We start from the raw sequence: 72,089 nt of genomic DNA on the forward strand, positions 1-72,089 counted from the left end.
CAGTATCACATCCCTGCCACCGATAAAGAACAGTTGTTTACCTTAGAGATTCCGTCTAACCTCATTCCCCAGTGGAAAAACCAGGGTTATACTCATCTCCATTTTGGTGCGATTAAGTTCGCTCTTTCTTTTCATGGCAGAAAAGGTCTTCCCGTGGCTTCTGGGATCGCCCTCCTTGACAGTCGCTTTTTACGGTATGAACATGTCGTGATTGCTACTGTTCAGACCACCCTGAATGCAGGAACTATATTCCTCACTCTCTACCCTAATTTCAACATAGCCTTAGCAAATCCCCATCTTCCTTCTGCTTTGAAGTTCCAGATCCAAATTTCTGGTACTCCCCAGTCTCCTACGGCTTTAGCAGGAACACTCCACTACCAACTGGCTTATAGGTTACAAAATATTGCCTATGACTTAACCAAAGGCCAGCAAGAGGATGCTCTCTTCCTCTCAATGGAATCTGATCACGTTCCAAGCCTTACTCATGTACCCAGACAATTACCCCGAGATGAACTTTTTCGTCTCCTTCCCTCTTCTTGGGTCACGGCTTATGAACAACAAATGGCTACAAGCCTACCTGCTCCGATAGAGCCTCTTCAGTCTACTGATCCTCAGTATATCACTCATCCCTCTGGTGAGGTTGAAATCTGATTCCCAAATCCTCCGGTACAACCTTTACCTTCTCCTTTTCCTACTCGGTTCACAGGAATGATTCAAGAACCTCAAATTCCTGTCAAATCTTTTGATGATCAAGGAACTCCGATGTACTATTTCTCTGATCCAGTCACTGGTCATTAAGTATTTTGACCTTTGTTATTGTGATGCCTATGTCCAAGACTCTGATGATGACTACTCCTCCTCCTCTCCCAAACGAAAGTCTTCCCAGACTCTTCTACGGAACCAATATGAGTCAGGAGATCCTACTGTCGGACCCTTGAGTACAGAAGCCTGATATCCCTTTATGGTCAAATACGGTGCTTCCTTGGAACCTCCTTATGTTCCTCCTCCTACTCCTGTCTGTAAACCTCCTCCATCTGTTCAGGCTCCTTCACCTATAGTCCCTCATTGTTGCATGTATACTTTAGGATCTTCCTCCTCTAGTCCATTGCAGAATTTTCCTGGTCCTGCAGACTATGGTCCTGATTCTCATGGTGTAAGACATGTATGGAAAGTCAAATCTCCTGTCTTGCCCACAGGTCAACAAAAGAAAATTTCTCAAGCTGAAGTAGCTTTAAATTGGCAGAATGAGAATGCCATCGTTCAAAATCAGTACCTTGAACGTATCCTTGCTTCTCAACAACATACCCAAGGCACTGTTGGACGGCATACTCAATTACTCAATTCCCTCAAAGCTGAGATGGATCAAGTCCATACTGAACTTGCTGGTATTGCTTCTACTACTGCTGATACGACTCAAGCCTTTGCACTTATTGGCCAAAAAGAGAAACATCTTGGGTTTCTTGAGGCCCAGCTACACAATCTACAACAAGCTCCACCCCAAGCAGCAACATCCAGTAGACAGCAACCTTTACCTCTGGCAGTTCCAAGTATTTCATCACAAGATCCTTTTGCCATTTATGATATCCCGGCTCCTCCGGTAGTTGCTTCTCCTAGATCCTTCCCGTTTGAAGAACTGAAAGCACTGCAGTGTCAACAACGCAACCTGAAGAATACTGCTCCCAGGCAACAGCCCAGAACATTACCCCTGGAAAAACCTTTTCCTCCACCCTTTCAGCCTTATCCCATGACGGTAACCTACCCTGCACCATCTCCACCTATCCCTACCTATCCATCCCCTTCACCCTCACCTCCTAGAACTAAATCTAAACATCCTCCCATAGGTGCCATAACCCCTTCCGGTGATGATGTGTTATCTGACATTCGCATCACCTTAGCTCTTCATGACCCTAAACCCATTCCTTCTTTCATGAACATAGGATTAGATCCACCTCTTGTCCCTTATCCTTCACCTCCGAATGTTGAAGAGATGGATGGTGATCAGGATGACCCTATGGTTCATAATCCTGAAATTCCTGAACCCTCCTCCAGGTCCAACATATGCTCCTTTACAGAACCAAGATCCCAAGCAGTTTTTTACCTTGGTTGATGTCCCTGTTTCCAAGTGGGCATCCAAGTTTGCTGACTTTCATGCCTGGATCAATGCTGAACTCCTTCGAGAGGGTGCGACCTTTGTCAGTGTTCTGACTACGTTTGTTGCTCGGCTACAAGGCAAACTCAGGGAATGGTATTTAGCTCTTGGTGGCTACAAACAATTGCAACTTGTTCAACTCCCTAAAGGCCAATTCATCACAGTTATATATCAAGAATTTCTTGGTCCTGTCTCAAACGATATTACAAAAGCTCGTGACGAGTTTTTACAGTTGAAGTGTTGTTCTCTAGCTCGTCCAGATCTTGACAAACACTTCAGATTCCATAAAATTGGTGGCCTTGATGATGAAAACCTCAAGCAGATTTTTCTGAACTCACTTCCAGAACCTCTTGGTGCTGATACTCTCCAGTTTCTGAGAAATCAGAATATCTCCCTGGCATCCTGCAGTATTGGTTCTTTATACAGTTTTGCTCTCACAGCTCTTGACAAGCTTTGCAATGTCAAGAAAATCTGGAAAGACCTACAATCAAAATCTGACAAGGTCTCTTCTGCCTGTGATACTTCTTAGATGAAGATCAAGTGTAAAGGCTTGGATCCCTCTTGTGATTGTCCAACAAAAAAGCTTTTTCATCATAAGCGGTTCTCTCATTCCTCAAAGAAGCATAAGAAACGGTTTCCTTTTAAGCCTTCTCGGTTTAAACAGTTTAAACCTCAATGGAAGTTCCTCCGTAAGAAACAGTTTCGAGGAAAGAACAAGTCTACTTCTTGCTTTATTTGTGGAAAAGATGGACACTTTGCTAAGAACTGTCCTAATATTCGCAAGAAAGAGAAAGTTCTTCATATGCTTGAATCACTCCATTCTGAAGATCTACAACATGCTGATCTTGAGTCCCTGTACTCTCTAGATGCAGAACCCACTAATCTCTCATTGTTTGCAATCGACTACCCTGATGACCCTACTAAAGATCCAAATTCTCTTACAGACTCAGACCCAGAGTCTTCTCTCTCTGAGTCCGAGGAATCTGAACCCCTCTACCAAGTTATCCCTTTCCTTCCTCCACGTCAACTACTTCTTCCCTGTCAGTCTATGACCTTACCTCATGCTACTGTAACCTTAATCCCTGAACCTTATGCTAAACCAGTCTGTCTAATAGCTTTCCTTGACACAGGTGCAGCCACAACCATTCTGTCTCCCCAAGGTCCTCCCAAACCATTTCTGGAAACCTCAAGAACCCCCTCTTCCTTTTTTAGCAGCAAACGGTGAAACCTTCTATATCACCCTTGTTACTAAACACCCCATTAAAGTTCAACTCCTTCCAACCCTTTCGTTTACCCATGTTATGTTAGGCTCCCACTATCCTAGTAAAGACCTCATTATAGGTTTTGATGTTCTTAGTCATCTTCCCCTTAAATGGACACCCCATGGTCTTGAGTATAAACAACAAGTTCTCCCTTGGTCCCCTTTTTCTAACATATTTCTTGCAGGTATAGGTCCTACGCTGTTTGATGAGTTTAAAGGAAAAATTCTACAGACTTCCTGTGCAGACTCTCATACTGAGTTCTTGACAAAATGTTCTCATCCTCTCTGGCAGAATTTAAAGTTCTTCATCTCCTTACCTTTTAAGAAGAATGAAGATGTGAATCCAACAAAAGCCAGTCATCCTGGCATGAATCCAGAACATTTAGCCCTTGCAGTACAAGAACTTCAACAACTCCAAGCTCAAGGATTGTTAGGACCAACTGTGTCCCCATGGGCATGTCAGGCGTTTTATGTGAACAAAAGAACAGAACAGATCCGTGGTAAAATGAGAATGGTGATAAATTATCGGCCTCTAAATTTTTTCTTGGCTGATGACAAATTCCCCTTACCAACTCGCCCGGCACTGTTACTTCAGTTAGCCTCTGCAACTGTCTTCTCCAAGTTTGATCTTAAAGAAGGTTTTTGGCAACTTGGGATTATTCCTAAAGATAGACCTAAGACAACTTTCTGTGTCCCTGGACATCACTTACAGTGGACAGTTATGCCGTTTGGATTAAAGATGGCTCTATCAATATTTCAGCGTGCCATGATGCAGATTTTTGCTCCTATTCAAGATCGTGCCCTGATCTATATTGATGATATTCTTCTGTTTTCATCTACACAGGATGAACATCTTTGCCTCCTTCAGCACTTCCATCAGATTGTTCAAGACTATGGAATCATGCTTTCCCCAAAGAAGATGCAAATTGGTGTTTCTACCATTGATTTTCTTGGTGTTACTATTACCAAAGGAACATATGAACTTCAGCCTCATATTGCTACATCTCTATAGCAATTTCCTAATGGCCCCCTGACAAAAACTCAGGTCCAGCAGTTCCTTGGTATAGTTAACTACATAACAGAGTTTCTTCCTCAACAAATCAGACATACGTCTGTGCTCCATCAACTTCTGAGAAAGAAAGCTCCTCCTTGGTCTTCTGAACACTCAGCAGCCATTCAAGCTTTAAAATAGCTATCTACAAAGCTCCCCTATTTATAGATTCCTTCTGATGGACGTCGTATTCTTCAAACTGATGCTAGTGATACTCATTGGGGTGCAGTTTTACTTGAAGAAGCTCCTGATGCCAAAAGAACCATCTGTGGTTATAAGAGTGGCTCGTTCAAACCATCTGAAGCTCACTATCATTCTACGTTTAAGGAAATTCTTGCAGTCAGACGTGGAATTGAAAAGTTCCAGTTTCATCTCATTGGACATAGATTCCTCATTGAACTGGACATGTCAAGTTTTCCTCGCATGCTTGAGTTCCGGCAACGCACACTTCCAAATGATCAACTTCTTCGATGGGCTCAATGGTTCTCAAAGTGGTCCTTTGACATTAAACACATAAAAGGAAAAGAGAATGTTTTGGCAGACTTCCTTTCTCGTCCTACCTCTTCCTTCTCTGTAATCCCAATCCTTTACCCTTTAACCCCAGGTGCGTCTTCCTCATCTTCTTCTCAGCCTCAGCCTAGCCATAACCTTTGCTGTGCGATACCTCCTCAGCTTCCTCCTAAAATCCTTCATACCTTAACCTACGGAGCAGTTCTTACCTATAGTAAACTTACAGCTCTTCAATTGTTAGCAATTGCCTTTCGTCAAGAAGGTCTATTTCTTGCTGGTTCTACTTTTCACCCAGACTTCCCCTACCTTACAGTCTTTACCTTTACCTCCTTCCATGACTTACAGGAGTTACCTCCTATCTTTAAGTGTATCTTCTGGCACTTATGTACAACCTACACCATAGTCCTATGTTTTCCCCTTCAAGCCATCCAATTCATGTGTATGCATTGGTGTTCACCTATCGATCCACATCGACTGAACCTGACCATCTTCTAGTTTCTCCTGCTCTTTGCTCCCATAGAAACCTGGTTTCATCTTTTCACCTCTCTATTCCCACAGTCTGATCCCCCATATCCGACTATGCATTACATTACTATCCTATTCCATAGACCTCCAGCCATCCTCCAAACTACTGACCCTCCAGATCTACACCCATGCCATTACATTCATTACACAACAGATTACCATGTGTTTAGAATAAATCCCTACGCACTCTTCACCACCAGAAGACAACATCGATCAGAATGGCTTCACCTTCTTCATACTATGTGCACAGTGAATGATATCCAACCTCATCAAGTTCCAGCTCCCCTTCTTCATACTGTCGATACAGCTTGGGAACTACATCAGAATGGTCACCTTCCTTGTCCCCGCATTGCTACCCTCATGGAAGCCTATCATGATTGGCACATTGATAAAGTTGTTTTCTTCCCAGCCAGCAGTTCATCCGATTCTGATGATAATGTATGAGTATGATTATGAGTGTATGTGTGTATGTGTCTTATGTATGTCTTGTGTATGTGTATGTCTTATGTATGTCTTATGTATGTCTTATGCGTGTATGTATGAGTATATGTATGGGATGAGAATATGTATGCCGACACTCCCGACATACGGTCCCACTCCATGTGAAGTCCATGTGAAGTCCATGTGAAGCCCACATGTCCCACAAGTCTTGTAAAAATCTTGTAAGCTTTGGCTATTTAAAGCCCTGATGAATGCATTCTCTAGCAGAGAGAGAGAGAGAAAGAAAAACCTAGAAACCCAAGCTGTATCGATAGTATGAAGAAGGGGAGCCGAAACTTGATGAGGTCGGATATCATTCACTGTGCACATAGTATGAAGAAGGTGAAGCCATTCTGATCGATGCTGTCTTCTGGTGGTGAAGAGTGCATAGGGCCTTATTCCAAACACATGGTAATCTGTTGTGTAATGAATGTAATGGCATGGGTGTAGATCTGGAGGGTCAGTAGTTTGGAGGATGGCTAGAGGTCTATGGAATAGGATAGTAATGTAATGCATAGTCGGATCTGGGGGATAAGACTGTGGGAGTAGAGAGGTGAAAAGATGAAACCAGGTTTCTATGGGAGCAAAGAGCAGGAGAAACTGGAAGATGGTCAGGTTCGGTCGATGTGGATCGATAGGTGAACACCAACGCATACACATGAATTGGAAGGCTTGAAGGGGAAAACACAGGGCTATGGTGTAGGTTGTACATAAGTGCCAGAAGATACACTTAAAGATAGGAGGTAACTCCTGTAGGTCATGGAAGGAGGTAAAGGTAAAGACTGTAAGGTAGGGGAAGTCTGGGTAAAAAGTAGAACCAGCAAGAAATAGACCTTCTTGACGAATGGCAATTGCTAACAATTGAAGAGTTGTAAGTTTACTATAGGTAAGAACTGCTCTGTAGGTTAAGGTATGAAGGATTTCAGGAGGAAGCTAAGGAGGTGTGGCACAGCAAAGGTTATGACTAGGTTGAGGCTGAGAAGAAGATGAGGAAGAGGCACCTGGGGTTAAAGGGTAAAGGATTGGGATTACAGAGAAGGAAGAGGTAGGACGAGAAAGGAAGTCTGCCAAAACATTCTCTTTTCCTTTTATGTGTTTAATGTCAAAGGACCACTTTGAGAACCATTGAGCCCATTGAAGAAGTTGATCATTTGGAAGTGTGCGTTGCCGGAACTCAAGCATGCGAGGAAAACTTGACATGTCCAGTTCAATGAGGAATATATGTCCAATGAGATGAAACTGGAACTTTTCAATTCCACGTCTGACTGCAAGAATTTCCTTAAACGTAGAATGATAGTGAGCTTCAGATGGTTTGAACGAGCCACTCTTATAGCCACAGATGGTTCTTTTGGCATCGTGAGCTTCTTCAAGTAAAACTACACCCCAATGAGTATCACTAGCATCAGTTTGAAGAATACGACGTCCATCAGAAGGAATCTGTAAATAGGGGAGCTTTGTAGATAGCTGTTTTAAAGCTTGAATGGCTGCTGAGTGTTCAGAAGACCAAGGAGGAGCTTTCTTCTTCAGAAGTTGATGGAGCACAGACGTATGTCTGATTTGTTGAGGAAGAAACTCTGTCATGTAGTTAACTATACCAAGGAATTGCTGGACCTGAGTTTTTGTTAGGGGGCCATCGGGAAATTGCTGTAGAGATGTAGCAATATGAGGCTAAAGTTCATATGTTCCTTTGGTAATAGTAACACCAAGAAAATCAATGGTAGAAACACCAATTTCCATCTTCTTTGGGGAAAGCATGATTCCATAGTCTTGAACAATCTGATGGAAGTGTTGGAGGAGGCAAAGATGTTCATCCTATGTAGATGAAAACAGAAGAATATCATCAATATAGATCAGGGCACGATCTTGAATAGGAGCAAAAATCTGCATCATAGCACGCTGAAATATTGATGGAGCCGTCTTTAATCCAAACGGCATAACTGTCCACTGTAAGTGATGTCCAGGGACACAGAAAGTTGTCTTAGGTCTATCTTCAGGAATAATCCCAAGTTGCCAAAAACTTGCTTTAAGATCAAACTTGGAGAAGACAGTGCAGAGGCTAATTGAAGTAACAGTGCCGGGCGAGTTGGTAAGGGGAATTTGTCATCAGCCAAGAAAAAATTTAGAGGCCGATAATTTATCACCATTCTCATTTTACCACGAATCTGTTCTGTTCTTTTGTTCACATAAAACGCCTGACATGCCCATGGGGACACAGTTGGTTCTAACAATCCTTGAGCTTGGAGTTGTTGAAGTTCTTGTACTGCAAGGGCTAAATGTTCTGGATTCATGCCAAGATGACTGGCTTTTGTTGGATTCACATCTTCATTCTTCTTAAAAGGTAAGGAGATGAAGAACTTTGAATTCTACCAGAGAGGATGAGAACATTTTGTCAAGAACTCAGTATGAGAGTTTGTACAGGAAGTCTGCAGAAGTTTTCCTTTAAACTCATCAAACAGCGTAGGACCTGTACCTGCAAGAAATATGTTAGAAAAAGGGGACCAAGGGAGAACTTGTTGTTTATACTCAAGACCATGGGGTGTCCATTTAAGGGGAAGATGACTAAGAACATCAAAACCTATAATGAGGTCTTTATCAGGAAAGTGGGAGCCTAACATAACATGGGTAAACGAAAGGGTTGGAAGGAGTTGAACTTTAATGGGGTGTTTAGTAACAAGGGTGATATAGAAGGTTTCACCGTTAGCTACTAAAAAAGGAAGAGGGGGTTCTTGAGGTTTCCAGAAATGGTTTGGGAGGACCTTGGGAGACAGAATGGTTGTGGCTGCACCTGTGTCAAGGAAAGCTATTAGACGGACTAGTTTAGCATAAGGTTCAGGGATTAAGGTTACAGTAGCATGGGGTAAGGTAATAGACTGACAGGGAAGAAGTAGTTGACGTGGAGGAAGGAAAGGGATAACTTGGTAGAGGGGTTCAGATTCCTCAGACTCAGAGAGAGAAGACTCTGGGTCTGAGTCTGTAAGAGAATTTGGATCTTTAGTAGGGTCATCAGGGTAGTCGATTGCAAACAATGAGAGATCAGTGGGTTCTACATCTAGAGAGTACAGGGACTCAAGATCAGCATCTTGTAGATCTTCATAATGGAGTGATGCAAGCATATGAAGAACTTTCTCTTTTTTGCAAATATTAGGACAGTTCTTAGCAAAGTGTCCATCTTTTCCACAAATAAAGCAAGAAGTAGACTTGTTCTTTCCTCGAAACTGTTTCTTACGGAGGAACTTCCATTGAGGTTTAAACCATTCGAGAAGGCTTAAAAGGAAACCGTTTCTTATGCTTCTTTGAGGAATGAGAGAACCGCTTATGATGAAAAAGCTTTTTTGTTGGACAATCACAAGAGGGATCCAAGCCTTTACACTTGATCTTCATCCAAGAAGTATCACAGGCAGAAGAGACCTTGTCAGATTTTGATTGTAGGTCTTTCCAGATTTTCTTGACATTGCAAAGCTTGTCAAGAGCTGTGAGAGCAAAACTGTATAAAGAACCAATACTGCAGGATGCCAGGGAGATATTCTGATTTCTCAGAAACTGGAGAGTATCAGCACCAAGAGGTTCTGGAAGTGAGTTCAGAAAAATCTGCTTGAGGTTTTCATCATCAAGGCCACCAATTTTATGGAATCTGTCTGTCATGCGAGAGAAGTGTTTGTCAAGATCTGGACGAGCTAGAGAACAACACTTCAACTGTAAAAACTCGTCACGAGCTTTTGTAATATCGTTTGAGACAGGACCAAGAAATTCTTGATATAGAACTGTGATGAATTGGCCTTTAGGGAGTTGAACAAGTTGCAATTGTCTGTAGCCACCAAGAGCTAAATACCATTCCCTGAGTTTGCCTTGTAGCCGAGCAACAAACTTAGTCAGAACACTGACAAAGGTAGCACCTTCTTGAAGGAGTTCAGCATTGATCTAGGCATGAAAGTCAGCAAACTTGGATGCCCACTTGGAAACAGGGACATCAACCAAGGTAAAAAACTGCTTGGGATCTTGGATCTGTAAAGGAGCATATGTTGGACCTGGAGGAGGTTGAGGAATTTCAGGATTATGAACCATAGGGTCATCTTGATCACCATCCATCTCTTCAACATTCAGAGGTGCAGGATAAGGGACAAGAGGTGGATCTAGTCCTATGTTCATGAAAGAAGGAATGGGTTTAGGGTCATGAAGAGCTAAGGTGATGAGAATGTCAAATAACACATCATCACCGGAAGGGGTTATGGCACCTATGGGAGGATGTTTAGATTTAGTTCTAAGAGGTGAGGGTGAAGGGGATGGACAGGTAGGGATAGGTGGAGATGGTGCAGGGTAGGTTACCGTCATGGGATAAGGCTGAAAAGGGTGGAGGAAAAGGTTTTTCCAAGGGTAATGTTCTGGGTTCTTGCCTGGGAGCAGTATTCTTCAGGTTGCGTTGTTGACGCTGCAGTGCTTTCAGTTCTTCAAGCGGGAAGGATCTGGGAGAAGCAACTACCGGAGGAGCCGGGGTAGCATAAATGGCAAAAGGATCTTGAGATGAAATACTTGGAACTGCCAGAGGTAAAGGTTGTTGTCTACTGGATGTTGCTGCTTGGGGTGGAGCTTGTTGTAGACTGTGTAGCTGGGCCTCAAGAAACCTAAGATGTTTCTCTTTTTGGCCAATAAGTGCAAAGGCTTGAGTCGTATCAGCAGTAGTAGAAGCAATACCAGCAAGTTCAGTATGGACTTGATCCATCTCAGCTTTGAGGGAATTGAGTAATTGAGTATGCCGTCCAACAGTGCCTTGGGTATGCTGTTGAGAAGCAAGGATACATTCAAGGTACTGATTTTGAACGATGGCATTCTCATTCTGCCAATTTAAAGCTACTTCAGCTTGAGAAATTTCCTTTTGTTAACCTGTGGGCAAGATAGGAGATTTGACTTTCCATACATGTCTTACACCATGAGAATCAGGACCATAGTCTGTAGGACCAGGGAAATTCTGCAAAGGACTAGAGGAGGAAGATCCTAGAGTATACATGCAACAAGGAGGGACTATAGGTGAAGGAGCCTGAACAGATGGAGGAGGTTTACAAACAGGAGTAGGAGGAGGAACATAAGGAGGTTCCAAGGAAGCACCGTATTTGACCATAAAGGGATATCGGGCTTCTGTACTCAAGGGTCCGACAGTAGGATCTCCTGACTCATATTGGTTCCGTAGAAGAGTCTGGGAAGACTTTCGTTTGGGAGAGGAGGAGTAGTCATCATCGGAGTCTTGGAGACAGGCATCACAATCACAAAGGTCAAAATACTTATGACCAGTGACTGGATCAGAGAAATAGTACACCGGATTTCCTTGATTATCAAAAGATTTAACAGGAATTTGAGGTTCTTGAATCATTCCTGTGAACCGAGTAGGAAAAGGAGAAGGTAAAGGTTGTACCGGAGGATTTGGGAATCAGATTTCAACCTCACTAGAGGGATGAGTGATATACTGAGGATCAGTAGACTGAAGAGGCTCTATCAGAGCAGGTAGGCTTGTAGCCATTTGTTGTTCATAAGCCATGACCCAAGAAGAGGGAAGGAGACGAAAAAGTTCATCTCGGGGTAATTGTCTGGGTACATGAGTAAGGCTTGGAACGTGATCAGATTCCACAGAGAGGAAGAGAGCATCTTCTTGCTGGCCTTTGGTTAAGTCATAGGCATGATTTTGTAACCTATAAGACAGTTGGTAGTGGAGTGTTCCTACTAAAGCCATAGGAGACTGGGGAGTACCAGAAATTTGGATCTGGAACTTCAAAGCAGAAGGAAGATGGGGATCTGCTAAGGCTATATTGAAATTAGGGTAGAGAGTGAGGAATATAGTTCCTGCATTCAGGGTGGTCTGAACAGTAGCAATCACGGCATGTTCATACCATAAAAAGTGACTGTCAAGGAGGGAGAGCCGGGAAGCCACAGGAAGACCTTTTCTGCCATGAAAAGAAAGAGCGAAATTAATCGCACCAAAATGGAGATGAGTATAACCCTGGTTTTTCAACTGGGGAATGAGGTTAGACGGAATCTCTAAGGTAAACAACTGTTCTTTATCGGTGGCAGGGATGTGATACTGATCACAACGAGAGGCCTGAACCAACTCTTTTAGAGGTGGAGTTTTCTTCCGAGGAGCAATAAGAGTTTTCCAGGAAGAAGAAGAGGATTTTGTCTTCGGAAAGACAGTATAAGGGTTCAACAGAGGAGACGGAGTCTCAGGGATGGTCTGCTCTTCAGGTAAGTAGTCAAACTCATACAGGGAATCAATAGAAGAGAAAGAAGAAGATCGGGAAGAAGAAGGAGAAGACGAAGCAGAGCTTCAAGAAGAAGTTGAACGTCGGGAAAGAGACATAACAAAGGCAGTAACAAAGGCAGCAAGTCCAATAACCGAACATCACAACTCACCGGCGAAACTCAGATAGATAAAAAGATGACTAGTCGAGGCCGATCAGGACCCCCTTGGACCTAGTTCTCAGAGGCGGAGCAACCCGAGCCGTTACAGGGTATAAAAACGGCCTCTCCTGGGCCTGACAAACCCATCGCTCAAAGGGTCTTTTTCTGACACTAGAAAACCAGAACCAAGAAGTAACCTGCAATAGGGCGTGGCCTAGACCGTCTCTTTAACTAGCAGAGGTTCAAACCGAACTGAGAAGGCTGCTGGAGAAGGACCTTAGCCGGAGAAGGAGGAAGGACAAGGCTCTGATACCATTTATAGGTTTTTCTTTTTTTCTAGGTTTTTCTTTCTCTCTCTCTCTCTGCTGGAGAATGCATTCATCAGGGCTTTAAATAGCCAAAGCTTACAAGATTTTTACAAGACTTTTGGGACATGTGGGCCCAGGGACATGTGGTAAAGTGCCATCAATTGCCAAAGCTTGATGAGGCAGTTATCTTTGTCTTGAAGATCTGGCGCCATTACTTGTATGGGGAAAAGTGCGAGATATTCAATGATCACAAAAGCCTCAAGTACTTCTTAATCAGAGGGATCTAAACATGAGGCAGAGAAGATGACAAGAGCTCATGAAAGATTATGACTTTGTTATACAGTACCATCCAGGTAAGGCTAATGTGGTGGCTGATGCATTGAGCCGGAAAGCTTAAATTGTATCACTTACTTATTTGGCCACCAACCCTCGGCTTAAGCAAGAAGCCATGTTAATGGATGAGATTATTTTAAATGAGGGATCAACCTTAGAGCTTGATCAGCAACTAGAGGATATTAAGCAGTTAACCCTATCTTTGGTAGCCCTACAGGTGCAACCATCCATCAGGTATGAAATAATCATGAAACAACCCATGGATACTGACTTGCAGAAAATTAGAGTTCAAGAAAATCAGAGTTAAAATCCAAGAGCAAAGGATGGATGATCCTGATTTTATAATAGCCAATGATAGAGCACTATTGTTTTAGGTCAGATTATGTGTACCTAATGACATGGGGATTTAAGACAAGATAATTAAAGAAACACATAGTTCTGAGTACACACTTCACCCCGGAAGCACCAAGATGTAAAAGACCTTAAGCAAAGTTATTGGTGGCCAGGGATGAAGATTACAGTAGTCCTATATGTTGCACAGTGTCTTACATGTCAAAAAGTCAAGGTAGAGCGGCACCGACCATATGGCACTCTTCAGCCACTCCTAGTACCGGAGTGGAAATGGGACATGATTACTATGGATTTTGTCACCAAGCTACCCCGTTCACCTAAGGGAATGGATGTTATTTAGGTGATAGTTGATAGACTCACTAAGACTGCCTATTTCATTCCAATCAAGACTACCTACCCATGGATAAGCTAGCACAACTTTACATGGAGAATATTGTTCGCTTACATGGAGTACCGGTCAATATAGTGTTGGACAGAGATCCAAGGTTCACATCTAAATTCTGGAAGAGCTTCCAGTATGATATGGGAACACAGGTGAATCTAAGTACTGCTTTCCAGCCACAGACTGATAGGTAATCTGAACGAACCATACAAATACTAGAAGATATGCTCAGAGCCTGTACAATGGAAATGAGTGGCAGTTGGGAAGAAAACATACCTCTTGTAAAGTTTGCGTATAATAATAGTTATCAAGCCACGATCGGAATGTCTCCATATGAGGCATTGTATAGCAGAAGGTGTACTCCCTTATATTGGGATGATGTAGGAGAACAGTGAATGCTTGGGCCGAAGATGATACAGATGACTTGCAATAAAGTTGATGTCATTAGTGAGAAAATCAAAGTGGCCCAGTCCCGACAAAAGAGCTATGCAGAAAATCACAGAAAATACATCGAATTCCAAGAAGGGGAGAAAGTATTTCTGAAAATCTCTCCCACCAAGGGCTTACACAGGTTCCATAGGAAGGGCAAGTTGAGTCCAAGGTATGTTGGCCCGTTTGAGATCTTAAAACGGGTTGGCTCAGTGGCATACATGTTGGCCCTTCCGCCATCTTTCAGCAACGTGCACAATTTATTCCATGTTTTAATGTTGAAGCGGTATGTACATGATCCATCACATGTGCTAACCGTGGAACTAGAGTACTTAGAGGCTAATATGACTTATGAGGAGCAGCCTGCTAAAATCTTGGACCGAAAAATAAAGACTCTTTGCAATCGATCCATTGCTTTTATAAAAGTGCAATGGGCCAATCGTTCATTTGAGGAAGCATCTTGGGAGAAAGAAGCTGATATCTAGGCTAAATATCCTCATCTTTTTAGACTACCAAGTAACTTCAATTTCGATGATGAAATTTTTAAAGAGGGGGGTAGATGTAAAGCCCTGCTCTTTAAACCTGGTTTATTGATCGATTGATTCGGTTTGGTCTTGTAAGGTCTGAACCGAAACGGGTTGATGCCAATGCCTTATGGTACATGGCAGTAAGGGTGATGTCAAATGCAGGGTGCCGGATGAGATTGAACTGGTACCCGAGATGATCCGCATGCCTAAGTCGTGCCCTTACACATATCACAAGGTCATGTATGAGTAGGAAAGGTACGTTATCATATTTGAATGATAGGAACTTGATCCATAATACATGGTGAGAGTGAAGTACATGTTATGACTCCATTTTCCTCCAAAATACAGTAAGATTGGCTTGTTTGGCTAACTGGTGGGTGTCACTGGTAGGTGCTAGACCCACCAGTGTGACCCACCTGTTGGGGTATTGTGGACCCCTGCCCGGCTTGGATGAGCTTTTGTGTCTCGGCCTCCTCATCGTAATAAGGTCTTGTATGCCCGATAATGTTGGCTACCTCACCCGAAAATGTGGTTTAATGCGATTCGATCCATAAATGGACAAAACCAAATGAACCCTAGAAGATATTTATAACACTAGGGTATAAATAGCCTTATAACTCTCTCCTTTATTTATGGTTTTTAGCAAAATAGGTGAGAGGAGTAAAGAAGAGGGAGAAAAGAGGAAGAAGGAGAGAAGGAAGAGGAAAGAGGCTCACCCATTGGATTCCGAAGCCGCACATCGCCTTTCCATCGCTGGTATAGTGTCCAGTGACTTGAGATCTTTATTTTGAGGTAAGTAACACCATGAACCTTGAGATTTGATGAAACCCTCTTTGTATATGTTTGAATTTAGAGGATAATGAAGCCATTGTGTGGTTTCCTTGAAGTATTTGAGGAGGGAAACAAAGATTTGGTGATTATTGAAGTGGCATTTGAGTTTGGCAAGAGGATTCCAAGATTTGGGGTTTTCCCAAGTAAAGGTATGATTCTTCCCTTAAATCTTGTTGTTGTCTTAGATCCATGGTACAATCAAGTAGATGAAACTTAGAATGTGTGGGAAATGATGTGGAAATCACCCTATTGGGGTTCCAAGAGTTGGAATTAAAGAAAGAAGGAAAACAATAAAATCCGAGAGAACCAACGGGTAAGACCGACGGGTGCCTGACCCACCGATGTGAGCCACCAGTCACACCTACCCTCTGCAGTTCTACCGATGGGTGCCTAACCCACCGGTGTGACCTACCAATCATTCCTACACCTCTGGTTCTACCTGCGGGTAAGATCGGTGGGTTCCTGACCTACCTGTATGACCCACTGGTCTAGGCAGACTGCATAGGTGGGTTCTCCTACCCACCTGTATGACCCACCTGTAGCTCAAATGAGCTCTGATTGAACTCAAACTCACCAACAACCTTCTTCACGCTTTTATACATGTCATGTCTATATCCTACATTGATTAAAATCCCGATTTGGATGCATTTCTAAACCCTTTGTCTGTGCTAGGTTTCGAGAAACTCATCTTCTCACTCCAGATCTTACCTGCACTGTGAGTGTTGATTCTTTCACAAGAATAGGTAACTGGGAAGAGGACTTTGATTCTTAATTTTTTGAGTGTTTTTGGCATCCTTCGCATTTATGGACTATATTGACACACCGATTGTCATGCTCATGGATATGGTTGATGAATGAGTGATGCATTAGAACTGAACATGTATATCTTAAATTCTATATGCATTGTTATATGTTGAAATCTTGAGAATGGATTTATCATGTGATGTTTATGATGCCGGCTTGCCGAACATTTGTGGGGTGTCTAGATTAGATATTGTGGTCGGCTTGGAAACAAATGCATTTGGTTCACCGTGGAATGGGACGCAAAAGAACTATGCAATTGTACTATCTCATGTAGGAGCATGTGGTTAGGATTTCATATTCCCTCGTGTTACGACCCTTTCCAACAGAGGTTTATGTGTTGGATTATCATTGGGGGGAAGCGTCGGTCGTGGACTGCTGTGATGGTCAGAAGTACGCCTAGCTGATCATTAGGACAGTTGAAAACCTTGGTGATATACTCAGAGGGCCAATCGTACTGCTTTTAATTTCTGTTGTGGTTCGGCCATGATTTAATTTGTTACTGTGGTTCGGCCACAATTTACATTTCTACTATGGTTTGGCCATGATTTACTTTTTTGAGTGCTCACAGTGGGCCTTCTCTGACAACCCTATGGTCGTATCGTGGGATGGAGAATGCGTCTCGAACCCGGGGCATACATGCACTGTGGTTGTGAGTAGCACGTTCCCTATGACCTAGAATGATTTGTTTAGGTAAACTAGGATTAAAATGAATCTCATGCATATAGTATCATTTGAATGCATTTGCTTGTGTGCATCTTTCTTTCCATTTACTGAGCTAGTGAGCTCACTCCTCATGTACATACCTTTTTAAATGATTTTGTAGGATATTCTGTAAAGGAACCTATACTGGGTCCCACTGACGAAACCCCAATGGGGGATTGGTGGGCTCCTAAAGAATTGGAGCATGGGGTAGGCTGCCCATGTGAGGGTTGTGTTGTAGGGCAACAGTGACAAATTCTATTGACTGTACTCTTTTTTATTCTTTTAGTATATTTTCCTTTTTGTGCTCTCGATATTTAAATTGCTATTTCTTGTGTAAATATCATGCCTACGGGCTCACATGTAAATACTTTATGTATAATATTTTAGGGATCAAGAGTATATGAAAAATTATAGGTAATCATTTATGACAAGACTTTCGCTGTAATATACTATTGTATTCTATTGATCTCATGTGGCTCGCTATGCTGTGATTATTATATCAGATGATCTTAGTGGTTTTGGGTTACTCGGAGGGAACCCGATCACTGGTCCGGTTTTATATGAATGGGGCATGACAGGGCCACTCCAATTTGGTCTGAATTTCCCTCTCGGGTCATGAATGGGAGCTCTTTTGTTACCTAAGAACCAGTTCTCCATCTTCAATATGACAAGGCTTCACATGCTCATTGAATGCTCTAGCCATTCTTTGCTGATACTTTTTCAAGTTATCCATGGCTTTCATCTGTTTTTCATCTAGGAAATTGAGTTCATTGTGCCTAGTATTCACCACTCTCGTTCGTGCAATTAGCTATCAAAACAATACTCTAAGAGATGGCATTTGGATTTCGACCAGTAGCATGGCTTCTACTCTGTACACCAAAGAGAAAGGGTTGCCCTAGTCGAGGACCGTATGGAAGCCTGATACACCCATAAGGCATACGTTAGTTTGTCAGCCCAATCCCTATGGGTTTTCAGCTATTTTCTGAAGAATCACCTTAATGTTCATGTTAGCCGCTTTCACTGCCTCATTGGTTTGTGGCAGATAAGTGATAGACCTGTGCCACCTGTTATCGAATTTTGTACAAATCTTGTCAGCTTTGCCCCAAAAATAGGATCCTTAATATAATATCAACTCCGATGGCCCTCCATATTGGGAAATGATATTTTCTTGGATGAACTTTGCCACTTTGGCCAATGTAAGCACTGAGTATGACTGTGCTTCTACCCACTTAATGAAGTAATCAAATGCCACTAGGACAAACTCATGTACTTTGGATGCCTTGGGATTGATTTTTCCTCTGACATCAATGCCCCAAGTAGAGAATGGCCATGGGAGCTAGGTGAATGCAACTTCATTGGTGGAATATGTATGATGTTGGTAAAGATCTGGCATTTATGGCACTTTTTAACTAAGTCCATACAACCTGTTTCCATTATGTTCTAGTAATACCTGAGCCTGAGAATCTTCTTTGCCAACATTTTGGCATTCATATGGGGTCCATAAAGACCTTGGTGACTTCTTCCATAATTGTTCTTACCTAGTCATCATCCACACATAACAACTGTATCCCGTCTTTTGTATAGCTGATCACCTTGCAGAATGAACTAGGTGGTATACTTCCTTAAGAACTTCTTCTCTCCTTTTGTAGCTTCTATCAGATACTTCCTTCCTCTGATGTAATCTACTATGTACAAACCAGGGCCTACCATCCACCATGAGGGAATTCACAACATTCTGATATATGGGCTGTCTCCACCATAAAAGGTCAAACTCGAGCCATAGGATTACATTCCACCATGAAAGCCAATGTTGCAAGAGGATCTACAAACCGATTACTATCCCTTTGAAAGTATTCAAACGACATCTCTTCAAAGTGCTTGGTTACTTCCTCCAGATGTTCCTGTAATAGGTTCAATTTTTCATCTCTGGTCATATATTTTCCTTGTGTTTGGCAGATGACAATGGTTGAGTCACCATATACTTTGATCCGCTTTACTCCAATAGTCAAAGCTATTTCTAGTCCCATTGTGCAAGTTTCATACTTGACAATCTTGTTGGTGTAAAGGGAAGTCAAGGTGAACATATGAGGGCAAGTGCAGGCCACCAGGAGTGACTAATAGTATTCTTGCGCCACATCCCTTTTGGTTGGATGCCCCATCAAAGTATAACTATCATTCACTAGTTGTTCTTTCCTCTTCTGTTGCTGCAATTTCTTCATTCGGAAAAGTGTCATCAAGTATTCTTTTTTCCTTTGTAGGATGAGTGGCCAAATGGTCGGCTATGGCTTGCCCTTGATGGATTTTTAAGTGGCATAAGGGATGTCAAATTCAGATAACCATCAGGCCGTCCTCCATCAGAGCCAACTTTTCGAAGAGATACTTGATTGGATCCATTCTTGAAACCAAATGAACTAGATATGTCACCATGTAGTACCTTAGCCTCCTTGTCACTCATACCAACACTGCACAACTCCTTTTCGAGAGACGTGTACTGAGTTTCATATTCCAAGAACTTTCTTCTCAATTAGTAGATGGCCTGGTCCACTCATTTTTCTTTTTCTTTCTGAGCCAATAAAGAACTCATGAAATATTCTTCTACTGATAAATACAGCAAAAGTGGTTTCCCGCAACTGGTGGTACCAATATCGGTGGACTTGCTAGATACTCTCTTATTTTACCAAATGAAAATTGACATTGGGCATTCCATTCTTTGGGTTGATCCTTCTTCAGTAGCTTGAAAATTGGTGCACAGATGGTGGTAGTTGAGCTATGAACCAACTGATGTACTGGATATGACCCAGAAATCCTCGTATCTCCTTTTTTTTTTGTACTGGGTGTAGGCATCTCTTGGATTGCTTTGATCTTGACGGGGTCGACTTCAATGCCTCTTTCACTTACGAGAAATCCTAACCATTTCCTTGCTGTTGTTTCAAATACGCATTTCTGGGGATTCAACCTCAAATGGTACTTCTTGATTCTTTTGAAGAATTTTCTCAAAGCAGGGATGTGCCCCTGTTGGTCCATTGATTTCACTATCATGTCATCCACATATACCTCGACTTCCTTGTGCATCATGTCATGTAGGATAACCATGGATGCTCTTGACTGTATTTGGTCTTTCTGCTTGATCAAACTGATGGTCATTCTGACCGATCAACTCCTTCATACAATATCATCAGTTTTCAGTCAACTTGATTACCGATCAACTCCTTAACACAATCGATCAATAGATCGACGTTGGATCGATCACTTCCTTATTGCGTGTCTTATAGGCCAGATTAATTAAAATGGGGTACCAACAATTACTTAAACTCCAATAGTAACGAGAAGTAGTATGCTGTTTTTCTTATTAATTCTTTCTTGAGGAAGAGGTTAGGTGACCTCCAAATACACCCAACCACCAATTTGACTCCTTGTTTCCCTCTGCTTACTCAATTCCAAGATAGGTAGACGTGGCTAGTCTATGCACGTACCCCTATGTTCAATCTCTATCCCCTCCATTCGAGTTTCACCGCCCTGTCGTCAACATCTCCTGCTTCCCTGCCCTCTCACGTCATCCTAAGTTCTTCCCACATAAAATTTCTCCCTCAAAATCTGAACCATCCATGGAATTCAATGAAATTTCATGAGAAGTCAGAGTGGAGAGCAATGATGAGACGATTCAAGCAATTGTTGGGAGGATAGAAGGGGAGAAAAGGGAACTCTCCAGAGAGAAGGATTCAACAATCGCTGGGTACTTAAACACCTGAGCTCCCCACATCTCAGCCAATCCAACCACTCCCAAAGTCAAGATCGAAATGCTCGAAATGATAAGGAATAAAATGTGGACGTTTTCCCATTGAATTTACTCACAAACTCTTAATTGTGTTTCTTTTGTGTAATGGAAAGTATGAGGAAGCACAACAATATCGGGGACTTAGTGGGGAGGAGGTAAAGAAGAGGTGCTGCGACATCAAAGGTTGTTCTTTTGCCCACTTCTGCCAATCGTCCACCTGGTTCTGTGTTTCTTCTCCTTTCGGTTTCTTAGGCTCTCTCTACGAGGTTGGTTGATCAACTTGAAATTATCATCAATATGGCCTGGATTAATTCACACGATGCTTCTTCCATTGATTTTCTAAGATTTTTTGATGGGTTCTCATACTTAATTTCACAACAAACTGGGTTGCATACCGTGATGGGTCGAGGTGGTGCGTCTTTGTTGGTCCTGGACAGTGAGAATGGGGAGCTCATCAATGCTTTAGCGAGATTGGGATAGAAGACGATGGATAGAAGACGATATGTGAAGCTCAGGCCCTTGCAGCCTTGAAGAGTCACAACAAGGTGAAAAGGATGCGTAGAGAAAGGATTAATGCCCATCCTTCTTTATTCCTCTATTTCAGGGCCGGAGTCGATCGTTGTAGAGACAATGGTGGAATCGTGGAATTGCAGGCCGGGGATGGTGAGGTCCTCTGCGACAGAGGAGGGTGGTCCCATGATAGAAAATTGAAAGAATTAAAAAAAAAAAAAAAAAAAAAAAGAGAGATTTAAAACTTATCCTGTAATTAAGTAAGGGTATTTTGGGATGTTCAACTTTATTCTTTCCTTGGGCGGCACGAGCAATGATTAATTTAGGATTTAAATAAATCTTTTCAAAATGGCAACTATGGGTATAAAATATTTGTCAAACCTACTTGGAAAATTTTTTCCCTTGCATAGTGGATCTTGGTAATTTCCCCTGTTTTTCAAACCCGAAGCCCCAAGGGCCTAGGCTGACCGCTTTCACAGGTGTATAGATTCAGTCTATTGGAGAAGGTATACTTAACAAGTTTTGATGGCAGCTTCGGTTCTAAATTTTCAAATAATTCCACCTTTCCAACGCCTGCAACTCGTATCACCACATACGGTTAATTTCCCAACAGCAACCCGTAAGTGCGACCCGAAATCCGGTGCTCCTAAGATGTTTCGTGTGAAGCCCCTTGCCGTTCCTGAATTAGGGCTTCAGGGAGCTGTTTCAGGAGTTATTGATTTAATCAATGCCTCACCCCCAACATGGAAGTCTTCTTTCTTCAGTAATCTCCTCATATTCACAGTGGGTTCTCCGATTCTCGTTTCCGGTCTATCACTTTCAGGAATTGGGTCTGCTTTCTTGCTGGGTACTTTGACATGGCGGGCTTTTGGTCCTTCTGGGTTTTTGCTAGTAGCCACGTATTTTGTCGTTGTAAGTGAAAATTATGACTGGGTTTTCATGTTTCTCCTAATTTGGTGGAATTCGAGGAAGCACAGATTTTTCTTTCTTTTTTTGGTGAATTATTGCGTTTTCTATCTGTTAAGGTGCTGTGTATTGCAGGGCACAGCGGTGACAAAATTGAAAATGGCGCAGAAGGAGGCTCAGGGGGTGGCTGAGAAGAAGAAAGGAAGGAGAGGCCCTGGCAGTGTTATCGGTTCCAGTGCTGCTGGCTGCGTTTGTGCTTATCTATCAATATTTGGAATCGGTGGTTCAGCATTTGCTGGACTGTGGCAACTTGGATTTGTGGCGAGTTTCTGCACTAAGTTGAGCGATACGGTTTCCAGCGAGGTCGGGAAGGCATATGGGAAGACAACGTAAGTAATATTCATTCATTCATGATTCATCCATGTATCTAAGGCCGTTCTCTTTGTTTAATATTAGTGTTATCATGTTTGTACCCGTCAATGAACCAGAAGTTACTAATTGACCTAAGGCACAACACAATCAGAGTTCTGAAGACATTTTAAGAACGAATTCATGGAGCATGGTTTATTTTCATATCCTGTTACCTTGTTGGTGGGTCTTTTAAGTTATTACTATCCCCATTTTGGAAGGGAAGATTGAGGTAAAGAAATGATCATTTGTAGGCCCATAAAGTGGTAGGCAACATTGCCAAAAAAGGTTTTTTGTCTTTGTGAGAAAATGCTTCAGAAATGTAATTACCTATAGGGGTGGCATTTCCATATGCCTACACTTCATTTATTATTATGTTACCTTGGGATTGATAGTATATCTACCACAAAGTATGTATTGTTCGACCTTGTTTTGTTGATTTCTTGTTTATCCTGAGTTACATACTTACATGCAAGGCTTGGTAGAAAAGTGGGGTCCTTGCCTATGTAGTAGATGATTGGTGTGGATGATGAACAATGACAACAACAACAACAACAAACTCAGCCTTGTCCTAGTTAAATGGGGGTGGCTACATGGATCCAAACAAATTTGGGACAATTGAGGTTTAAACAAAAAAGGGGAATGAAGGGATGAGAAATGAGATGAGGAATGAAAAATGAAAAATGAAAAATAACAAATGTAAGATGAAAAATGAAATACAGGGAAAAATGTTATTTTGCATCTTTCTCTTAGAGTATACATTAGGTATCAATTGGAAAAAGTGGGATACACTACATGCAAGTTTGGACTTTGGAGTTTGCTTTCTTCTCTCTATCTCTCTCTCTCCCATTTCCTTGTCGTTATTATGAGTGCATGAATTTTTTATGGCTCCTCTTGGCTTGCCACATGGTGGATAAGTAATAACTTTGTGCTGAATAATGATGAGATTTATTAAGTTGAAAGGAAATAGGAGTACATCAAAAGGGAGGGGCATGAATACCACAAGAATAGAAATGAGGAAAAAAGAGCAGAGACAAATAAAAGAAATCTATAGTGGGGAACTACAATGGCAAAGTCTATCCACAAACTAAGATTCACTGTAGTTCCCACTCTAAGTAGAGCGGGGCTAGATTGGGGGCCATCCATTGGAGTTGGAAACAAAATATTTAAGCTAGATGGTAAGGATGGGTTCTCTCTCAAGAAGTGCAATGGTTTCCACTAACCTTCCCTAAACTCGTCATGCCACTTATTTCATGTTATTCGTAGGACGGCATAAAGGGGTTCGAAGTGTCTTTTAATAAGTTCTTGGGTTGCAATACGATATTAAGGCACCGTTTGACAACGTTCCCAGAAATTCTTATCTGCGTTTTCCTATTCCTAGAAATAGAAAAACGGGGTAAAAAGCGTTTGGTAAAAGTGTTTCGTTTCACCTGTTTTTAGAATAAGAAATCAAAATTTATGTAAACTAACGGCCCAGACGAAACGAGTCATATTGGTTTCGTCGTTTCTGGAAACGAGTGAAGGCCACGATTTTAGCTTTGTACCCGATAAAAAAGCTCCAAGTCCCCGTGTCTCACACTTCTTTTCTCAAGCTCAATCACCACCTTTGCGATCTCCACCTCCACCTCTGCAATCTCCACCACCACCTCTGTCCGACGCTTCTCCACCTCTCGCATGCCCCTCTGCGATCTTCACCTCCGCCTCTGAAAAGCTGCAGCAGTAGCTCTGACCGTCAGGCATCTTCCTTCTGTTCGTCAGGCATCTTCCTTCTCCCTTTTCACTTGGACCTTGCTCATCTCCTCATAACCTTTACCACCGACAAGGTTAGATCTCACGGTGAGGAGTCTGTTGTAGACCTTCCAAAACGATTCCAAGGACGCCATCGCTGAAGTCGTTGTGGTATTTCTTCTTCAACTTGAGCAACTTCGATGAGCCGAGTGAGGTGCAGGTTTCCTTCGTCCCACATCTGTGCTGAGGTATGTTACCCCAGGTTTAGGGTTTTTTTATTCCCCCCGTTTGGCATGATTTCTTCAAAATTTCTGAAATCTTAAGGTTTGTGAATGCAGGAAATCGTTTTCTGGAATCCAAACAGCAAACCCTCTTCAGCAGTCCCGTCTCTTCTCTACTTTGCTATCTCTGTTCGTCTTCTCTTTTCTCCTGAAAGACCATGTTGTTGGTATACAGATGTAAGGCAATGTAAATTCTGATTATTCCTTATGAGTAATGGATCTGTATGGTGAACTCTAGTTATTATCTGTGATGAATTGGAAAATTTTGGTTAGAGCCAAAATTACATTTTCTTATACTGTGTAAGAGAGGTACTCCATCTACTGTTGCTGTCTTATGGTACTCTGGTTAAATCAATAGAAAACTCAAGATGGCCTCTCTGCTTTATTTACACTCTAGATGATTAAGAGCCAACGTTTGGCGGAACCCCTAAAACACCTGATTGGATTATTGAAACTATCATGGTGGGAGGTTCAGAAAGATACTATTGATCTGATGGTTATTGTTACATCCATCCAATTGTATATAAATAATCTGAGAGTTATTCTTTTTTTTCGTGTTAGCAAACTCCCTAATATTTGATTTATCTGGTCATATGGAAGTGTGAGAATTCTTCCTTCCCATCTGTCCTGATCTGAATGTTCCACTTGTTTAGCCCTGTTTTTGCTCTTACTCTGTATCACTTTTCTAAATCTTGATGAAGAGAAGGAATCTTGGAAAGGGATGAATTTTTGATGCAAATGTTAATTCTGGTGTTACCTTTGAATTCTGGTGTTGCAATGAGTTTATTTGACCTCATTGAGGAATGAAATGATACAAGGCAATTTGCTTCTTTTCATCTTTTCTTGCAAATCTGTCACCTCTTTTTTTTTTTAATGGAGAAACAGGTTTATCAAACACCCAAAAATAAACAGAAACGTGAATTTATGTTTCTGCCAATTCTGTGTCCAGATACAACAGACACGTTGTCAAATGGTGCCCAAGTAGCCTCTCTTTTTGCAAGATCCGAAAGTGGAGAATGCCTAGCATTCTCTGGGTACGTAGGATCAAAAGTACAGTAGCACTTTCTTGGCATAATTTTAGCCGGCAAGAGATTGACAGGCTTGTCGGAGCTGCTGAGCATAATGAACCAAAGCTGAAGACAGATGATGTAGACCACTCAACTCCTTAACTCAAGCCTTATCACAAGGGTTGGCTACACAGATCCTTTTTTACTCCAATCAACTCTATTCAAAGTCATACTTGTTACACGTCCTAAGCTATGCCTGCCTTTCCTCACAATTTCACCTGGAGTCATTTCACGCCTATCCCTAGTTCTTTTAGGTCCTTCAATCTGAATCAAATCACACCTTTGTATTGGAGCATTCATAGGCCTCCGTTTTGCACATGTCCATGCCAACCTCAAACGACCTTCTCGCAACTTATCATGTATTGGAGCTACTCCTATTTTAGCTCTAATTTGTTGATTCCTTATCTATCTAGTTCTACCACTCTTCCATCTCACCATCTCATTTCAGCTACACAGTTTGTTTATGTGTGGTTTTTTCACTACCAATGTTTCATGTTGTGGGTCCCAAGACTGGATAAAGGAGGAGGATTTGTGTGAGTTGGCAGCCGGCATTTAAAAAAAATTTTAGCCAAACTCTTTAACACAGATGCCAAACCCTTTAGCATGGATCCTAGAATTCTAAAAATTCGGAGGATTTATATAGCTAAAAATAGAAGTTAGATTTTATTTTTCATTGATAAACGAAAGAAGTTTCATTTAGGATAGGAAAAAATGTTAAAGCTTTTCAAAATATATAGTATGCTCTACTAAAATTACAAATTGCACATAGATGAGAAGCAAGGAGGAAAATTTGGAAGCATCGATACTCAAGCTAGCATGTTTCACATGTTCTTGTACCTCTCCCTTTTGTCAACTTTAAATTCTTTCGAAGCAGAAGTGATGAAGCCATTATGTCATTAGCGGCTATATTTCAACGTGTTGAGAGGTGTTGAGATGAATAATGACTTGTGTCTGACTTGACACTAGTCTTCTTTATTTATGATAATGGAGTGAATGTTCTAAAATATTACGAGGACCAATAAACCCCTAAAGAACTCAAGTTCCTATTTGGATTCTAACAACATCCCTAAAACCAATTATTACAACAATCCCTCTCAAGTTGGTGCATAGATATCACATATGCCCAACTTGCAAATTATAGGATGAAGCATCTTACTACTATAACCTTTAGTAAATACATCAACCAATTATTCACTACTGCGAACAAAAGGCACAGTGACAAGACCTATATTCAATTTCTCTTAGATGAAATGCTGATCGATTTTCACGTGTTTGGTTCGATCATGCTGGATAAGGTTGTGAGCAATGCTGATGTTAGATTTGATGTCACAAAATAGCTTCATAGGAAGGGTAGCAGGGACAGCCAAATCTATAAGAAGATCATGAAGCCATAAAAGCTCACAACTGCCATGGGCCATAGCATGGAACTCTACTTTAGCACTTGACCAGGCAACAACAGTTTGCTTTTTACTTCTCTACGTAACAAGGTTACCACCAACAAAGGTGCCATAACCAGTGGCAAACCTTTGCAGTTGTCAGGAGAACCTTCCCAATCAACATTTGTGAAGACCTCAACCCTAAGGTGATCATGTGGAGAAAAAATGATGCCATGACTTGGGGCATATTTCAAGTAACAGAGAATGCGCAGCACAACTTCTATATGTGTTGAGTAAGGATCACGTGTGTATTGACTAACCAAGTTGACAGCATATGCTCTGTCGGGATGTGTATGAGAAAGATGAATCAAATGCCCAACTAATCTCTGATATCTCTCCCTGTCCACAGAATCACCTTCCTTGCTAACCAGGTGACCATTAGCTTCAATAGGAGTATTTGCTGGCTTGCACCACATCATACCTGTCTCAGAAAGAAGGTCAAGCACATACTTTTATTGAGACAAGGAGATTCCACGAGAAGACTTGGCAACTTCAAATTCCAAAGAAGTAACGGAGTTGTCTTAGATCTTTAATCTCGAATTCCTCACCCAGGTATTTATTGAGGTGAGAAATCTTTGCAAGATCATTACCTGTAACAACAATATCATCTACATAGATGATCAATATGACAATCTTTCCACTAGATCTCTTGATGAACAGAGTGTGGTCGGTATTACCTTGAGAGAATCCAATAGCGATTATAGCCTTGTGAAAACGCCCAAACCAAGCGTGAGGGGAGTGCTTCAGCCCATATAATGAACGCTTCAGATTGCACACATTCCTTTGTGTTTTAAAGCAAGTGAACCCAGGAGGAATGTCTATATACACGTCCTCCTTAGGTTCCCCACAAAGGAATGCATTTTTCACGTCCAATTGTTGAAGGTCCCAACCTTTAACATGACAGGATGTAATAACCCACTTACAACCGTCTTCTTCTATGAGGGAAGGCACAGTAGATCCCATTTGTCATTCTTCCTTAGAGCCTATATCTCCTTAACCATAGCTGCCTGCTATTGTGAGTCTTCACTTGCTTACTGTTAAGTATGGGGAATAGGCGCAAAGAATAAAGAGGACACAAAACTATTGTAGGAAGGAGAAAGTGAGTCATAAGAAATAATTTTAGCAATAGGATTAAAGTACAAGACCTAGTGCCTTTGTGAACAACAATAGGCAACTCAAGAGAAGGGTCAATACTAACAATTGGAACATCAACAGGAGGGGAAAGAGAATTACTTGGCTCCGAGGGGACTAGATCATGTTCGAGAGTAGATGATTGACGTAGAATAGGTGTTGGATGTGCAGTGGTCTGGGTCTTCTGTCTGTGACTATAAACACGTGTATCTGGATGAGGCCGAGTTGGAGTAAGAGTGTCAGTCTTCCCTTGAAAAGGAACATCGATAGAATAACATATTGTGGTATAGCAAGTTCAAGAAGCGGCACATCTTCCACTGTGGAAGAAGACTCCCCCTGAAGAGGTGGAGCAGTGTAGTCAAACGTAGATTTGTGAAAGACAACATCAATAGTCACGAACCAATGCCGAGGAGGGTGAAAACACCGATATCCATTTTAAGTGGGAGAGTACCCTAGAAAAATGCACCGGATACCATTAGGATCAAACTTCCCATGAGGATGATGATCACAAGCATATATACATAGCCAAATTCTTTGGGAGGAATAGGAAATGCAGAAGAGCCCTGGAGAAGATCCAGAGGAGAGCGGAAGTCAAGGACCCGAGAAGGCATTTGATTGATTAGAAAAGCGGCAGTGAGAACTATGTCACTCCACTATTGGGAAGGAACATGCATTTTAAACATGAGAGAGCGTGCTACCTCACAAAGATGGCAATTCTTCCACTCTTAACACCATTTGGAGCCGGAGTGTCGACACAATTGGTCTGATGGACCATCACATGAGCGGAAAGATAGTTTGAAAAGACCATTCAATGAAGTATTCATGGCTCTTGTCACTTCGAAGAATCTTACTAGTAGCACCAAATTGGATCGCACCATACATTGAAACTGCTGAAAGCAATGAAAGGTCTGACCCTTGGTTCACATCATATAAACCCAAATGGTCCGAGAATGATAGTCACTAAAAGAGATAAACAACCGAAAACCATTAACAAACACATAACGGGATAGACCCCAATTATCAAAATGTATTAATGAAAAAGGAGTGGCACTTTAATTACCAGAAACATAATAAGTGATTCGAGTTTGTTTGGGTAATACACATGCCTTGCAAAAAACTGACTCGAACTATAATGCTTGAAAGAAGGAAAAAGCCTTGCTAAAGTTCCCAAAGGAAGATGTTCCAATTGATCGTGCCATTGTAGTAACTCAGAGATGGTTGGTGACATTAAAGATGTCTGAAGAGCTTGACCAGAGACGGTAGATGAGTCATCATCAGGCAGATGCGAAATCGTTGCTCCACCACACATCCTACCAGAGCCAATCGTTGCTCCCATCACCGATTCCTAAAAAACACAATGAGATGGGAAAGTTTGACTTTGCAATTAAGGCTGGAAGTAATACTACTAATGGACAATAAGTTGGTAGGAGAAGATGGAACATGCAAAACAATTGAAAGGGATAAGGTAGGATTACAACTCAAAGAGCCCTTTCCTAAAATAGTGGAATGAGTCTCGTTAGCCAATCTGACGTTACCGTTACTAGAGCAATAGTATATTGAGAGAAAAGAGCCAAAGAACCTGCCATGTGATCTGATGCCCCAGAGTCAATAATCCTCGAGGTACTTTGGACAAAAGTTAATGACCACAGAAATAGGTACCTAGGCCGGATGGAGTGGAATGAGCAGAACTCGGAGTTGCGGATGCTAGGGGCTCCATACGTGTCAAAAAACGCTAGAAGGCAATAAGCTTATCAGATGATAGAGAGGCTGCTGAGATGCTAGGTGCAGAGTTAGAGTTTGGGACCTCAGTATGGTTGGCCTAACTAGAATTACCATGACCCTTTTCACGACCGTTAGCCAATCTGACCTTATGATAAGCAGAACAAAGGAACAGGCGCTAGAGGGACAATTTTAAATACCTGAGGTCCATCATTAACAAAAAGGGTGATATAGAGGATGATGTTGCGCATAGAATTAAAGCGGGATGGATGAAATGGAGAAGGTGCGTTAGGAGTTCTATGTGACAAAAAGAGTGCCTCTTAAACTCAAGGGAAAATTTTATAGCACAGTTATACTCCCAACTATGACATATAGAGTGGAATTTTGGGCAATCAAGAAGTGATCTGAATGAACTGAGTATAGCGGAGATGAAGATGTTGAGAGAGTTGTGTGGCAAGACTAGGATAGATCAAGGTTTAAGATGTCGCTCTCGCCCCCCATCTCGCAAATCTATAAAAGAGATTTGGTGAGATCTCGCCGAGATCATGTGTTTTTTCGCGGTCGTCTCAGTGGTTGGTCTCGGTGGCCATATGGTCTTTGTAGTCTCTGAAACTAGGTATTTATCCTATTTTGGCGAGATCTCATGGAGATCATATATTTTTTTGCGGTCGTCTTGGTGGTTGGTCTCGTTGGCCATATGGTCTTTGTAGTCCCTGAAACTAAGTATTACCCTATTTTAGGATTCTAAACACAATGGAAATATCAATTTTTTAAAAATCAAACTTAAAATGGTACTTTGACTTCGTACCCTATGTAAGTAGTCTCCGACTCTTCAGACCCTAGGCTAGTATGTTCTGTTCCACAATCCACATTTCACAATCAACATGTGACATACTATAATCATAAGAATTTAAAAGTGATCACCAAGGATTAAAGTATCGGTATCGGTCGCTGTATCGGTCGGCCAAAATTAAGATACGTATCGGAGGGTATCGATCGTATCGGAGATACGCTAAGATATGCTAAAGATACGCACATAAATGGATATGAAACACTTTTTTATACACTTTTGTGTAAAAAAAAGTTAAAAAAAAAACTATATATAACATGTATTATGCATAAACACTAAATTGAGAGTATCGCACTAAAAATCTAAGGTTTGTAGCTGTCTTATAAATGTAAAATTCTTGTTCCCAACCTTGATTTCCATTTTAGTTAGAGAGAAAAATGGTTGGCAGCAACTTTGGAACAAAAACACCTAAAAAATTGTGTTTTTCTGAAAAATCTTAGCCATTTTATGACCGTATTGGTACGTATCGTATCGTATCAGTGTGTATCAGTCGATACATACCGATACGCATCGATACGTACTGATACATATTGAAACGTACATTTCACTTTGATTTAAAATTTTTCATAGAGTATCGGTACATATTGGTGTGTATCGTATCGGTGGTATATCGGTGTGTATCGGTATGTATCATAGGATATATATTGATACAAAAGGGTTTTAAAAATTTCATATATCGTATCGGTAAGGGCCGATACGTACGGTATGATACAAACCGATACTATAAACCTTAGTGATCATAAATAATTACTTAATTGATTATTAACATTGATGACTGATGAGTTACATTAACATACATTAAAAATTTGAAATGACATAAGATAAGCTATATAACAACAAAAGGTCAGTATGCTTCATTTATTGAAACAGAAAAATGAAAACATAAATATAATTTAAAAACAGAAAAATTTATTTTCCTCCATGAATTTATAGATCAGTGATATGCATCACATAAAAAACCAATGTTAACCTATAAGTGTTGATGATGTTTCCATGAAAAAATGGGTTTGAGAAGATTTATTTTTTTTATCTAAAATGGTTTTTGAGAAGAAAAGTAACTCCAAATATGGATGAGGAGGTAATATTCTCTAATCTTTAAGCTTCAAAGAGTGTATGAATGGAGATCTTCATGCAAAAGCACCCAAATTCTTGCTCCTTAGTGTTTTTTCTTCAAAAAAGTAGAGAGGCTAGATCTCGCTGTGATCATGTGGTTTTTGCACCTTGCTTGTGATCTTCTCTTGCTAAATTTAAAAAACGAGATCTCATCTCGAACCGTGGGATAGATAGAGTAAGGAATGAGGGTACTAGAAACCAATCGGGGGTTGCACCAATCTAGGACAAGTGCCGCGAGAGTCGGTTCGGATGGTATGGCCACGTACAACGGAGACCATTGGATGCTCCAATATGTAAGAGTGACCGGATTCAGTTGGAGGGAGCTAGAAGAGGTTGGGGCAAGCCTAAATTAACTGTTGAAAAAGTGATAAGAAAAGATATGCATATGGTTGGGCTCGATTTGAGTATGACTGTGGATAAAGTTTTGTGGAGGACAAGGAATCGTGTGCTGACCCCTTGTAGGGATGCTCCTATGATGCGTCTTTGACTACTGCTTTATTTTCTTTTCTTATCTCCTTTCTCTCTTCATTTTAATTCTCTTGTGTTGTGTCTTTTTATTATTTTTACATATCAGATCCATATGGCCTATCCCATTTAGTTGAGATAAGGTTATGATTGTTGTTGTGAAAACCTTTGTTAGATGTATCAGCCGGGTTGCCATTAAGCTTCGAGCAGTGCTCCTTGGTATGATGCTCCTTACCACAATAGTCACACTTCAATGGAGCTCTGGTAGAGGAGCCACCAGACTGTGGGGCTACCCTATAGGTTTGAGTGCCAAAAGCAGGTGTAGATCTCTCGGTGTGAATGCCAATAGGCTGTGGGAGCAAAGTAGTACGAGTACGACATATGTATTCAAGTTGTATGGCCAGTTCAGATGGAATGGCCTTGTACAACAGAGACCATTGGATGCCCCAATAAGGAAGAGTGACCGGATTCAGTTGGAGGGAGTCAGAAGAGGTTGGGCCAGGCCTAAATTGACTGTTGAAAAAGTTTTAAAAAAAGATATGCATACGGTTGGGCTCGATTCGAGTATGACTGCGGATAGAGTTTTTGGAGGACAAGGACCCGTGTGCTAATCCCGTGTAGGGATGCTCCTATGATGCGTCTTTGACTGCTGCTTTATTTTCTTTTCTTATCTCCTTTCTCTCTTCATTTTAATTCTCGTGTTGCGTTTTTTTATTATTTTTCCATATCGGATCCATGTGGCCTGTCCCATTTAGTTGAGATATGGTTATGATTGTTGTTGTTTTCACAACCTTTGCCAGATGTATCAGCCGGGTTGCCATTGAGCTTCGAGCAGTGCTCCTTGGTATGATGCTCCTTACCATAATAGTCACACTTCAATGGAGCTCTGGTGGAGGAGCCACCAGACTGTGGGGCTACGCTATAGGTTTGAGTGCCAAAAGCAAGAGTAGATCTCTCGGTGTGAATGCCAATAGGCTGTGGGAACAAAGTAGTACGACGGCTGTAATCAAGTTATATCATCGCATATCCTCCAAGGTAGGAAAGGGAGACCGACTCAGAACTTGAGCTCGCAACTTGTCATATTCCATATTCAGCCCTGCCAAGAAGTCATAGGCTTTGATCTTATCTTTTTGTTTTTGAAAGTTGGTGATGTTAATAGAAGTGGTGGGAACATACTCAAAGAAGTCCAACTCATGCCACAGAGTTCGTAATTCATAATTAGCCCTTTTTTTCTTTAGATCCCGAACATCTGGTGCAACATGAATAATTGAGATCATTTCCCACCTGGGAGTAAATCTCTTGTATAGACTTCCATATCTTTGTAGCGGAATCAAGGAGGAGATAGCCACGAGTGATCTGGGGATGCATAGAGTTGACAAGTAAAGCCATAACAAGAGAATTTACACACCCCCATTTATCAGTGTCAGTACTTGTGGTAAGCCGCTTTGTGGTTCCAATAAGTACCATAGTAACCACGGGATTTGATGGAGATACAATACGAGCATGACCACATAAGATAGTTGATGCATCAAACTTGATAGCATATGGAGGAATGTGGGGAGAGTGCTGGAGTTGTCACCACCAATGGAAGTAGTTGAGCTAGTAGACATGGATACCACTCAATATAGGGTGCAAAGACGGCTGAAACAAGATAAAAGCAACTACTTTGGGCAGCTAAAGCACAAAAAAACAGGGAGAAAACCCAGAAAAATTGATAAGGGTTTCAAAATCTTGAAAAGTCGATTTTCTCTAGTTTGGGAACCAGAGATGGAAAAGTAGCTTGTTCAGGCCACATCATAGTTTTTAAGGCGCTGCTAAGGTGTCGCCTTACCAGTGCTTTAGTGCTGATGCGGTCTAGAGATGGTAAGGCAGTGCTCCGCCTTATGTGAAGTGACGCCTTATGGGTTTTTTATTTTTATTTTTTAAACACATTTTAAAATTACTTGATGAAGATTCCAAATATAGATTTTTTTATTGGTAGGTGTATGGTTTTGTTAACACTTGAGATGTATGGGATCAGCTTTACTCCACAAAAAATAACCAAAACAAGCAAAACAAAAACACGATTCACAAACAGGGTTTGGATTTTGTTAAGGGTTTTAAGAAAGAGCTTTGAGAAGGAATCAAGGAACAAGGAAGAACCGCTGATCCAGGCGACCATTTTGCTTTGACAGCGGTGAGCTTGCTCCGGAAGCGTGAGCTTCATTCCTCTTTGACGGGAGTAAAAATATAGTGGATGACCTTAGGGCTTAGGCATTCATTTTGGCATCATAGTATAATAAATACTTGTATTTTTTGTCTTATTTTCTTTATATTTATAATTTTGTTTCATAATTATGTATTTATATTATATGTTAATATGATTGATGATTGATCAAGATGAACTTTGTTTATTCACTTTATTGATTTGTTTTCTTGATGAATATCTTACATTGGTATGAATATGAATCTTTAATATTTATTTAACTTATGAGTAATTCAACTAGGATTTGAGCCAAATAGATTGGTTTTATAAAAAAATTACACAGGAACGCTTTAGTCGATAAGGCGATGCTTTATAACCGTCTTATCGCTAAGGCGCTCCGAAAGACCCTCAAATGCCTCCGTCGTCTTACCGCCTTAAAAACTATGGGCCACATAGCAGGTGAACAACACCATTGGAAGGCATCATCAACATAATCGATGCAAAAAGCAGGGAAAACCCTAACACATAAAAGTTGATTAGGGTGAAAGGCTTGAATCGATGAGGTGAGAAATAAGGGTTGGGTCACTCTTGTCAGGAAAAGGAGATCTGAGATCCCAGACAAGGAGAAGAGATGTAGTAGGGAGGCTCTCGGTAGTTTAGAGGAGCACCACTGAGAGAGGGAGGGAAAAGAGGAGGAGGTGAGAGAGAGCTCCTAAGCGCTAGCGTGTGGTTGATTGTAAGTCAGCTTACTCTCCATTGGGCTCATCCCGTGCTTGCTTGTTCTAGAGTGCGACTTACTAATAATTGGGCGTAAGCGAGTCAAGAAATGAGATTTAAAAAGCTTGCTGCTTTTGGAATTTGGAGTAGACTTTTGTGTGTGTTTGTTCTACATGGATACTTCAACTCCCCATAGTACTTGTGTGTCTGTCGACACAGCATGGGTAGGATATGGGTGTGGGATGTATGTCTGATCACAGGCACACACACACACACACACACAACTGGGGGGTCCCACCATGTTCTCAAACTCTAAACAGCCCTGAAAATAGGTCCCAACCACACTACATCACATCCAAAAAACATATGGTGTGCTGTTTCTTCTGTTTTAAGACATAAAACCGTGGCTTGCAAACTAAATCACTTTTCTTGGATTCCCTATTATTGTAATCGTAAGGAAACTGACTAGATAATATATTCACTTTTTGGGGGAAGTTGATACGATTCCTCTGGTCTTAGCCATGACCTTTCTTCCAGCATCTTTGTTATTTCCTTTTTTGTGCTTTAAATTTAACTTCATACAAACAGATGCAAATAATATTATATTTTAAAAGTTGATTGGGATTTGGTACACAGCTACTTGAAGTTGGGTATTATTCGTGAAGCTGAGTTTCTGTTCCAGGTTTTCAGAAAGAATCTTATCATATTGAAGACAATGACATCATGCCTATCTTTCTAACTTTTGCATTGGTCTCCAATTGAGTCAAATCAGAAGGTTTTTGTTACTCCCTTTTGGTTTTCCTTTGCAGTTGCATATTTCTTGACAATGTAATTGTTTTTTCAGTTGAAAATTCATCTCATGATCACTAATTGCTGTTGTGCATGTTACTTTCTGTTCTCTTATTGAATCATTGGTTTTGTTCCACAATAGTGATTGGGTAGATTGATCTCACTGCATATTTGTAACTAAAATGTTAGAATTCCTTGAATATTGGATCAGTGAGAAGTAGGTCCATGCACATTCTACTATTTAATCCTTGATTTGTTATGATGGATTCACAGATCTTGATGCATGCCTTTGTGGCATAATTCCAATGATGAATATGCATGTTTTGGGTTGCTAATGCAAAACTTGATGATTTTAAAATGGCCAAAAAAAAAAGTATGTTATACAATTGAAGCTCTTAATTTTGATAGTTCACCTAAGAGGTCACTTTTATAGCACAAGAACACTCTAGAAATGGAAGTTTTGTGTAATGAACATGCCTCAATTTCTCATTATTTTCTTTACTTTTCCTTTTTCTGAAATTCTACCGACTTGACTGAAAGAACACATTTTATGGGAGTGCAAAATCTCTGATAAAATTGGATACCACAGCATCTGAATGTTTCGGATTGGTGCTTCAAGAACAGGTATCTTGTTACAACATTTAAGGTAGTTCCTAGAGGAACAGAAGGGGCTGTGAGCGTGGAGGGAACCATTGCTGGACTTCTAGCTTCAATTCTCCTGGCATCCGTTGGCTGTGTCATGGGCAAGGTACAGTTCAGTACTGTGGGAAATTACCCATTCTCTGCATTTGTTTCCTCTTTTGGTTTGAACTCTTTTCCATTGTTTGGTTTCTCTTGTTTCCCATGTTAAAATCTTTTTAAGAACTCTAATGGAAAATAATAATGGAACAAAATTCAATGCTTCTATATCTGGAAGAAACCAAAACATCCTTGAATTTTAAAATTTAGTTTTGTCAATGTTGTAAAGCCTCCTTCATCCCTTCTCCCATGGGAGTTTATTTTCAGCATGAGCTTCACATTGAGCTCATGTTGCCTCAAATTCGGTATTATCATTATTTATAAGAACCAAATCCATAGAATTCAAACATTTATAAGAAAATTGATACAGTTACACACAGGTTTAGATAGGGGTTATATTTAGTCAAATTTAATTTATTTTAATTAACATTAACTCTGTTTGTTAGCTACGTAAGAGTCCAAATTAACTTTGAACTCTGTTTTATGTCAATCACAACTTCGAATAGACCATACTTGGGAAGGCGACAAGGCGATCCAAGGCGGTGGTGGGATGCCTAACTGTTTAGAAGGCATGGCGCCCTCCTAAGTGACCAAGGAGCCTAGGACTTATTTTTTATTTTCCTTGTTCTAACATTATTTAGCATGCTACATATACCTTGTATCATCAAAATCAACATTAAGCCACATCTAGTCATAAAAAATCAACATTAAGACACATCAAGTCATAAAAAAATTAAATTAAGTCACATCAAGTCATAAAAAATCAACATTTAGAGAAATGTTCTTGTTCTGTAATAAGTTTGATTGGTCAAATTATTAGATTTTTACATGAGACTTTTTGTGTTAGGTAGAGCATAGAAATTATTTTATTTTTACATGAGACCTTATGTATTAAGTAGAGCACAGAACCAGCTTTCCAACTAGTCTAAGATTACTTAAATCTAAATCGTAATGAAAAAGTTATGTTCTAGACCTTCTGGTCAAACTTATTTTAAAGTGCCAATGTTGTTAAGATTACCCGTATGAAAATAATTTTATGGACGTCAAAACAAAAGATTATTTTACGACACTTTTGTTTTTTAATAATGTTTTATTGTGATGAGATTTATGAAACTTTTATAATTGAGAATAACCCAAGCAATTGAAAGTTGAAAATTGTCCTCACAACAAAAATCCAGTTTTTTGCTCTTGGACTTGGGGGGTTGACTTTTTGTTCTTTTGGAATTTGATTTTTAAAATATTTTTATTGGATTCAAATAAGAGGGGTATTTGCTTATTTATGAAAAATATTTTAAGTAAATAAATCATTTACTTAAATGGTATTTGACATAAATAAGTGTTGCTAGGCTGCCTGGATGCCTAGGCAATGCCTAGTCGATGCTTAGGCGATGCCTTGACAACTATGGAATAGACTTTATATATATATGTAATCCTTCATTAGTTCGCAGTTTTTGGAATTACGGAATGAAAAGAAATTGATTAGCTGTTACCGTAACATTTGGAGCCAAAGATGTTTTGTTCACTCCTCTCCTCCCTCCCTGTTCAACTTTTTTCCTTCTGGTTCATCATGGCAGGTCAGATTTAATCGTCTAACCTCCTCCTTTCTATTGTCTACCTCTATTTCAGTTCATTAAAGTACTATTGGTTGTACTCTTACCTGGGCAATAGTTGTAACCCACAAGTAGTTGATCAATCTCTTTCATAGTAGATACATTCGATCTGCTATTGTGAAGCTTAGGCCAAGCTATATATAGGCCCTTACTTGTGAGAATTCACACAATGGAATTTAACAAAGTTTTGCTACTTGTTTGCAAGTATGTAGCCTAAGAAAGGTTCAATTCAACAGCTGATATTGCTAAGGGTGAGGGGCCCAAGGCTGAGATAACCTACCCCCACCCACATCTACCCATCGATTCTCTTCTCTCCTCTTTCTCTATTCTTTTTGCTATTAAATCAGAGTGATATTACTCTTATTGGAGGTCTACAGAATCTACTTGAAGACAAGGTTCACGGTATCGGGTTTCGACTAGGTTTTGACCTCTGGGGAGACCGAAATTTCGGTGGAAACTTGGGAAATTTCGAGGACAGCAGAAAATTTTTTCTGGTATGGTGGAAACTTAGGTTTCGACTCCCAAACAATGTTTTTTTTTTGTCTGATTTTTTGTGTACAACCTATTTTAAACATTTCTAACACATTTGCTTCATTCGTTTCATAAAAAAAACACAAAGTCTTACTTGTGTGGTGAACCAAAGGTTCGATAATCATTACGCTGACTTGTTGGCTTAAATTCTGAAACTTCACTACATAATGATTATATATATTCTACAATCTACATGAAAACATAAGACATAATCCAAATGATCCAAAATAGATAAAAAATATTACATCATCAACAGTTATCTATCAACACTGAACAGTAGTGACTTAATTACTCAATATTTGAAAGTAGTGACTCAATTCCAAGTAGAGTGTCTAGGCAGCTCCATCCAAGTAGTGACTCATTACCCTCAAGGCACGCATGTTATCTTTTCCAACATTATGTAGTAAGCTATATATACCTTATATTATAAAAAATCAACATTAAGCCACATCAAGTCATTAAAATCAACATTTAGCCACATCAAATCATAAAAAATCAACATTAAGTCACATTAAGTTATAAAGAATCAACATTTAGAGAAATGCTATTGTTCTATAATAAGTCTGATTGGTCAAATGATTTTTAGTTTTACATGAGACTTTTTGTATTAGGTATAACATAAAATCAGCTTTCCAACAAGTCTAAGATTACTTAAATCTGAGTTGTAATGACATAGTTATGCTCTAGTCAAACTTATTTTAAAGTGCGCGAATGTTGTTAAAATCGTCTGAATGAAAATAATTTTAGAGATATCAAAATAAAAGATTATTTTACCGGACTTTTGGGTTTTAGCAATGTTTTAACATATCCCCAGCATTTAAAAGTTGAAAATCGCCCCTATAACAAAAATCCAGTTTTTGTTCTTAGATTGGGGGGTTGATTTTTTATCCTTTAGGGATTTGATTTTTAAACTATTTTTATTGGATTCAAATAGTGGGTATTTCCTTATTTATGAATAATATCTTAAGTAAATGAAATCATTTACTTGAATGATATCTGGCATACATAAGTGCCAAAAAATGAAAATCTCCATTGTTTCCCCAAGTTTCCCACACTTGGGAGAAAAAATGCACAAGAGAAGGTCGAAATTTCCCATGTTTCAACCAAACAATGCACAAGAGAAGGTCGAAATTTCCCATGTTTCAACCAAAAAATGCACAAGAGAAGGTCGAAATTTCCATGTTTCGGTTGAAACATGGGAAACATGGTCGAAACCTGTTGAAATCAGGTCGAAACAGGTGATTTTTTAAAATCCCCTAAGGTTTCATTTCGACCTGGGTCGATACCTACGCAAAATGCGAAATTTCGCATGTTTCACTCGAGTTCTCGAACCATGCTTGAAGATCATCCATTGTTGTTGATTATAAGACTTAGTTTCCCTCATCGATCTCAGATTTGCCAGATTTTCTGAGAAGTGGTTCAAGGCCTGGTTCTCCCAGATCTGTAACCTCATCATATCAGGCTTTTGAGGACTTGTTAATTGTCAGAATAATAATGACATAAGGTTGAAAATAGGAGAGAGAAAGGGTGGTTGATGTGTGAAGAAAAATAATAATGAGAGAAAAAAAAGAAGGTATCTCTTTCCTGAAAAAATAGGATCTGAATTTTTAACAAACTGATAGAGGGAGTAATGTAGGAATAGATTAAAGAAACTAACCCCCACAAATTATGAACCCAACAGTACAATATAAATACCCCTTAGAACAAAGAAGTCCAATTAAGAAACAACCCTTACAGATAAACCAGCAATCCACAAGAGAAAACCCAAAAACACCCAATCGGCCAGGAGAGAGAAAATCTCCTGCGCAGGCCCAGTAAATGGAGGGGGGCTCCTACGATTAGAGCTCAGATGGAGCTCAAACCTTGGTCGATAGCAGTCCCTAGGGAGGGGACACAAACCTAAAAAGTTGAGAGGATTCTGACCAGGGGTTGTGGAGTTATTTACTTGTAATCTGATCCAGGAGAGAGAATCGATTCTGGTTTTGTAGCTTGGACAGATCTGAGCTTTCTTAATACTTTCAGCAGTAGTAAACATAAACAGCAGTAACTTAATGATAAAACCGAAAGCTGAATCAAAGAAGAAACAAGGGAATGTGGGGGAGGAGTGGCTATCTCGGCCTGAGCTTCTCACCCACAGCTATCCCGGCTGTTCTAAGCAATTGGCTGTAATTTTCTTTATTCAAATCTGCGAAATAAGTGTGCATAAGCTCCTCTATTTAAAGAGGGCAGAATTACAACCATAATAGGTCTAGGAGCTAATAAGAGTTAGTTTCCAACTAGGACTAACCACTCCTATTGCAACTAGGACTAGAAATAGACTAAGACTAAGACTAGGACTTTGGATGATAGGCCTTAATATGACTTACAATCAATGGCCCAAAATAACATAAAAGATATTTAATAGAATACTTGAGTGACCTAAACCGATAGGCTGATTATTACATAAAATGGGCCTCACTTAGAGGTCGATTGTAGACCCTTTGGGCGCTGGGCTTCTTCCTGCGATAGCCCTGCCTATAATAGGGATCTATCAGGGAGATAAAGGCTATCGATTTGCACACAGATTGACTCATCAAGTTCCCATGAAATAGAATCCACACATTGGGGGATTGGATGCAGTTACTAATTCATTATCTCGCATGAGAAAGGGAATTTTGGTATTGACCCCTATCAAGTTGAAGTAGGAAGAGAGGCTTATTAATTTAGTATTAAATTTGAATAATCAAACAAGTACCAAAACAAGATCTTTTCACCATAGTTTTCAAAACGCTAGGCGACTCAAGTGTTGGAGAACCTTATTAAGGCTTTGGTGATAAAGCGGCCACTGGGAGGTGCCTAGGCAACCTAAGCATGCATGAACGATTTCAAAATATGGATACGGACATACAATTTCGTTCCCATTTCTCAAACCCAAATGGGCATAAACCATATGGTGGGGTTCATGGACACAACACTTCATTGCAAAGTCCTCTATGGTGGACTATATAAGTTCCGATTCTCTCTCTGCATGAACCTCGGTCCAATCAAAGCTTTTGTTCAGAAAGAAATCCTATTTCCCAATTAGAGGTTTGAGCTGCTATGACAAGCTTTTTTTTTTCCCGAATAATGGGTTTGGGGAACCCACTGTACCAACATGATTGGCTGGTGTTGCTGATACCAATAGACAAACATGCAAGGTTTAAAGTATCGATATCAGGTATCTTATCATATGGTGATTTTAAGAGACGTATTGTATCAGAGATATGCTAAAGATATGTATGGAAAAATCAAGAAACGTATGGAAATGTTTAGTGTATATGCAAAATATAGTTTAATCACTATAAATAAGTAATATGTAAAGTATATCATGTATGGAAGGGAGAATAAAGTATGACGAGACAAGTGCATTTAATTGATTTTATATAGAGGATGAGGTTTCTTACATATGCTAATACCATATTTTCTTAGGTATTGTATCAGTACATTAAAGATACGATATGTATCAGATAATGCAGAAAGATACTTAAAACCTTTCAAACAAGTTCAACTAGAATATATATATATTATAGAATATAATATAATTGTTTTTGTTAAAACACACTCGAATTGTAAGGTTGTTAGAGCGAAGGAGAAGAGGGGTCACACGACACACAGAGGCATTCTTGAGATTGCTGGTTGGAAAAGGGGACATGTGCACAATTGGGTAAATATCACCCACCAGCTGTACTCTCTTTTCTCTTTTCTCTTAGTCATCTCTTTCTAGGGAAATTTACAGTGCCACCCCTTGAGGTGTGCCACTTTTAACGAAATACTCCTTGCATTATTGACAATTAGACCCAGACCCCCTACCGCCAGTCTCTGTTAGAGAATATACCTTAAGGTATGACATCAGCTATCTATTTTTTTTAAATACCAAAATCCCCTCATAAAATCCCAACTACCAAATATGCCCTTTGCCTGATCATGTGCTATATCTCTCTTTTCTCTTTCGTTTTCCTTCTTCCCAAAACAAAGAAAATCCATCCTCTCCAACGTTCAACCTGTAAATCCTTTGCACCATGCCTATCCCTCTCTCCAGCGACCACCGACTAAGAGTTTCAAAACTCCGATGATCATTGTTTGTACCTCCTCGACGTCCAGCATACCTTAGACGATCATTGTTCGTACTTCCCACCACATGCTACACCCCTAAAAACCCCCTCTTCTTCTCTTTCTTGATTGAAATTAGGGTTTAGCAAATCAATATTCAAACCAAACATCAATTTTGATTTTCTTAACCTAGCCTCCGTTCTCCAACATAGCAAGCTTGGATGCTCTTCAAACAGAAGCCACTATATTCATCAGATTTCAATACCATATACCGATTCAAAGAAATTTAGAGAAAATAAAAGATGAAAGACATACTAACTATGAATATACTGTAGCTTCATCTTCCTAGTTCCTAATTCCCAGACTTCAGGGATCTTAATATCCATGTTGGTAAGAAGTTCGAGAGATTTAGTATTTGCTTCGATTTCAATGATCTATTTCAGTCGGATGCAGTGAATTGGATGGGATTTGCTACGAGAAAGAACATGAAGGAGCTTCATCTGGACTTCTGCCATAGACGTGATCATTACAACATTAGAGGAGAAGTTGATTTTGATGAGCATAAACCATTTGAATTACCACAATTTTTTATTCACCAATGAATCACTAACCCATTTAGACCTCAGCGACTGTGTTCTTACCCTTCCTCCCGATTTCTCTGGTTTTGGTTTCCTTCAAATTCTCATACTCAGAGACGTTAATATCAGCAAATATACCCGTGAATTTTTAATTTCCGATTGCCCACTTCTTGAGTAACTGATTCTAAAGGAATGCAGTCCTTCTGCAATCAATCAAGATCCATGAATCTTATCAACAGCTCAGAACCTCAACACTCTGCCATTGTTGGGTTAGGGTAGTTTCAGTTGGGCGTTGCCGCTTGTCGTTGGAGAGGTCGATGATTTGCAGTTCGAAGGAAGGAGATAGGGCAACGGTACTGTTCTTTGATTTGGGGAAGAAGAAGGAAACATGTGTTTTAGGAAAAAGGGTAAGATAGTCAATTCAGATTCACACTTAACAGAGACTGATGGGGGTCCAGGCTTAATTGTCAGTAATGCATGGGGTGTTTCGTTAAAAGTGGCATACCTCAGGAGGTGGCACTGTAATTTTTTTTTTTTTAATAATATTTTTCACCATTATATTAAAGCCAAAGAATTTAGGTAAAGCAACCAATTGACTGAGGAAGTAAGTGGAGCCCCATGGAGATGATATTGATTGTTATTTAATATAATGGATCGAATCTGTGAATGGTGAGTTTCCCCTGTTTGGTCTTTTCTTTGATTATGTGTGTTGAGGTGTAAACTCTTCAAAGGAAATGTGGGACAGAGAGATATAAGTGAGGCTTAGGAGTCGGTTTTTAGAGCTTCCTGGCCAGAGGGACCCCGATTTTGGTGGAGTACACAGAGTTCACAATTGATTTTATATCCATCGCATCTCAGTGCCTTCAGCGTCTCCCTCCAAACAATGAGGGGAGGGGGAAAAAAAAACAGAGAAGAAGAAGGTAGATGGAGAAGAAAGTGAAGGGAGAAAAAAAAAATTCTTCTTTGAAGAAGAAGACAACGAAGATTTACCTGTTGGCCAAGGCAATTGGAGAGGCACCGCCGAGGTACTAGAGAAGTGTTCCGACTATGGTTCCTTCGTCCCACGATGAAATTTTCTTCTCCCTTTCTTTCGTTTGTTTTTTTAATTCAAAGGCATGATCCCATACATTCTGCACAAACCCACTCAAAAACATTAGAAGAGGCATTTAATCTTATATATAATAATAAAAATACCAAGGCATTCAATACAATAAGGCGGTGCCTAGGTCCCCAAAAAAACTTTGTAGCCATCATGGCGCATAGGCGATGCTTTAACTATTTTCATAGAGAATAAAATCATTATTTGGGGAGATTATCAATGACATAAAATCAGATGGTTGAATGATCCTATAACTCCGATAGAGTTCAGTAACTCAGAGACAGAATACTTGCTGAAATCATGAGATCAATGGAATATGTAAATCAGAAGATCTAGGTCAATCCTAGTACTAGTAGGAAAAGTGCAAAGCAGTAATTTCAGAAGTCAGACAGAACTCAGAATTAGAGTTTGAATTTATCAATCAATTTTGTATATAGATCAGAAATCAATGGCAGATCAGATCATATAACCAGTACTCAGTAATGCATAAACCAGTAAAGGAAGTAAGGGTAAAATAGTAAATTCCATGGTTTCTTTTTTTTTTTTTTTGGGTGGAAATTTTAGGGTCAAATAGAAAACATAAATTAGTGTTAACAGTGTGGAGTTGGTCCTACATAGGTATGGAACTTCAGTAATCAGAGATTAGTCAACAAACTCAGATACCTAGGGTCAATCATAAATAAGGCGACATAGAGGATGAGGTTTCACATAGAATTAACTGGGATGGATGAAGTGGAGAGGTGCATCCAGAGTGTTGTGTGAAACGTATTCATTTAAAAGTTGAAGGAAAATTTTATAGGATTGTCGTACGATCGGTTCTGATGTATAGGGCAAGATGTTGGGCAGTTAAGAAGTGTCATATAGATAAGCTATGTGTAACAGAGATGAGGATGTTGAGATGGATGTGCGGAAAAACTAGTAAGGATAAAGTAAAGAATGACCATATTAGAGCTGATTTTGGAGTTGCCTTGATCCGAGATAAGCTTTGAGAAAGTCATTTGAGGTGGCATTACCATGTTCAACGAAGGCCTTGGGATGCTCTAGCAAGGAGGAGTGATCTGATTCATATTGAAGGAACTAAAATAGTTAGGGGCTGGCCTAAAATGACCATAGGAGAAGTAATGAGGAAAGACATGCATAGTTTAGGTCTTGTCCCAGGTATGACCTCAAATAAAGCTGATTGGAGGGCAATAAGCCATGTAGCTGACCCAATTTAGGTGGGATTTTTCTAAGTTGTTTTGTTGTGTTCATCTCCTTTGCTTTCCTTGTATACTTTTTCTGTTCCTTGTTTTGTTGTGTTTATGTCCCTGATAGGATGCTTGATAAACCCCTAAAAGGATTTTCTAAATAGCGATCACACTTGATAGATATAGCCAAAATCAATTTTGGCAGAGAGCCAAAACCCCGACAGTTCCACTCGATTTCTTTTACTTGAGCAATTTAATCCTCAAACCATGGAACCCAACCAGTATTCACTCAAAACAGTACCATGAGTTGATTCTTCAGAACATTTGATTGATCAAACATAAATCAAACCTCCATTCACAAATCAGCAAACCAGGGGATGAAACCACCCCCTCTAAGAAGTTGTGGTTCCCTTAAGAAGAACCAGTAAGAGCCAAGTAGAAGAAGATGGGACTGTTACCAGTAATCCAAGGATAGCAATCATCGATGTGCTTGTTTAGGGACCAAGCTCTGATACCATGTAAATAGAGAGATAGAGAGAGTGTCCCAATCGTTGTGATTGAGGCTGTCCTATTAAAGTATATAAGCTGACAATTACATAGTCCTACTGGGAATGAGAACACAAAAATGGAAATAAAACTAACTTCTAATCTTCTAACATAACCAGGCCAAAATACCCCTAAGGGGGAGTTGTGGCCTCCACTAAACAGCTGTCCATGACTCCTCCTCATGGCATACTTCTAACAACCCCTTTAGGTCAGACCTTGTGTATTCTGAAAGCCTCTGTTATAATTCTAGTAACCTGCAACTGGACTTGGTATTCATTTATGCTGCTAGGTTTTTTCGGTTCAAATTTTTGGAGATTTAATTCACAATTCGTGATTCTATTATTGTGCACTCTTCATTAATTGGTCAGGCTCTTCTTGGCCTGGTAAGACTGAATGGGGACGACCAGAACCGACCAAATCCCAGTCTAATAATTTTGCACATGGCATAAATTCCTGGCTACAGAGCCTAATCTGTTAGTCAATCCTCCCAATCCACACTGACAAGGAAAGGAAAAAAGAACTAAAATGTAAAAAGAGGGTTCAATCTTGTACATTGATAGGACTTTAATCCTTTTCTGACCCTTTAACTTTTCTGATAAATTTCTGCTGATGCATAAGCATGGTTAGGTCAGGAGTGGGAAGGCATGTGTGGTACATGTGATTGTTACAGTTTTCCTTGCTGCTAACATCTCTGCCTCAATTTCAACTTGTGCAGATAGTTATTCAGTACATTTCTTTCTGTTTTCTGTAATTATGGTTTGTTCTTTCACATAGATGAACGAGGCTTTAGTATAGATATATGAATAACTTATCAAATAGGTAATTTCACATGGGTAATCTGTAAAGTGACAAGCTTTTTCACCTGAAAGGTGCAAATGTTTCGAGTTACCATGATTAGTGTCTATTTTGATTTTTATGTGTGTATTTTGTATCTGTGAATTTATCATTGCCCCTGAAATGTCCTACATAGGTAATTCCGTTGTTCCCTTATTGTGTTTTAAGACTAGGTTGCTTCAACTGATTTACTAAACAGGCTATCCTTCTATGACAGATAAATGTACCTGAAGCTGTAATTTGTGTGATGGCTTCCCAAATTGCAAATCTTGGGGAGAGTGTAATAGGTGCTGTACTGCAAGATAAGGAAGGATTTCGATGGGTAGGCAATTTTTGCAGTAATAAACTAATTGAACGGTTTGGCGGCTTGTTCTCTCTTGTGGCGTTGTTGACTTTGTCCTCTACATTTCTATGGCCCTTCCCTCTCTTTACTCATCTGATGAACATCATTCATCTGGTCCCCACTTTATTTACAGTTTATTATATCTATGCCTTTCATTTACTCCTCGTGTGGGTTTCTCATCCCATCCATCCCTTTCTTTGCCTTTCAGATTATGAACATTTTGTGTATCATCAATGCCGCTGACTAACCTTCTTTCCACTCTGTTTTGCAGCTCAATAATGACGCTGTTAATGTAATTAACATTTCTATTGGCAGTGTTTTGGCCATCTTGATGCAACAGCTGATGCTTAGGAATTGGCATCACTAAGTTATCGGCAAAATAACTTGATTCATCAATGCCAGTTAGTTCCTTTGAAGCACAGGCATCTGATTTTTTCTCTGCCATCAGTCCTGAATATTTATTACATTATTTATACTGCTGTAATCTACTAGATGGTGAAGCAGAGAAAAAGGCATATGGAATTCTTTCAAAAGAGATTTTAGAAAATTCTCTAGGAAAATAATTGTTGTATCTCATGGAAGTTGAGATTGGGGAATACAGAAGAGGTTGAAGAGAGCAATGCAATTTTTTTTTCTGATTTATTTATATTTGGAAATATGATTCTCTCTAGTAATAGGATTCAATATACGGTAGTCTGCTTTGTATTTTCCTCTTATCAAATGAAAAGAGCACAGGAGACCCCGGTAAACAGATACAGAAGGGAACAAGAAGAACTAATGGTGGCCACAGCCACCAAGCCTGAGACAATGAAGCTGGAGGCGCCCTTTGCTAAGGGGTAAAAGCCTTTCCAACAGTCTCTCGATGAACATGCTAAAAAGCAATGGAAGAAAATACAGAGCATGAGTAGATTACATCAACAATAGATCTTGCTGCCTGATCAATGGAGCACTCCAAACGTTGCAACACCAAATTCACCGGGTGACAATCTGATGATACTACCAGATAGGAGATCAGGAGACTGAGGGCCCAGAGAAAGAGCATTCCTCATTGCTTCTGCCGTAGCCAAACATTTCTGAAAAGCTGGAACCGGCTTTGCACTTAGCCGCAATAAATGAACCTGAAGAATCAGGGAAGACTGCCCCTCACCTGCTACAATGGGTAGCCGCAAGACATCCACCGTCTGACTCAGCAAATGTATAAAAAGAACACGTTAATGGATCAAAGCAAGGGCAGCCAGGCGACGATAGGAACCGCAACCTGAAAAGAACCAGAGTGGCAATCCTCAAATAAGAGAGAAACAGAGATGAACGATGTTCTTGGATCAGGTATACAGGGCTTGAAAATAAAATTGTTGTGTCTTCCAAATCTGCCCGGACAAAGGTTATTCTAAGGGATAAAAATCCTTAGTTATTCTTAATCTTGCAATTCCATGTTATTCTATGTGCAGAACTCGACATTTGTTCAACTTTTGGTGAACAGTCCAGATGAGTTCTTGGTTGAATCTTCATCAAAACCTGGTTAGAAGTAAAAACTGGATCGTTTGAAGGTTCAAACCAAACCGGTTCATGATTTGAATTAGGTGTCTCAAATGACCTAGAACTCACGATACTCTCTCTCTCTCTCTCACCCTTCTCTCTGTCTCTTACACCTCTCGTTACTAAATGAAAAAGAGGTTCTGGTGTGGGCTTTCAACGAAGCTCAGTAGAGGTAGAGGTCTTGTTTGCATACGACGGAGAAGCTCTCGGTCAAAGCTCCTTCCGTTAAGGTTTTCTTGCTCTGATCTTCTAAAAGGGGAGGTTCTGGGTTGTACTCTCACGGTGGGGTAGCTCTCTGTTACCCTCAATTGCGTCCAAGCTTTCTTTTGACACACCAATCAGTGGCAGGTAAACCCCATAACTACAATGTGTGATTTTATTCCACCTGCAGAAGACGATTTTTATCCCATTGGGACTGTCATGAATGAATGTGTGATTTTAATCCCAGAGTTTGCAAATAACCTATTTTTTTTTCCCTAATATGTTTTGTTATTCTGGTATGCAGTAGAAGTAGAAAAAGGTAAATATTTTTTTATCGAATCTGTTCTATTCTTCTTGGTTTGCAGTAGAGCAGCATAATTTTTTTATTCTATAATATGTTCTGTTCTATTGGTTTGTAGCAGAACAATGTAATTTTTTTTTTTTTATTTCTCATATCCGTTCTATTCATCTTGGTTTGCAGTAAAACAACATAATGTTTTTTTTGCTCTAATATGTTTTATTCATCTTGGTTTGCAGTCGAACAACATAATTTGTTTTTTCTCTAATATGTTATGTTCTCTTGGTTTGCAGTAGAACAACCTAAATTTGTTTTTTTCTCTAATATGTTCTGTTCTCTTGGTTTTGCAAGTAATTGCTGGTTGATGTGTCTAGGGCTTTGTCAATGTATCATGGTCCTTTCACATGGTTCCCATTGGGTACATTAGCTATAAGCTAGGCATTGCTCTAAATTAATTGCAATGGAATAACCTAATCTATTTATTTCTTTTTTAATCTAGTATCTTTTTTGGCATCTGTTATCTTGAAGTCGTTCTCTTGGTTAGCACTGGAACAAACTATTCTATATAATGCCTTGTTCTAATAGTAGACTATGTATGTGGACTGTCATGAATGTAGTAGTAACTGTTGGTTGATGTGCCATTGTTTTTATTTGTTTTGTCTAGCATGAAGAATGATTGGTTGAATGATGACAGAGAACCTCAGGTTGGTATGTTATTCAATTCAGAACAGCATGTATACGATTTTTACAACAGTTATGGACGAACAAAGGGGTTTTGTATTAGGAGACACTTTGTGAATATGAGTAAGAAAGACAAAATGACTATAACATCTAGGGGATTTGTCTGTTCAAAAGCTGGTTGTTGGCAATTAGACAAGCGAGACATCAATACTATTAATCCCTGATCTGAGACAAGAACAAGTTGCCAGGCGCGGATGGCCATATATTTGGTTGAGGATGGAAAATACACGTGTCGTGCCTTTATGGGAGAAGATAATCATGATCTTCATATTATATCAACAGTTCATATGATGCGTTTACAGAGAAATATGTTAGACATGCATAGTTATGGAATTGATTTGGCAGATGACTCGGAGATCAGACCTAGATCCACAGTTGAATTGATGGGTAGGCAGACTGGTGGGATCAAGAACCTGAGCTAAATGACCCAAGATATTAGGAACTACCTCCGTACTAAAAGAATGCGTGTCTTATCATATGGTGAAGTAGGTAGTTTGTTGAAGTACGTTGTTACCCAAACTAGGAATAACCTGTCTTTCATGTATATATTTCAACTAGATAGTGAAAAATAAATAACTAATATATTTTGGGCGGATCCAAAGATGATCACTGATTACGCACATTTTGGAGATAGTCAGTTTTGACACTACTTTTTGCATTAATAAAGAGTGTAGGCCATTTGGGTTGTTTGATGGTTTTAATCATCATAGATAATGCATTGTATTTGGGGCCGCACTTTTATATGATGAGACAGTAGAATCATTCAAATGGTTGTTTGATGTATTCACTGAAGCACATTGTGGAAAGCAGCTTAAAACTATCCTCACGGACCATGATGTTGCTATGGCTAAAGCATTAACAGAGGTGTGGCCTCATATATGGCATGGGTTATGTACATGACACTTAATGCAGAATGACATTAAGCGTTTGGGTAATATGATAAAAGATGATTCCTATTTTCTTATAGATTTGAATAAATGCATATACCAATACGATGAGGAAGATCAATTCGAGAATGCATGGTATACATTGTTTAACGAATATGATGTTATGGATAATGCATGGCTGCAACGTATATATAGACTTAAAAATAAATGAGCAGTGCTATATGAAAAACACATTCACAATTGGCATTTGAAGTACACAACTCAATGAGAGTCTAAACAATGATTTGAAAGACTATTTGAAGTCAAGTTTAGATGTTGTGCAATTTTTTAAGAATTTTGAGACAGTTCTTAACCAGAAGCGTGGTAATGAATTAAAAGCTGAATTTGAAGCAAGAAACAAGATGCCAAGACTTGCAAATTCAATGTCGCTTGTCCAGAAACAAGCTGGGAAAATGTGCACTCTTGCAATTTTGAGTTATTTCAAGAGGAATATAATTGGATGATCGTTTGCAACATTAAAGGCCAGAGTGGTGGGATTGCCTTCATTGATTTTCGGGTTGGGATTGTTGATGTAGAATGTGAATATAAAGTCTGTTGTAACCCACTTAAAAGGGATTATAGCTTGCGCTTGTAGGAGATTCGAGACAGATGGTCTTCTTTGTTGCCATTGTCTAAAAGTTTTGGATGTGTTAGACATAAAGTGTATTCCTGAATTCTATATTTTGAAGAGAGGACATAGGGAGCAAGAACTATGGTGGTCAATGACAGTAGGGGAAAAAAGTTGAAGAAGATATCAACCCAGTTGATTGCCCCGATATGCCAATATTGCCTGATTTCCCAGATGACATATACAATCGAATACGTTTAAAACATAAAGAGAAAAGTACAAAAGGTCGTAGACGGTCAAAGAGTTGGGTCGAAAAACAAGACAAAAAGAAAAGAAAAGTAGAGGGCCAAATAACAACCAACAATTACAAGAACAACAACCAAATGCATCTTTCCTTTTCTTTCCTAGAAATTCTTTCCATGTTTAGATGGAGGTAGTATTGGTTGGAATAAACAAAGATACTGAACAACCGCTAAAACAATCCAAAAAAAAAAGTCTTGGTGGATTCGAACCATTATAACCTGGCCATCACTTCAGGTGCTCTACCATTTTGAGCTAAAGACTCCTTACCTACAAAAAAAAAAGATTGTTAGTACATTAGATGCTAAAAATCAATAGAATTCCTTTGAATGCTGGATGTATTTTCTAGCACAAAAATAAAGATCCAAAACAACTGAATGTATTAACTAGCACCAAAATAAAGATCGTCATTTTTTTTTTAAGTCTTTGAGATACCAATACTTGGTCCCTAGTTCCCAAGGTACAATATAAGATTTTGACCGTTGAAGCAGCCAAGGGCATTGGTATAAAGATCCTCATTAACTTAATGTATTTAGTAGCAAAAAAATAAAGATCCTCAATAACTGAAACTAAATCTAATCTTCATTCAGTGATTGATGAACTGCAAATGCTTGAGATGATATATGAGAAACATAATCTTGCAAAGTGCTTAAAACATTAGGTCAATCCAAATTGAATTAGAAAGTAAAAATTAAAAAAAGAATGTAATCATTGTTGAAAGTACTAACCATAAGTGAAATGAAACTGGGATATGTGTTATCCATCAGTTGTGCAGTCATTGGTGCAGGAGTTAGTTCTTATAATTTTTTACTGTTACTGAGCCCTCCACTTTTCTTTCTTTTTCCTTGTTTTTCCACCCAAATCTTTGATTGTCTACCACCTTTTGTACTTTTCTCTTTATGCTTCAAACGTATTTCATTGTTTATGTCATTTGGGAAATCAGGCAATATTGGCATATTAGGGCAATCAACTATGTTGATTCTAATATTAGCAAGCTTTAACCTTAATTCATTAGCAGTATTTTTCACCAACTTGTATCCCTCAACTGTATTTGAAACTTCAGTTGCTATTTGAACAAGTTCAGGACAAATACGCCTATACCATTGCGTATAGTCTAGGTTGACATCTTCGTCAACTTCTTTCCCCCTACTGTCATTGACTACTATAGTTCTTCCTCCCCGTGTCCATCTTTTCAAAATATAGAATTCCAGAATACATTTTATGTCTAACATATCCAAAACTTTTAGACAATGGCAATGAAGAAGACCATATGTCTCGAATTTCCTACAAACACAAGCTATAATCCCTTCAAGTGGGTTACAACAGACTTTATATTCACATTCTACATCAACAATCCCAACCCAAAAATCAATGAAGGGAATCCCACCACTCTGCCTTTAATATAGCAAACGGTCATCCAATTATATTCCTCTTGAAATTACTCAAAAATTGCAGGAATGTACATTTCCCCAACTTGTTTCTGGACAAGTGACATTGAATTTGCAAGTCTTGGTATCTTGTTTCTTGCTTTAAATTTAGCTTTTAATTCATTACCACGCTTCTGGTTAAGAACTATTTCAAAGTTTTTAAAAAATTGCACAATATATAAACTTGACTTCAAATAGTCTTTTAAATCAAAGTTTAGACTCTCACTGAGCAATGTACTTCGAATGCCAATTGTGAATGTGTTCTTCATATAGCACTTAGTCCATTTATTTTTAAGTCTATATATGCGTTGTAGCCATGCATTATCCATAACATTATATTCGCTAAGCAATTTATACCTTGCCTTATTGAATTGATCTTCTTCATCGTATTGGTGTATGCGTTTCTTCAAATTTGTAAGAAAACAGGAGCCATCTTTCATCATATTACCAAAATGCTTAATGCCATTCTGCATCAAGTATCATGTACATAACCTATGCCATGTCTGAAGCTACACCTCCGTTAATACTCTACCCATAGCAGCATCTTGGTCCGTGAAGATAGTTTTAGACTACTTTTCACCATGTGCTTCAGTGAATACATCAAACAACCATTTGAATGATTCTACTCTCATCATATAAAAGTGCAGCCCCGAATACAATGCATCCTCTATGATGATTAAAACCAACAAACAACCCAAATGGCCTACATTCTTTGTTGATGCAAAATGTAGTGTCAAAACTGACTACATCTCCAAATTGTGCGTAATCAATGATCATCTTTAGATTAGCCCAAAATATAGTAGTTATTTGTTCTTCACTGTCCAGTTGAAATGTATACGTGAAAGACAAGTTATTCCTAGTTTGGGTAACAAAGTACTTCAACAAACTACCTGCTTCACCATATGATAAGGCATGCATTCTTTTAGTACGGAGGTAGTTCCTAACATCTTAGGTCGTATAGCTTAGGTTCTTGATCTCACCAGCCTGCCTACCCATCAACTCAACTGTGGATCTAGGTCCGATCCCCGAGTTATTTGCCAAATCAATTTCATATCTATGTATGTCTAACATATTCCTCTGGAATGCATCATATGAACTGTTGATATAATATGAAAATCATGATTATGTTCTCCCATAAAGTCACGGCACATGTATTTTCCATCATCAACCAAATTGATGGCCATCCGTGCCTGGCAACTTGTTCTTATCTCAGATTGGGGATTAATAGTATTGATGTCTCGCTTGTTTGATTGTCGACAACCAGCCTTTGAACAGACAAATCCCCTAGATGTTATAGTCATTTTGTCTTTCTTACTCATATTCATAAAGTGCCTCCTCATACTAAACCCCTTTGCCCGTCCATAACTGTTGTAAAATCATATGCATCCTCTTCTGAATTAGAATAACATACCAACTCAAGGTTCCCTCTCATTATTTAACCAATCATTCTCCATACTAGACAAAACAAATAAAAACAATGGCACATCAATCAGCAGTTACTACTACATTCATGACTGTCCACATACATAGTCCACTATTAGAACAAGGCATTATATAGAATAGTTTGTTCCAGCGCAAACCAAGAGAATGACTTCAAGATAACAGATACCAAAAAAAAAAAAAAAAAAAATACTAGATTAAAAAACAAAGAAACAAATTAGGTTATTCTATTGCAATTAATTTAGAGCAATGCCTAGTTTGTAGCTAAATCTACCTAATGGGATCCATGTGAAAGGACCATGATACATGGACAAAGCCCCAATCACATCAATCAGCAATTACTTGCAAAACCAAGAGAACTGAACATATTAGAGAAAAAAAATTTAGGTTGTTCTACCGCAAACCAAGAGAACATAACATATTAGAGAAAAAACAAATTATGTTGTTCTATTGCAAACCAAGATGAATAAAACATATTAGAGAAAAAAAAATTTATGTTGTTTTACTGCAAACCAAGATGAATAGAATGGATTTGAGAAATAAAAAAAAAAAAATTACATTGTTCGGCTGCAAGCCAATAGAACATAACATATTATAGAGTAAAAAAATTATGCTACTCTGCTGCAAACCAAGAAGAATATAACATATTAGATAAAAAAAAAATTTACCTTTTTCTACTTCTACTGCATACCAGAATAACAAAACATATTAGGCAAAACAAAAATAGGTTATTTGCAAACTCTGGGATTAAAATCACACATTCATTCATGACAGTCCCAATGGGATAACAATCGTCTTCTGCAGGTGGAATAAAATCACACATTGTAGTTATGGGGTTTACTTGTTGTCGATTGGTGTGGCAAAAGAGAGCTTTGATGTGATTGAGGATAACAGAGAGCGATCCTACTGTGAGAGCACAGACCAGAACCTCCCTTGTAGAAGATCAGAGCGAGAAAACCTTGATGGAAGGAGCTTCTACCGAGAGCTTCTCCGTCGTACACAAACAGGACCTCTACCTCTACCTCTACCGAGCTTCGTTGAAAGCCCACACTAGAACCTCTCCTTTGTTTAGCAGCGAGAGGGGTGAGAGAGAGAGAATATCATGAGTTCTAGGTCATTTGAGACACTTAATTCAAATCACGAACCGTTTGGTTTGAACCTTAAAACGGATCGGTTCAATTTACTTCTAACCAAGTTTTGGTGAAGATTCAACCAAGAACTCATCTGGACCGTTCACTAAAAGTTGGACATGTGTCGAGTTTTGCACATGGAATAATAGAGGATTTTTATCCATAACTATGACCTTTGGGATGGAGAAAAGCTAACGGAGCAAACCGATGTCCCATTCTCTGGTTGGCTGAAAGACAAGGGAGGAGAGACCATCTCCAAGATAGGCCCCGAGGGCCGACTTAAAATACGATCTTGAATGACCGGCTTGGAATGAAATTATGGTATTGACCAATGGCATGGGAAAGCAGCTTCTACTATTGATTGGGCAGCACCCTGGCTTATTGGATTAGACCTAGCTCATCTATGGAATCGTATATATCCCAGAAGCACCTCCCTATCTTTGGTAGTCACTCTATCTAATGACTGGAAGCGCCTAACTCATTTCGGCTCATGAGCCACCCTGTTAGTGCCAGAACCGGCTTAAGTTCCCCACACCAATCCTGAAGTCGAATTATAGCAACGTAAGGTAATAAAATTCTATTCACACTTTCATTCTAGAGTAAGTTCGTGATCGATGTGGAAGGTGACCATGGAAAAGGTGGCTATTCGTTCATTTTTTCTGAAATGGAAGAAATCTACTCCCAGATTGCATACAACATTATTTCAAACGATCTGGAACTCTATGCCGACACAGACATGGATGCCACTATATTGAGAAATGTTTTATCGGGATAAAGCATAGGTGCCAAGGTTCTTGATCATTACCATTCACCTATCGAATCATTTTTTTATTTTTTTTATTTATGACTTAAAAAGATTCAATAGTTTAGACAAAACTATGGCCATGCAGATATGAAATCTTTTGCAAAGGTTGCATCTTTGATCCCTAGAGGAGAATTAAGAGGTGGGTTGGTCAATCCATTTTTGCCATTGGAGAGGTACTTAGCAGCCAAAAATGAGCACCACGACTTTTTCTTTTCCCTTGGAAATCTCCATAGCTACTTCATAAGAAGGGTGGCTTGGTTGAAGTCCACCATCTTCGTTAAGGTGATTGAATAAATCAAGACCATAAAAAATAAAATCTTTATTGTAGGTAAGGTGAAGACTCTTCAGCCAAGGGAGGAGGAGACGAATAAAGGTGAAGACTCTTTAGCCAAGGGAGGAGACCAACCGAGGAGAGGCCCTGAGGGCTGACTCAAAATATGACTCATAGGAAAGGCGAAGAGACCCAAGGGTCGTCAAGATGCCATTTCCAGCCCTACGCCAAATACCCCCTAGGCCTTTCAAGATTCCCAGTCAAGCCCAAGAACAGTAATAGCGATGCTCATTGAGCAAAAACGAAAGTGCGGGGAAAGTATTTCGCTTTAAGAAAGCGGACCCATGAGTCATTGGGGTCATGCAAAATGCACCAACCTATAACGCCTGGATGTCTGTTCGTGGTCGAGTTCATGGTCGGTTCTCCACCGTTAGCCACCTGGAACCAACAAATCTGTTTGATGCGGAAGAAGTGTTAGACGTGGATGACGACATTGAAGATACATCGGCCTGTTCCTGGGCTAATAACCCGGTCGATTATATCTTTTCGGGGAAACTTTTCCGCAGACAAGAGGTGTTCGAGGCCCTATCGGTGGCCTGGAATACTAATCTACCGTGAAGATGACACCTATGGAGCTGAATCACTTCCTCTCTAGCTCTCACCACCCTATTGACATGCTCGATGTCCTAAAGGAAGGACCTTGGGTTTTTCTCGGTAATCTTTTGATGCTTGAATGACGGCGAGAAGACGGAGAATGGCAGTTTCGATATGCTGATTTCTAGGTCCAGTTCCACTCCATCCCTTTGGATCTCGTCTCCATGGAGTTTTCTTTTCAAGTTGCGGCCATAGTTGGGATGCCAAGGAAGGCTATGGCTATATAAGGTGTTCTTGAGGTGCAGAATTAGCTTGGACATTTAGCAACCTCGGCGTCAATCCATCAATATAAGTAGATAGTCGGGTGCTCGGTTGGATATCAATGTCAAGTATGAGAAATTACCAGTGTTTTGCTATATCTGCATCTTTCTAGGATGCTGATGCACGATTCTGCTCCGTTCGTCCTGCACAACACATATTGGAAATTAACTGGGAGGGAGCTTTGGGAAAGAGGCTCTGATGCCTAAGTCAGGTCTCAGTTTAAAATGGGATATTGGACAGAGTATTCAGTACATTGAGGTCCTTACCTTCTGAATTTGCTAAATGTCCCTTATATAAAGTATTGGCTAGGTTGTCCTCTTCATGGCTGATGTGGACTCTCCGCTCATTGGCAAGCTCGTCCCTTTCCCACATTGAGTTGGCAAGTCTTATAACGGTTAACTTGACCATAGTTAATCCCATATCCGCTAACTCTACCATTGTTTTTCTTATGGTTAAATAACTGGCTAGCCCACATTTGGTTGAGTTTGTCAGGCATGATTAAGCTCAGAGGCGAATATAGACGTCTCCTTCTTACTATGACGTCGATGCTCCATATCATGCCGGGACGAGACATGTGATTGAGACATGGGCACAACGAGCATAGCAGGTGCAAATGGTCAAGACAAAGTGGCTCATGCTGAGATGTCGTACTGCAGACTCTTCTCCTACCTTCCTGGCATGCTGTGTTCGGGAAGTATATTGTCAATCAATGAGGTTGAACCATATACTGACCAAAGTTAGGTTGGAGTAATAGTGGTGTATCATGGGACATGAAGACTCACGCTGCCCCAAGCGTTTTGAGGAGGAACAAAGAGCCAGTTCCCCTACTACGTCAACCGATCCACCGCCTTCTAGATCCCACCCTAAGTTCAACTCACATCTATGAGGCTCTATCCCTGATAAATGATTGTTGGAGATAGCTACTGTCATGGAGTACGATTTCGGAGCATCGTAATCGTCGTTAGATGGAACCGGTGGCCCCCACTAAACCAAGTTCATAGCTTAGCCCAAGACACACATCCTGTGGCTGGGGAAGAAGATACAGACTGATGCGAAAAAATTTGACCGTACTATCTCTCCTGCAGTTCCTGGTGCTTTGGCCGACCTGCACAGAAGAGATGACAAGGAGAGCCGGGCTGACCCGACGGGGGACTCTCCGATGCCTAAGTTAGACCTTTCCACAACAGATGTTCAAGAGAGCTTTACAGTATGAGAAGTGCGTAATCCCCCCCTGTGATGGAGGCTTACCTTGGTATTTATAGGTTGCTCATGGAGCGCAAGTGGGAGACGATTGTGAAGAGTCCTGCTTAGGCGTGGAGTCCTCAAGGGGAGTGGCTCTGTGATTCTGGGGATATTCCTGGAATATTCCCCTCTTAACTAGGAAAGATCAACCGTGTGACGTCATGATGACGTGTAGTGGATAGAGTCCTGTCCTCCGGAATAGATTACGTTCTTTGAATGTAGTGGTGGACGAAAACACGTTTCTGGAATCCTTATTGTTGACGTCGGGCCGAGGTGGTAGCTCAGCCAGATGATGCCGAGGTAATAGCACGGCCTGATGGATGCCGAGGCAACAGTGCGACATAATGGATGCCGAGGTGGAGCACGGCATGATGGAGGCCAAGGTATCAGAACGGCCAGATGGAGGCCGAGGTAGTAGCACAGCATAATGGAGGCCGAGGCAGTAGCATGGCATGATTGAGGCCGAGGCAATAGCACGGCCTGATGGAGGCCGAGGTGGAGCACGGCCTGATGGAGGTCGAGGTGGCAGCACGGCCTGATGGAGACCGAGGTGACAGCACGGCCTGATAGATGCCGAGGCAGTAGCACGGCATGATTGAGGCCGAGGTAGTAGCACGGCCTGATGGAGGCCGAGGTGGAGCATGGCCTGATGGAGGCCGAGGTGGCAGCACGGCCTGACAGAGGCAGAGGTGGCAGCACGGCCTGATAGATGCCGAGGTGACAGCACGGCCTGATGGATGCCGAGGCAGTAGCACGGCATGATTGAGGCCGAGGAAGTAGCACAGCCTGATGGAGGCCGAGGCAATAGCATGGCCTGATGGGGGCTGAGGTGGCAGCACGGCCTGATGGAGACTGAGGTGACAGCACAGCCTGATGGATGCCGAGGCAGTAGCACGGCAAGATGGATGCCAAGGTTGTAGCACGGCATGATTGATGCCGAGGCAGTAGCACGGCATGATTGATGCCGAGGCAGTAGCACAGCATGATTGAGGCCGAGGTGGGGCACGGCCTGATGGAGGCCGAGGTGCCGACTCAGTCCTTTTCAGGTTTGCGTACATGCTTCAGCCGTGCTGAGGAATGTGACATATTTTGCCTCATCACCAGCCCCCCGCTCTAGCAGTTCGAATCGACCTGCTAGAGCATTTAATCCGATTCGAGATGCACTGCTTCACTTTCTCAGCCGAGGCTGCTCAACAGTTCGAGGACGTGGCTATCGCTTGTTCGATGGCAATGGAAGCAAAGCGCTTTCATGGGGGTCGAAAAGAAATGGCCTGAGGTGGCTGATCCCTTAGCCCTACCAAGAGTTGTTGGATGAGGTTAACATTTCTTCGTTTAAGGGCGGCTCAGACGATGTCATCTTGTTCCTTCAGGATAAGATGCCCGGCTACAATCCGACGGACTATGAGTGGTGCGTTCCAGTCCATGCTACTCTGGTATAGCCCTGCGGCTCAATCGATGTTGGTGAAGAAGTGATCCGACTCGAAGGATTTTCTTGTGCTGGGCTAGGCTCGTGGATTAGCCCCCCGAGATTAGCCTCATATATAGATCCGTATTTATGTAGATGTCTCCCTCGGTAGTGATGTATTTTGAGGGCTCGTTGATTAGCCCCCCGAGCTCGGTCTAGTTGCTGCCGAGCTAGAGCGCTGTCTTTGTGCCTCATTGGTTAAGGTCTTTGAGTCACCAGACTAGGGTCAGGTCATGCGGTGTTGAGCTAGAGCTCGTCTTTGTGCCTCTTTGGTTAAGGTCTTTGAGTCGCCAGACTAGGGTCTGGTCTTGAGGTGCCGAGCTGGTGCTCGGTCTTATTTGCTACCTAGCTGGGGCCCGGTCTTTGTGGCGTCGAGCTAGAGCCCGATCTTTGTGCCTTATTGGTTAAGGTCTTTGAGTCGCCAGACTAGGGTCTGGTCTTGTGGTACCGAGCTAGAGCCCGGTCTTTGTGCCTCATTGGTTAAGGTCTTTGAGTCGCCAGACTAGGGTCTGGTCTTGTGGTGCCGAGCTAGATCCCGGTCTTTCTGCCTCATTGGTTAAGGTCTTTGAGTCGCCAGACTAGGGTCTGGTCTTGTGGTGCCGAGCTAGATCCCGGTCTTTGTGCCTCATTGGTTAAGGTCTTTTGAGTCGCCAGACTAGGGTCTGGTCTTGAGGTTTGTTGCCGAGCTGAGGCCTGGTCTTTCTGCCTCATTGGTTAAGGTCTTTGAGTCGCCAGACTAGGGTCTGGTCTTGAGGTGCCGAGCTGGAGCTGGGTCTTTGTGCCTCATTGGTTAAGGTCTTTGAGTCGCCAGACTATGGTCTGGTCTTGTGGTGCCGAGCTAGATCCCGGTCTTTCTGCCTCATTGGTTAAGGTCTTTGAGTCGCCAGACTAGGGTCTGGTCTTGAAGTGCCGAGCTGGAGCTCGGTCTTATTTGCTGCCGAGTTGAGGCCCGGTCTTTCTGCCTCATTGGTTAAGGTCTTTGAGTCGCCAGACTAGGGTCTGGTCTTGAAGTGCCGAGCTAGAGCCCGGTCTTTGTGCCTCATTGGTTAAGGTCTTTGAGTCGCCAGACTAGGGTCTGGTCTTGAGGTGCCGAGCTGAGGCCTGGTCTTTATGCCTCATTGGTTAAGGTCTTTAAGTCGCCAGACTAGGGTCTGGTCTTGTGGTGCCGAGCTAGAGCCCGGTCTTTGTGCCTCATTGGTTAAGGTCTTTAAGTCGCCAAACTAGGGTCTGGTCTTGAAGTGCCGAGCTGGAGCTCGGTTTTAGATGCTGCTGAGATTGCTTCAAAATAGAATCTAATCTGCTATGTGATTGAAATTGAATAACTGCTAAGGTGCTGATAGTATAAAATCTTCAAGACTAACACCCAATCGATGGGATTTCAAGGCAATCTACTGATAAAACTCTCTACTGATAGACTGTCTACTGGCCTCAGTGATTCAGACTATAGGCAGCTGTTAAACTGGTTCGGCTCGGGCCAGGAGGCTTTCATCTCGGCAACCAACAACTTCTACCATACATGCTAGGCCCGAGCACGATTTTTTGACAGATTTTATGAAGTTGGCATAGCATTCCCGGGATTCCTTCTGGCTGGACTTGCATTCTCCGACTCCATTGCTGGTTGGGAATTTGACTTTCATGTGCCTAGTGGACACAATCGCCCCAAGACCATTGAGACCAGGTCGACCAAGGATTGCATTGTAGGGTGAGGCGATCTTGGCGACCATGAAAGAGACCATGGTTGTGGCTGTCTGAGCTCCTTGTCCGATGGTTATAGGTAGGTCAACAACTCCCTCTAGCTCAGCTGGCATGCTTGAGAATCCATACAAAGGTCCTGGGGCTGGTTTTAAGGTTCTGGTGCCAAGCCCCAGTTTTATGTAGGCTTCGTATGACATGAGGTCAACGGAGGCTCCCGTGTCCACTAGGACCCTGTGGAAAGGGTGGTTGGCCACCACTAATTGGATCACGATAGCGTCGTTGTGAGGCTAGTTCAACTCTTCCAGATCTCTGTCAGAGAAAGTAATGGGTGGATTTGTTTTGAAGGCTTTGACAGGTTGTTCCGTGATGCATACGAACCACGTGTGTGCTTTGGCTTTTCTGACTGATTCCGTCGTAGGTCCGCCCATGATTGTTAGGATGGCCGGACCCACGGGCTGGTTGTCGTATGTGACAGCTCGGTTTGTGGCTAGATCCATTGTCGGCTCGGCCTTACCTCGGCTAGGCATGGCATCGTCTCTACTCGGCTCGGGCCAGTTCCCACCATATTTCTGCTTCAGATACTGGTTGAGGTATCCGGCCTTGATGAGCTCATCAATTTCCCTTTTCAGAGACTTACAGTCTTCAGTGTCATATCCATGGTCTCGGTGGTATCGGCAATACCTGTTGAGGTTCCTCTCTTCTGGTTTACCTGCCATTAGCCTGGGCTAGCGAAAGTACTTCCGATTTTGGATCTCCAAGAGCAAGTTTGTTCGAGAACGATCAAGTTCATATCGCTCAAGTTCAGCTGTGTCCAGAGGCCGACCTGTTCTGTTTTTCTTCGGCTCACGAGAGTCATCCCTATGTCTCAGAGCCCTTTTCTTCTCCTTCTCTGCCTGATCACCCCTGTCAGCTATTCCTCGGGCTGCCAGAACTTCCTCCATGTTGGCGTATTGATTGCACCGTCTCAACAGTGCGGGCATCGTCTTCGGTAAGTCGAGGGCTAGGGACTGAACCAGATCAAGGTGTATTACCCCATTGCACAATGTGCTATACGCCACTCCTTCCGGTAAGTTTTTTACCTCTAATATCGCCTTCGTGAATCGGGCAAGGAATTCTCTTATTGTCTCCCTCGCCCCTTGCCTCATGTTCATCACGTTTTGCGTAGTTTGCTTCTGCTTCATACTTGCTTGGAAACGTGTGAGGAACGCTCTTGTCAATTCTTCATAGCTGCGGATGGACCGTGGCCGTAAGTTTGACATCTAGACCAGCGCGGCTCCTTTTAATGAGGCTGCGAAAGCACGGCAGAGAACGACGTCTGACCTACCATGCATCGCCATGGCCGAGCTGTAGTACAGTAGATGATCGTAGGGATTTGTGGTGCCGTCATATCCGTTGAAGACAGGTATCACAAAATTTGAGGGCAGCTCGGCGTCAATCAATTCGTCGAAAAGTGCATTATGGGCCGGGGTTACTGTCATGTCGGCCGGGTGCTCCTGCCTCTGCATTCCCTCTATTCGCTCAGTGAGTCGCTGGATACGGCTCTCAAGGTCAGTTCTTCTCTCCTTGGCTCGGCCATCTGTTGATTGGCGTGACCCTTCTCTCCGGGAGCTTCTTCCTCGGCCTTAGTGACCCTGCCGTGGTGCACCTCTGGTAGGCCCGATGGGCGAGCTCTGACCAAGATGGGGTCGATCTCGCCGAGCTTGCCTCTGGTAGTTCTCATGTTCTTCTCTATGCGGACGAGTGCCTCTAGTGTGTCTTTGAGGCGACGGTTGGCGTCCTCCTGTACGGTGTGGGGATCTATGAGTATTATGTGTCTCAGGGTTCCGATGATGTACAGAACGACCTGCTCTCCCGATTCGAGCAAGGATGGGACCTCACTTGCGCCCCTCAGTAAGAGATCGCGGTGGTACAGAATGAACAGTGCACGAAGTCCTGCCTGACCCCCTTCTTGCTGTTGATTGGGGGGTGATGCTGTTATCAGGAGATTCGTCATTGGGATTTCTGCTCGGAGCAGGCCTTGACGGCTGGGTTGAACTAGTGCGTGGTACTGGAAGTGCGGAGCCGAACGGTCGTATGAAATCCCTCACCAGTGCGTTCGTGGCTAATACCTGCAGCTGCAAGCTCTGCATCTGTTCTTCCATGTTCGGATGAGTTATCCGAGACGATGGGACATGGCGGGATGGCTGAGGGTTCTGTTCGCATTGATCCCCCTCTCCCTGGGCAACCTGTGGATCGGGCCTAGTTTGCTGGGGGCCTTCTAGAGGGGTCTCTGCTGGGACGTTTTCCTACCCTGCCACTGGTGGCGAATGGGAACATCCAAGTGGTACTTCCCGAGTGGATCTTGCACGCGTTGTCGTTGAAGAAACGACCTTCTCACTGCGTTGTTGTTGATGCAGAAAAATTTGACCGTACTATCTCTCCTGCAGTTCCTGGTGCTTTGGCCGACCTGCACAGAAGAGATGACAAGGAGAGCCGAGCTGACCCGACGGGGAACTCTCCGATGCCTAAGTTAGACCTTTCCACAACAGATGCTCAAGAGAGCTTTACAGTATGAGAAGTGAGTAATCCCCCCCTGTGATAGAGGCTTACCTTGTTGACGTCGGGCCGAGGTGGCAGCTCGGCCAGATGATGCCGAGGTAACAGCACGGCCCGATGGATGCCGAGGCAACAGTGCGACATGATGGATGCTGAGGTGGAGCATGGCATGATGGAGGCCGAGGTATTAGCACGGCCAGATGGAGGCCGAGGTAGTAGCACGGCATGACGGAGGCCGAGGTAGTAGCACGGCATGATTGAGGCCGAGGCAATAGCACGGCCTAATGGAGGCCGAGGTGGAGCACGACCTGATGGAGACCGAGGTGACAGCACGGCCTGATGGAGACCGAGGCAGTAGCAGGGCATGATTGAGGCCGAGGCAGTAGCATAGCCTGATGGAGGCCGAGGTGGAGCACGGCCTGATGGAGGCCGAGGTGGAAGCATGGCTTGACAGAGGCCGAGGTGGCAGCACGGCCTGATAGATGCCGAGGTGACAGCACGGCCTGGTGGATGCCGAGACAGTAGCATGGCATGATTGAGGCCGAGGAAGTAGCACGGCCTGATGGAGGCCGAGGCAGTAGCACGGTCTGATGGAGGCCAAGGTGGCAGCACGACCTGATGGAGACCGAGGTGACAACACGGCCTGATGGATGCCGAGGCAGTAGCACGGCAAGATGGATGCCGAGGTTGTAGAACGGCATGATTGATGCCGAGGCAGTAGCACGACATGATTGATGCCGAGGCAGTAGCACGACATGATTGAGGCCAAGGTGGAGCACGGCCTGATGGAGGCCAAGGTGGCGACTCAGTCCTTTTCAGGTTTGCGTACATGCTTCAGCCGTGCTAAGGAATGTGACATATTTTGCCTCATCACAGACAATTCTGGAACAGTCTCTGACACCTCCGTGGTCCCTTTACCACATGTCATGAATAGTATTCACCAAGCACTGCATCCGTTGGAGTTCGACAAGTGATAATACAAAGTCATACATTCAGTAGTGGTCATCCGTAGTGAAATAATAATAGTTCTATACATCAGCCGTGGAATATCTATCGAAAGCCCTCATGCACCTTCCTCTTCCTGCCCTCCCAACGTACAACTCACTACCCCTACCACCAGTAGACTACCTCAGACACCGTCCTTCACTCTGGATTAAGGTATTAAATAGAATTATTCCCTCCTAGTGACTACCATTCTTGGTCCCATGTATTTCCACATCAAACCATCTCATCTTTTCTTGCACAGCTTTCCACATCACAATTCTCTCCCATACCAAGTGGCTTTTCCATAGCTGATCGGGCTTCCCTCATCATGTCCTTGTTTCCTCATTTGGCCTTGTTTTCCCTCCCTAGGGCTGGTACAGTACATAGTTTTGACCTAACCAACCAGGCACCCTTAATTACGCAAGGCCCATATACTGGAGGACCATACTCCGTCATTGGGCCATGACCCTACGGTAGAGGCCCAAATCTTAACAAATACTATGCCTCATGTATACTGGCCTAGCTCCCAAAGCCCAACTCCACCACCACAACCGACTCTCCCTTCCCACACAAAGGTTTTAATTTTCAATCCAAAACATGGCACCTCCCCTCCTATTGATCCCAAATCTCAATTGCCACTGCCTCACCATCCAAATCAACCCACCACAAATTGCTAAACCATGTAGATATAGGAATACTGTTGAGTCGGTGCATAGAAGAATTACCACTAAGAGGTAGCGAGATGCTAGTAGAATTGCTCTGAAACACAGTCTGGATATCATATAATGATGATGATCTTTTAATGTTGGATCCCGTGGAAGCTAGGGAGAAACAGCTCACGATGGTGACAAGCTTTGTTGGGAGGAGGAGAAAAGGAGATGTTGGAGTTGTTTGCCAGCACTGAAGCCGATCTTAGCTTTGCTTGGGCCTAATTGGAGGAGGAGAAAGTTTCCTCGCTGAGGTAGAGGTCGAGCCGAGCGGCGGGTAGCTTATTTGGAGGCAAACCTCAAGTCCTCCTGGAGATGATTCCCACCATCCAGGCCCATGCGGTGGAGGATGACAAGGTCTTGAAAGACTTTGAGGACACTGTCTCCTCCTTCCATGTGGATGCCTAGATCGATGAGGCCTACCAGTGTCGAGACTTTGTTTTTGTCGAGCATCCAACTTACAATTTCTCTCACTTTGCGCTCTTCAATTCCAAGACCTAAAGGAGATCGAGGCAGAGGAAAAGGCTAGGGATGCAGATCAAAAGAGTGTTGATGACCTCGTGGAGCTGTAAAGCGCGAAGTCGAAGAGATTGAGGTGGGTAGCACCCACCGGTTAGATACTGACCTATCAGTGGCCATCAATTGGTGGGTCATGCTATGCTGAACTGCATTCTTTCCTTGTGGGACCTGCTACACTCTTACTGGCCCACTCCACTCTTGTCCCCACACTACATGGGACCTATCCACTCTAGTTACACACCTTGTGAGCCCAAGGTGTTGGGACCCTGTGGCCTGACCCTCGGGGTGAGCTAGTTTGGCCAAGGCTTACTGGAAAGGCAAACAAACCCTAAAGGTCTTGGCTATAAATAAGGAAAGGCTCATCCTTCACCTAAAGAAAACGTTGTTGGGAGAGAAAGGAGAGAAAGAAGGAGAAGTGGACCTTCGGCTACCATTTGACCTTGTCGATTACTTCCAAAGGTAAAGGAATACCTTCCCCAACACTTCCCCCCTTCCATTTTGGGTTTTGGGTAGGTAGAGAACCGATATGTTTCCATGTTGGAGGGGTATCCTTTGATCCCGATGACCTTGGATGGCCAAGAATATGCACATTACACTTCCTCGTGCCTTCCTCGAGCTCAAAGTGAATTCCCCAAGCTCCAGGAGCATTTTGGCTCAAATCAGCTAGATCCCAAATAGCCCGGTGAAAACATGATCAACTGGACTTAAATGGAAGTTGGAGACCCTCTACAAATCTAATGGAACGAATCCCAACAATCGGACCCGAGGTTGCGAAGCCCCAAAATCTTAAGCACTTTCTGTGTTTCCAATTGGTAGTTAGCCACCGATAGGACCAATACCAACTAGTGAGGTCTCTGATTGAAATCAGCTACTGTCCATGTCACCGGTTGATCCTGCGGTAGGAATAGACATCTACCGGTGACCATGAATGATGGTGTCTGAGACCTGATGGGCCTCGTCCCATCTCACCGGTAGCACCCATTATAGACACTCTAATTCACTCTAACACCCTAATCCAACCATAAAACTGGCAATGACCCCAAACCTTAATTCAGTCTGAAACTCTAATTCAGCCCGAAACCCCAACCTGTCCTGGGAAATTGTTTTGTACCCAATCTTGTGGCATGTGATATGAGCATCTTATGCATTGGAGAATCAATTCTTAAGTACTCTTTGATGGTGTGGGAACGACATGAATAAGGATTGTCGAAAAATCCCCAATTCGCAATAGGGAAAAAAACCCTTCCTTGCTATTCTCAATCTCTCACGAGCGAAAAAGGAGCTTGAAAACCCCGCCATTGGATAGTTCTCAGAAAGACAATTCTAACGATATATGAAAATCAAACCACCCGATCTCTCGAAATCGCTCGAGGCTGATTAATATATGTTTTGTCCTAAAATTTCTTGGGTCTGGCAGACCCGCCAGGTTCCCCTTTGAAAATTTGCAATTTTTGGCCAGGCCCATGAAATACTATATTTTCTAGTTGGCAAACTGGCAAAAAAAGATTCTATTTTTGGCAGGTCCACGAATTTTAGTCTGAATGCCTATAAATAATGTTTCTTTTTACCACTTTTAGTATGTGAAAGGAATATGGAGAGATCCTCCCCTTCTTTTGGCCTGAGAGAACCTAGTGTGGAAGGAATGATCCTTTCCTAAAGTAGTAGCCTCCCTTGCCATTTTTGGTATGCCCTTTCACTGAACCACCAACCCTTACCTTTTTTAGCTTAACCAACATTCGATTCGAGGCCGAAGTTTTGCCCGAGTGAGTCTGACTTTTGCTTCCGCATGTTGAAGTTCTCCCTGAGTGGGCTCGACTTTTGCTTCTACATGTTGAAGTTCTGCCAAAATTCCTAGAGGTTCTCGATAGATGTGCTAAAGTTTTAAAATACCACCGAAGGCCTAGATTCTCCAAAGAAGAAGAGCGAGCGACTGAGTTTATTCCCACCTTAATTGGGAGCCTTTATCAGGATCACGTACGCATCAACTGGGGCCCACCCCTCTTGACCCAAAACAGGGGTCAAGGTCAGGTATGATTCATAGTAGGCATTACGTAGACATTTTTTTTGATATAGTGCTTGTATAATGTTGTATACTGAATGTTTATTCATACATGTAGGTTAAGATATATAAGGGAATATTCGAATTTATGCATTTAATAGGATGACCAGTTCAACCAGGTAAAGTGGATTCCTAACACCTTCCCAACGTCATAATCTAACTCTTATCCTAATCTCTAGACCAGACCAAGTCAATCTTGGGTCCATTCCGTGCACTACATACTAAGTATTCTGAGATCACATTATAGCTACTTCCTGTACAAGAATGCCTAAGGCACATTCGTACGACGAGAGTGACCATTATTGTGTCAGTACCCTCAGGGAGGTCCACACACTTTATAGCATTCTGAGATCAGAGGGTGATACTTTTGCATTACACTTTTGCACCCACTCACGGCATGGTTCCATCCACCCCTATGGCTAATTGTCTAACCTTGTGTGTAGTCACGAGTAATGGACAATGATGCTACACCTTGACATTGTACCCTTAGGTATATAAAATGATCACGTACCTTGAGTATATAGAACCGGTCAAGATAGCCAGTTCGGCCCTGTTGGATCCACTGCATCCTCGCATCATGTGGGAAATAGATGGAAAACCCCTAGGAGCACCACAAGCTAACTGATTAGATTTGTTTGAGAACTAGGTTGGAGTTTTCTTATAATATATTAGAGATTTAGAGTTATTGGGAAAATGCTCTCTCAAGTGGGTTTTGGTTAAAGATTCTTCCTCGGAAGTAAGAATATTGTCTCGATGGTTTAGTATGTATAATTCTAGGGTGATTCCCATCAAGTTGTATGTAATGCCGAATGATCAAGGAGGTGCATTCCATAGACATCCAGAGGAAAGAATCATCAAGGGGTAAATCATAAAGAGCGGAACCCAATGTCATGGAATATCTCATTAGAATACTTTTCACCAAGATCACAATCTTCGCTTTTGAGTATCGTGATATGGGTTTAACCAAGAACCCAAGTTATGCTTAAACCATTATTGTCGCACTAATTAACTTTGTGTGAAACATTTAATTTCTAAAAAACAATTCATTAAAAACATGTATAAATATCAAAAATAAAAAATAAAAAATTTGAAATCAAACCTTCTCTGTGGATTAGGCACGATTCCACTTCCAAAAGATTTCCCGCCATCCGTGTCGACTTGTCAAGATAATCGGTTGATTCTCTTAAGTCCAATATCATCCCTTCCAGACAAATTTTCATTAGACAATCAAGACTCAGTCAGAATGGAGGCATTTGCTAGACACCCGGTCAGTGGTGATACACTAGAGCCAGCATGGGTTCACCCACTAGAAGTAACGCAAGCCGAAATGGCCGAGTTTAAGTGGTCTAGGGCTGACTCCATCCCTATTTAGAATGAGCATGTGATTTGAAACCCTACAAGGGTAGATTCTGTCCCTCTCTCGGGAGAACCAGAGCTACCCAGGGTAGCTACACCAAGGGGAACATTCGCAGTGCTCAAGGCTCCTCCTAGGTTCATAATTGATAAGGACGAGGAAGATTTTTCCACCCACGTCCAAAATGAACCTCCAAAGATAGAGAGAGAAAAGAAAATAAGAGAACATTTGAAGAAATTAGAAAGTATGATCCAGAGTGGTAACAATCAAGAAGGGCAGGCCGCCGATCCTAGTGAAATGAGTTTCTTCTCTAGAGCATGAGTTCTTAAGAAATTTAAGTGGCAAACTGATAGATTTAATGGGTCAGGAGACCTTAAGGCTCACCTAAAATCATTGTGAGTATCTCCAAATCATGGCAACTCACCAACGAACAGATGGGCAAGCCTTTATGTTGACTCTATCAGGAGCAGCTTTGAGATGGCTTACGCAATTGGAACCCCGCATAGACTTAGAATTTGAGGACAGTTGTACGATCTTTTACCAAACAATACTCCTACAATATGAAAATTGATGTAAAGTGGTATGAGTTGGAGACATTAAGACAACAGCCAAAATAAGTATTTACAACATTTTTGATGAGGTTCTGAGATAAGGCCGCAAAGAAGGCGGATCGCCCTTCCGAGGCAGAATAGGTGGAGATGTTGATTGAAAATATCTCCAAGCCCTACTATGAGGTCCTTTACTACCAACATTTACAAACTTTTGACACCTTGATAGCCACAGGAAGTTGCGTCGAAAAAAAGTTGTTGAGGGACGCTTGATATTAGGTAGTTTCTCAAGACTCAGGAAAGAATGTAAGGTTCGGGCAAGCCAAGAATTCAGAAGTAAGTGCAGTTTATGCGGTTCAATAGCCAGTTACATCCACAACTGCATTCCATTCTCAACTATTTGTGATACAAGTAGATTCTACATCTCAAAGGGTCCCTCGACCAAAGAGGCAGTTCACGGACTTGGAAATGACATGGGCTATAGTTTATGAGAAGTTGAAGAAGTAAGGTGTAATACCCTACTTCTTAAACCCGGTCTGATTCCACGGTTGACCCGATTTAACCATGTAGGACCCGAACCGGAGAGAATTAGAGCGGGTTCCTTATGGACTATGATGGCAAGGGTGACCTTAAACACCCGTTGGCCCGACAAGTCTGAGCCAGTGCCAGAAGAGACGGGAATACCCAAGCCGTGTACATGCACCTATCATAAGGCCATGTACGGATAAAGCAGGTATATAGCCGTATATTAAGGTGCATACGTATATTACATCGTATGCCAA

At 41.5% G+C, this 72,089-nt stretch overlaps 2 protein-coding genes across 2 annotated transcripts; one reads left to right on the forward strand and one right to left on the reverse strand.

Moving 5' to 3' along the window:
• Positions 1 to 6,668: 6,668 nt before the first annotated feature.
• Positions 6,669 to 7,557, reverse strand: LOC122069782. Its single transcript, XM_042633871.1, has 2 exons — positions 7,100 to 7,557; positions 6,669 to 6,726 (listed from the first exon to the last, which is right to left on the reverse strand). The coding sequence occupies exons 1-2, from the start codon at positions 7,555 to 7,557 to the stop codon at positions 6,669 to 6,671; spliced, it is 516 nt and encodes a 171-aa protein (XP_042489805.1).
• A 14,162-nt stretch (positions 7,558 to 21,719) lies between these two features.
• On the forward strand, positions 21,720 to 48,297 carry LOC122069787 (protein VTE6, chloroplastic). The gene is made up of 5 exons (XM_042633877.1): positions 21,720 to 22,224; positions 22,354 to 22,607; positions 36,732 to 36,855; positions 47,516 to 47,620; positions 47,913 to 48,297. Exons 1-5 carry the CDS (start codon positions 21,838 to 21,840, stop codon positions 48,006 to 48,008), a joined length of 966 nt encoding a protein of 321 aa, XP_042489811.1. The 5' UTR covers positions 21,720 to 21,837; the 3' UTR covers positions 48,009 to 48,297.
• Positions 48,298 to 72,089: the final 23,792 nt, after the last annotated feature.

This window comes from Macadamia integrifolia, unplaced genomic scaffold (assembly GCF_013358625.1).
Source record: "Macadamia integrifolia cultivar HAES 741 unplaced genomic scaffold, SCU_Mint_v3 scaffold711, whole genome shotgun sequence".
Lineage (NCBI taxonomy): Eukaryota > Viridiplantae > Streptophyta > Magnoliopsida > Proteales > Proteaceae > Macadamia > Macadamia integrifolia.

What these genes read in the sequence shown, in the direction of transcription:
- LOC122069787 (XM_042633877.1), top strand. Translation starts at nt 21,838, where the DNA reads ATGGCAGCTTCGGTTCTAAATTTTCAAATAATTCCACCTTTCCAACGC. An exon ending in TAGCCACGTATTTTGTCGTT is followed by an intron (nt 22,225 to 22,353) that starts GTAAGTGAAAAT and finishes TGTGTATTGCAG; the next exon opens with GGCACAGCGGTGACAAAATT. An exon ending in ATAAGGAAGGATTTCGATGG is followed by an intron (nt 47,621 to 47,912) that starts GTAGGCAATTTT and finishes TCTGTTTTGCAG; the next exon opens with CTCAATAATGACGCTGTTAA.
- LOC122069782 (XM_042633871.1), bottom strand. Translation starts at nt 7,557, where the DNA reads ATGACAGAGTTTCTTCCTCAACAAATCAGACATACGTCTGTGCTCCAT. An exon ending in CTTCTTCAATGGGCTCAATG is followed by an intron (nt 6,727 to 7,099) that starts GTTCTCAAAGTG and finishes CATGACCTACAG; the next exon opens with GAGTTACCTCCTATCTTTAA.